The sequence below is a fragment of the Malania oleifera genome, chromosome 12 (assembly GCF_029873635.1).
Source record: "Malania oleifera isolate guangnan ecotype guangnan chromosome 12, ASM2987363v1, whole genome shotgun sequence".
Lineage (NCBI taxonomy): Eukaryota > Viridiplantae > Streptophyta > Magnoliopsida > Santalales > Ximeniaceae > Malania > Malania oleifera.
Genome location: NC_080428.1, coordinates 54613733 through 54685821, shown reverse-complemented (window position 1 = coordinate 54685821; position 72089 = coordinate 54613733). Strand labels below are relative to the sequence as shown.

General features: G+C 35.2%; 2 protein-coding genes across 3 annotated transcripts; one reads left to right on the top strand and one right to left on the bottom strand.

Annotated features, from left to right (window-relative positions):
- Positions 1-32916: 32916 nt before the first annotated feature.
- LOC131145118 (ethylene-responsive transcription factor ERF091) lies at positions 32917-70384 on the bottom strand. Of its 2 annotated transcripts, none has more exons than XR_009133994.1 (2): positions 70181-70384; positions 32917-33123 (listed from the first exon to the last, which is right to left on the bottom strand). XR_009133994.1 is itself a non-coding variant. In XM_058094202.1 (2 exons), exon 2 carries the CDS (start codon positions 68829-68831, stop codon positions 68010-68012), a length of 822 nt encoding a protein of 273 aa, XP_057950185.1. In that variant the 5' UTR covers positions 68832-68836; positions 70181-70384; the 3' UTR covers positions 67734-68009. The 2 variants fall into 2 exon arrangements, 1 of the variants encoding a protein (XP_057950185.1); XM_058094202.1 differs by lacking the exon at positions 32917-33123 and adding an exon at positions 67734-68836.
- On the top strand, positions 59847-60582 carry LOC131145119 (pathogenesis-related genes transcriptional activator PTI5-like). The gene has a single exon (XM_058094204.1). The coding sequence runs from the start codon at positions 59972-59974 to the stop codon at positions 60398-60400; it is 429 nt and encodes a 142-aa protein (XP_057950187.1). The 5' UTR covers positions 59847-59971; the 3' UTR covers positions 60401-60582.
- Positions 70385-72089: the final 1705 nt, after the last annotated feature.

The window sequence follows — 72089 nt, the reverse complement described above, 5'->3', positions numbered from 1 at the left end:
AATCATATGATAATCCTAGTATTTGTTGCCTGCCATCTTATGAGGTTCATTTCAAAGAAAGTACTTGTGTGCTTATAAGATTTTAGGGTATAATGTATAAGAGGTTAAAATGCGTTAAATGTTTAAATAGTGTTTTGTGTTTAAACTCTTAAATTTTAGTATACACTATTGTTATGCAAAGATTATTAGAAAATGTAGACAATATGAAAATCTTATTTGATAATATCCAATCTATTTGCTTAATATACATATATCTTTTTGATTGGTTAAATATATGATTATATTGGCTAGCTTGCTTAAATGAACTCTCTTCCAATATTTAGTTTTTAAATGCTATATATATAAATATATATATATATATATATATATATATATATATATATATATATGCCTAAGCTTAAATAATCTTAAATGTAGCATATCTTTGTCCACCAAATTGAATTGAGTTTTAGGAAATTAAATTTATACTATATATATATATATATATATATATATATATATATATATATATATCATATTTTCCTAAACTTAGCATCCAAAACCAAGTTTAAATCATTAAAAATCTTAGAGCACTTGGCTAAGAGAGAGAAGAATGTATAAAAGAAAAGGACGTAAGCAGAGTGTGCAACTCAGGGGGAGCATTTTTTTTTTTTTTTTTTTTTATGGCTCTATCTTAAATGCTCTCATAATTTTTTTTCACTTACACACCTTCATAAGAACAAAACTGCTAATCACTATCCAAAAATTGTGAACTTTCTAAATCCTTTGATGGATATTAAATTAAAACCATTGCATTAAATGCTCACAATCCATCCTTTACTCAAAGATTAATTATATTTGATGGATGGATTATATTCTTGATATAATCTGCTGTTAAGCTAAATGCAAATATCCATTTGTACTAAATGATTATATTTTTTGGTGAATGGAAATTTCTTTTTAACATAATCTACTTTGAGCTGAACGCCACTATCCATTGTCTATAAAATGAACATATTTAATGGATAGTCTATATTAATTCTCTACTGAATTGCATGCCTGTATTGAATGCCTCCTGCATGGTCGATGCAGTGATGTGAATTGCGTACTGGTAGTGGATATAGGTTCTTACATGCTTGAGCTGAATTATATATTGATTGCGTGAATCTATCAGGTTTTAGTTACATGGAAAAATAGGAAAATGTTCAATTTACATACGGCATGTTGCCAAAATTTTGATAGAACTTTTCCCAAAAATGAAACCATGTATTAAGGTAGGTGTGTAATTCATGCTAAAATATTTTTGAAAGGAAGAGTGAATCATAAAAGAATATTAATTTTTCATGCCTAATTGAAAATGCATGCACATGAACATAGAGGGAAGATTGTACTGGTGAAATAGATAACCAGTGCAGTTGCGTTAAAAGGAGTGCTTATACTACGTGGTATACTTAGTGGAATTAATTCTTGATTAGTATAAGCAGCTCATTTCTCTTTCCTATGATGCACAATAATTGAATAGGGTAGTACATGTAAAATCTAAAATGCTATATGATTTGAAAACATGTACACATTTTTGTCCTAGGAAGAACTAGTTCGTGGACACCATTTGGTCTAAATCTTTGGATTATGCACTTTCACTCGGGACCTAATTAATGGTAAAGCATTATCCTTGCAATCAAACATTACATTTTTTGATAATGGTCCATAAATTATGACAATTGCATAACTCAGGTGGAGTTTTTATATTGCACACACTCATTGTGTTTTGAATTGTGACATCTTCATATTGAACCCCTATTGCATCATCTTGAGTATAGTCTTGATTGGTTATCATATATTAAATTGAAATGCAATGTGTCATGCTTGTGCGCTGAATGACTAATGTTTGCTACATGTTGAAATCCTTTGAAAGGATGAATATATGATGAGTGCATGTAAATGTACATTATCCTTGAACTAAATTGCAAGTATGTATGCATGCAAATATACAGGGCAGCTTAAGCCCCACTCTTAGGAAAAATCAGTAAGAGCTTAATGCCTAGTCTCTTGCATACTAAGTTTTGTTATGAAGGATGAACATATGTTGAGTGCGCTTAAATGAAATTCATCATTGACCATAAATGCACTTATGTGTGCTTGAGAATATATAGGGGAGTTTAAACCACATCCTTGAGAATAGGATTAAAAGCACGTGCCCCATGAATTTGCATTATTATTGTTTCTACTTTTTGATTCTGAAGCCTTTTTAGGTACCATGAACATCATATCTCGCCTCTATTGAATCAATCTTTGATATGGATTGTTCTTGGGGCATATGAATACCTTGACTTAATGTTAGATTTCTAGTGCATGTGTGTTCTAGAAATGATTTTACTGGTGAAATACAAACTGCTTAGCACAAATCCAGTAAAATATGGTAGGAATCAAAAATTGTACTTATACATGTTAAAGTCTCAATGAACTTTCATAGTTAGTATCAGTATAAGTAGTTGACAGTATTTAAGCACGTATTTAAATTGATAGAGGGAGCATCTAAAAACAAATTCATCTCTTGTTATGCTCACCAATATCTTTGGCTTAGATCTAGTTTATGTTCACTGTGACATATGCTTTAAAGTATGATTTTATTGAAAATCTAAGATTAATTATATTGTTTGCCACCGGTGTCTTAAGTTTTGTTGTATGATCTAAGATTAAATTGTCTAAATCATTTTAGGATCTATATGGTTGGTTTTTTTTGAGTATTCATTGAAATATTTTGTGCTTAAAAGTTAAACCAGAAAAATATTGTTTGCTTGATCTTCTAATTAAAGTTTCCTTTTTAGCAAGCATTAGTATCATTCCTAGAATTTATTGAAAATTATAAGGGGATATATATATTTTTATACATATACATATACATATATATACTCGCAAGAGTTGATTTTACATAGAATATATTTTATCTTTTACTTATGTGCTTCAATGTTTTCATGACTTGTGCCATTTTTGTGTTAAAATTTTATGTCATAAAACTTCAAATTTTTTAAGAGTGTTGCATAACTAGTTTATTGATTATACATGAAATAAATGTGAACTAGTTAGATCAATTTTATACTCAAACCTACTCTTTCATATGCCACATGCTTTTAAATTCCAATCTTTTATGGGTCTTATACAATGCTCAAATTGAAATGGTTTGTGTATACTTTTGGTTTGACCATGTTTTTCATGTCATTTTTAAAAAATGACCAGTTAAACTATTTTTATGTGCAAAATTGCCATATATTTTTAAAACAGATCTAAATTTTCTATGCCTAAATCTTATACCAAAAGGGGGAGAGTTTTCTAAGAAAAACAAAGATTATTTTAAAAGGGGGGGGGGGGGGAGGAGTTTCTCTTTTAAGCTAAGTTTGTTTTAAACAATCAAAGTATTTTTTTTACTTAGTTTAACCTTTTTTTCTAATGCCAAAAGGGGGAGAATTTTATGAGCAAAATTATAATGACCACAATGATAATGACTAAAAAGGGAAATTTTTTTAGGGGTAAATATCAAAGCACAAATGCGTTTTAATGCAAAAATTAAATGCATAATTAATTTGTATGTTTTTTTTCTCAATATGTTTGTGCTATATATTCGATATTTTTAAATTATGCATATTGTTAGGAGGAACCTTTTCAAGCTGTACCCATTTTGCTCTTAAGTGTTGTCATCATCAAAAAGAGGGAGATTGTTGACTTTTTGAGTCCGCTCCCTGTTTTGATGTTGACAAACTGCTTGTATCTTATGTGTGTATTTAGCATGTGAATAGGTCTTCAATTCAAACACATACATAAGGGGAAATGGAAGCCAAGAGGAACTTCAAGCCTATACGATCTGGCGAATTCCATAAAGACAAAAGAGTAAAGGAAAAGAAGAAGACTTATTGATTTTATTTGTATTGCATTTAATTTTTATTTTGGTCTATAATAATGCATGCATCTACATGACATGGATTAAATGCTCAGATGGCCACAAATTGACCTTAGGAGACCTAACCATACAAAGACAAACCTTTTTCACAAAAGATAAAATCATACAAAAGGTTTTAAAATATTTTAAGGCCAAAAATAGGACTCAAACTTAGTTTTTAAATAGCCCCGGTTAACCAAACCATTGACGTTTAAATCATCACGGTCGAACGACCACACTGTAGGCCAGAAGTCAAATAGTTGACTAAGTCCAACCTAACCGACCCTAATTTGAACATAGGGTCCATGATCGACTGACCAAAGAACTTGACCTTTCTACCTTTCACGACCGACTGATTTTTTTAGTTCAAAATCAGCCTCAGCTAACCGTCCATTTGGCTAGCCGACCGAATACACGAAGAAAAGGAAATCGCCCTTTTCTTGGCCAACCGGCCCCTTGCTTGGCCAACCGAACCCTTTAGAAATTCAAATATCCTGTGTGAGGTCAGCTGACCGATGCCTTGGTTTGGTCGACCAAACCTCTCAAGTTTCGGTAATTGTCAACGGTAAAACGTAATTAATTTTTCATTAAACAAATTCAAAAATACCGAGAGTGTCCTTAACGTTCATAATTTTTTGAAAGTCTATAAATACCCCTCCATAAGCTTTAATTAGCAACTTTGATAAGCTTTTAAAATTCTATCAAATATTTTTTTAATCAAAGTTCCCCCAAACAACTTTTTATTGCAAAATCTTTTCTTTGGGGAAAATTCTTTACTCTCCTACTCTCTTTCCTTTTGTTCATTTGAAAAACTTTTGAAAGAGAGCAATTGAATTTTAGGGCATTTATTTTTTCATCAATGCTTTCATAGGTAATTTTTTTTATATTGCAAAAATCATTTGAAAAACCAAAATCCTAGATTCTCCTACTTCTTATTGAAAATATTTTTGGAGAAATATTTTATAGGGCTTAAATCTTTGAAGTTTTTATCATATATATCATACTCAAAGATTGTGAAAATATTTTGAGAAAAGCACCCTTACTCTACTAAGCATATTTCATATCATCAGAGAGTACATTTTTTAGAGAATCATTGAGTATATCTTTGTTTGTATTTAGAAGCATTTTAATTGTACATGATATTTTATTTATGTACCAGTTGGTGTTAGTCAGTAAATTAAACTGGAAAGTCTTTGCCCCGTAAAGGAGACTGGTTCGGTTCAGCTCAAAAATTGAACTGGAGAGTCTCCGCCCCGCAAGGGAGACCAATTGAACTCGTTTGGTAATTGAGTTAGGTTTTGGAACCACCCGTAAAGTGTGGCTAGGTTATAGCTCCACCCGGTAAGTGTAGATGGGGTTTACTTTACCCCGTAAGGAAAGGTTGTAAATGGCTTCTACTCCACCCATTTAAGTGAGTAGGGATAGTGAAATCCTTAGGGGGTATGCCTAAGGCGAGGACGTAGGCTAGTTTGGCCAAATCTCGATAACAAATCTTCCCTCCCTCTCTCTCTCTCTCTCTCTCTCTCTCTCTCTCTCTCTCTCTCTCTCTCACACACACACACACACACATTTATTTTCTGCATGTTAATTTTCATGTGTATGCTTGTTCATTTATGGTTATAACTATTTTGCATGCACACATACTTTATTTAAATAAGATATGTTACGTGTATATGCTCACATTAATTGGTAAATCATTTTACATACACACCTTAAATTTTAAATGGGATATGATATGGTATCTGTATGCTAATATTTAATTTTTTATGAATGCCTTATTGGTTTTAAATATTAGCATACCTGATTAATTGGGGGAATTGAGACTGCTTAGAAAGACCCAAGGTTGAAAAATACTGTTTGTGATTTGAATGGAACCTAGGGAGAAATTTTAAATATCCAATTCACGCCCCTCTTGGGATCACACCAATTACATCAGGTTTGTTGCTTAAGATGACAAGAAGATTAGTCTTCTTTTATCTTTCAAGAATAAATCTATAAAGATAAAAGTCGCAGATTTTTGAGTGGACCAAATATAACAAGAGAAAACAATATGTGAACTTATAAAAATGCATAGACTTCCAGGTTTGCTCGATAAACTTGCTAAGTATGGTGAAAGCAATGACTGCTCAGGCCTAGCGACCAAAGCCACATGCCTTTAAGACAATCAGAACAACTTAAATGTGACCACTCGAATTAATGAGATAGTCAGGGAACTTGAATGTGTTAGTGGTTAATGCATCTTGAATGTGACTATTTGGAGGAATAGCTAGGTCAACTTGGAGTGTTAGTTGTTAGTGCAACTTAGATTTGACTATTTAGAGAAATAGCTAGGGCAACTTGGAGTGTTAGTGGTTAGTGCAACTTGGATGTGAATATTTGGAGAAATAGTCAGGTCAACTTGGAGTGTTAGTGGTTAGTGCAACTTGGATGTAACTATTTGGAGAAATAGTCAAAGTAAGTTTGAGTGTTAGTGGTTAGTTCAACTTGGATATGACTATTTGGAGAAATAGCCAAAGCAACTGGAAGTGTTAGTGGTTAGTTCAACTTGAATGTGACTATTTAGAGAAATAATTAGGGCATCTCAAAATTTTAGTTTCAAGTGTTGGTTAATTTGGAGTGTTAGTGGTTAGTGCAACTTGGAGTGTGACTATTTGGAGAAATAGTCAGGGCAACTTAGAGTGTTGGTTATTAGTACAACTTGAATGTGACTATTTGGAGAAATAGTTATGGCAACTTGGAGTGTTAGTGGATAGTGCAACTTGGAGTGTGACTATTTGGAGAAATAGTCAAGGCAACTTAGAGTGTTGGTTGTTAGTACAACTTGAATGTGACTATTTGGAGAAATAGTTAGGGCAACTTGGAGTGTGACTATTTGGAGAAATAGTCAGGGCAACTTAGAGTGTTGGTTATTAGTACAACTTGAATATGACTATTTGGAGAAATAGTCAGGGCAACTTGGAGTGTTAGTGGTTTAGTACAACTTGAATGTGACTATTTGGAGAAATAGATAAAGAAACTTGGAGTGTTAGTAGTTAGAGCAAATTTGAACGAAACTACTCAGATTTGGGAACTATCAATGCCACCTGCCTCCGAGGTAATCAAAATAACTTAGATGGGACTACTCGAATTACCGAGATAGTCAAAATAACTTGGATGTGGCTACTCAAATTTTATGAAGTAGGCAAAATAACTTGGATGCAACTACTCAAATTATCGAAATAGTCAAGACAACTTGGATGCGGCTACTCAAATTTTTTTAGGTAGCCAAAATAACTTGGATGCAACTACTCGAATTTGGGAACTATCAATGCCATATGCCTTCGAGGTAGCCAAAATAACTTGGATGGGACAACTTGGATTACCGAGATGGACAAAATAACTTGGATGCAAGATTTTCTAAAGTAGCCAAAATAACTTGAATGTGATTAGTCAGATTTGGGAACTATCAATGCCACATGCCTCTGAGGTAATCAAAATAACTTTGAAGTTGACTACTCAGATTTGGGAACTCTCAATGCCACATGCCTCTGAGGTAGCTAAAATAACTTGAAAGGGGACCAATCAAATTTGGGAGTATAAACACCATATGCCTATGATATGGCCAAAACAACTTGAAGGTGACATCTTGGAATTTGGGAACTCTTAATGCCTCATGCCTCCGAGGTAGCCAAGATAACTTGAAAGGGACCACTCGGATTTGGGAACTATAATCACCATATGCTTCTTAGATGGCCAAAACAACTTTGAAGGTGACTACTTAGATTTGGGATTTCTCAATGTGACATGCCTTCGAGGTAGCCAAGATAACTTGAAAGGGGGACCACTTAGTTTTGGGAACTATAATCGCCACATGCCTTCGAGATGGCCAAAATAACTTTGAAGGTGACTACTCGGATTTGGAAACTCTCAATGCCATATGCCTCCAAGGTGGCCAAAACAAATTTGAAGGTGTCTACTCAGATTTGGGAACTCTATAAAAGCCACATGCTTTTGAGATGGCCAAAACAACCAGAAGGTGAATTTTGAATTTTAGAAGCTTAATGGCCCAATATTTAAAAAAAAAAAAAAAAAAATTGCAAGAACCACTTGAATTTGAGGACTGATGCCCCAATATTTGAAAAACATTTTTGCAAGAACCCCTTGGATTTGAGGATTAATGCTCCACTTCCCAAAGTAGAACTCCGACCGTTTATAGAAAATAAGGACTTGAACAAGCAGGGATAAAAAAGGGTATGCAAAACTTATACAAGAAACCATGCATGTCATGGATGCGTGAGTGTATGTCATCATGATATTTATGCATGTTGTTTCCTATCATTTCTGATGCTATGCATGTAATGCACGACAAATTTTCCTATCTTGACAACCTGACACCTGTCTGATTGGAGAACAAAAATCTACTATTACTCTAGCCTTTAAGTATCTTGAAAATTCAATCTTTGCTATTGATACCCCAGTTTATGAAGTGATGATCTCATGCTGAAAATATCAATTGTATATTTCAAGATGCGAATGCCTCTGAATTTTTTTGCCTCTATGTTGGCATGTCATCTGCCTCGGGCTTTTTGTGACCAAACTACTTGGCTGGACTTATTTATCTTGAAAATGTGAAAAATGAGTTTCATTGAATTTTTTTGGTCATGACATTCTTTTTTAGGACTACACCCTTATTGTTTAAACTATTTTGAATTTAAATGAATAAATATGCAATCAGATAATACGATCTCATTAAGGATAGAAATGAAAGGCACAAACCTATTTATTTATATGGTTTTGTGCTTGTTAAATAGGAAATAACTTTACTAGTATTTTGGCGTCATGTAGCTCTTATGCCAACTTTAGAGAATAAATCAACAGGTAATTACCCCACAACTTTCCTTCTTTTAGAATTACAAGCATGACTGACTTTGCTTATTTACTATGCCTATTTTTTCTGAAAATCAAATGTCATCCTTTATTGAGATTTTCTTGATTCGAGTCCTACATCTTCAATTTAGTATTTTTGTCCCAAATTGCAGTAAGTGTCTCATTAATATTCTGATCTTAGGGTGGACTTTCAAATATGAGATGAAACTTAGGCTAAGGATATGGTTTTTTAGAAGAAAAAGGAAACCAAGACTCAAAAATCCCTTCCTAGAATAACCTTTATGCCCCTAGTATTGCAAAAATATTGACCGCACTTGTCATTTGGACAAGCTGCCTACATACCTTATTAGGATCAGGTCATAACGTAGTTTAGACTCAAGAAAGATTCTTACCATGCATTTGAGACCACAATATGCACCAATCTAGTTAGGACTTTTATTTGAATTGCAAGTAAAATGGGGGTATTGGATAAAACAAAAAATATTTAATAAGACCCAAAACCATCAATGTTGTCGAAGCTAATATTTGGCTAAGGATCACCTACAAAACATGCCCATGATTACCTTCTTTTTTTTTCTTAGTACTTCCCTTCTTTTACTGCATCTTATGATTTCTTTCTTGTGAGGGGGCTTGGTTCATTCATATTTTTGGATTTTCTCAGGGCTTCATGTTAATATTTCCGCCATTGCCCTAGTGTGGGGAATCATCCATAGATGGTTAATTTAAGAAGGAAATTTTTCAAGCTCAATAGGGTTTTTGTTAACCCTATGGGTCATATCCCGGTTTTGATAATGATAAATACTCATATATTTAATGGCTATCTAGTTCATGTGCAGGTTTATATTAGCAGATACACTGATTGCACATGAAGTAAAGCATGAAGACCTTGAAGATCATTTTTATTGTATTACATTATTATTCAATTCGAGTCTGTAATAGTAATTAGGAGAAAATGTTTGTAATAATCTGCATTACATGCATGTAGAAACTTATGAGCTCAGACATGTCGTAGATTGACCATAAGGATCATATGACCTTAAGGCACTTGGTCGACCGACACCAAGTTTTTGGGTGTACTTGAAAAGACCCTAGATCCCTACACAAATGCACAAAAAAGTCCCCATATCACATATATTCTCAGGGGAAATAATTACATTAAAAATTGGACTTAATAGGCATAATTGTGAGAGGTCGGGAGACCAAACCCCAGGAGTTCAAAACTCTTCGGGTGCCCGAACTGTTAAGAAGTCAATAGTTTAATTAGGCTTTGGGTGATTGAACCTAAAATGACCTTATCGCCCTCAAGCGATCGAACCCTTAGAAGGTCACTTTTCACCAACTCGGGCTGCCAAACTTTTCAGTTCAAAACAGGCCTCGGGCGACTAAATCCTTCAGTTCGGTTAACCAAACGTATCTTCAGACACTCGAATCGAACACCAAAACTTTCTAACTTTGGTTTAGCCAACCAAGCCTGGACTCGGGCACCTGAACCTTCAAGAGTGGCTTTTCTGACTGAGTCTGTTTGGGCGACTGAACCAAGGTTCAGCCACTCGAATCTTCTCGAGTTATTAATTTTTTGTAATGACCCGAAAAATAAAGGTTTTGAAATAATGTAGAGGGGGGGAATGGAAATAGAAATTGAAGGAAGTCGTTCGCGTTCGTCGACAACATCGCACTTTCGATGGAATAACCCAAAAGTAACATAAAGGGCCTCGTCAACAAAGCCACACCTCGTCAACGTGAAGATACCGAAAAGGGTTTTTGGGACAGTCTGAAATTCGTCGACGAGGTAACGTGTCTTGTTGATGAATCCAACTCTATAAATAGTGAAAACTCGGATTTTTAGACAAGTTTTCAGTGCAAACCCCCTCTTCTCTCTCTAAAACGCATCTCCCTCCTTCTCTCTTCCATTCCGGGTCCGTTTTATGCCGAATCGACTATTTGAAGCCACCACAACACTCCTGAAAAAGTTCTCCGCAAGTTTGATAGAGCTGATCGTTGGTGGAGTTGGTTTGAATTTCGTTCCAATCTCAGGGTAAGGCATTTTATTCAGTATTTGTCTTTCCCTCAATTATAAGAAATACAATACACGAAAAAATACTGATGTTTTGTTTTGGGAGATATTGTTTTCAGGGTGTTGAGTGGAGAACCCTATGGGTGTAAGACTAGAGTTCAATAAGGGACCTTTCAGAGATAAGGTAAGGGAAATATGCTATGCTAGAAATTTTTATAATGTTATCAGAGATTTTACACACATATATATACCAGCTTATTACCCAATTTTACAGAATATGAGTTTTAAATGCCAGTGTGGCCTGAGTAGATATTTATGTGATGAACAACTTATATAGTTTTTATAGTATATCATACTATACTGAATACACAGATATAGACGGTATATTACAGTTTTATTCAGATCAGTATGTTATAGTTTTATACAGATCAGTATATCACAAACATTTATCCAGAATAGTAAATTACAGTTTTACTCAGATCAGTACGTTATAGTTTTATACAGATCAGTATATCACAGACATTTATCCAGAATAGTAAATTATAGTTTTACTCATACCAGTATGTTATTGTTTTATACAGATCAATATATCACAGATATTTATCTAGAATAGTATATTACAGTTTTACTTAAATCAATATATTACAACTTTATTCAAAATAGTATATACAGTATTTATAATATGTCATGTTTCCTATTACCATAACATACAGAGTATACAGACAGAGTATATAGATAGAGTATACAGACAGATATACAGAGATAGCATCAAGATGCTACAAATACAGCATACAGAGATTACAATATTTACAGTACAAAAGATAGCATTATGGTAATTTTGGAAATATAATGAAAACAATAAAAGAGTATATATATATATAGTATCAGATCCCTAAGGAATGATTACAGACAGATACAGATAAAGAATACAGAGCATGGTACTGTTGCTATATACAAATAGAGTGCAACCACATATCTCAGATAGTGTGTGGGTATCGTCAAACTGTACTCGGAAAGGATGCAGTTCCCCAGTTCGCTGGGTTGAGGGGACCAGTTTAACAAGGTAGCAGCCATTCCCGAGCCTAGGAGTGGATGTAGTTTGGTCAGGCCAAGGTAGTGTAGAGTATGATGACTTATTTAGAGGGTCGATCAGATTAAGTCCCACCTATGGGCCGCACAACCCTATCATGAGGGGTCAAATCATGATATACAGAGTTCTAGAGATAAAGCACAGTTATGTATATGTATACAGTTTTATAATATCTGATGAGTATAATATGATATTAGCAGTATGAAAAGTAGAAAATACAAATGATACAGTGATATTTTAAATTTTGAAAATGATGGACATGCTTTACAGATTTACTATTTCATTACAATTCAGTTGTTATTTTAACAGTATGTAACTTAGTTGCCACACACTAATAATAGCATATTTCCACTTACTGAGCATCGACTCACCTCATGACTTTAACATTTTTCAAGTGAGCTAGCTGGGCGAGCTGACCAGACTCGCGGTTAGAGAGTTTATTTGATTACCCTGGATTAGAGGGTAAGTTTGTGCAGGGTTTTGTGTTTTAGGACAGACATTTTGGAGAGAGATGTATTATATAGTATGCTTTGGAAATACACACCCTTGGTATTGTATGATGTGTATGGATGTATAGATTACATTTCTGCAGCATAGATATGATTTGATATTCAGATTTACCCTGGTGCCTTTCGAGGCTCGAGTTCCATAACAGGGGGTATTAGAACAGTTAATATATATATATATATATATATATATATATATATGTAAATTTTGAGGTCGTCACATTTTTTACCAAAGTTAAAAATAATTAAACGAAGTTAATTTTCCTAATTGGTTTTAAAATAATTCTAATTATTACCCTTATGTCCTAAACGGTTATATTTTGGCCCTTGTCTATAATATGGGTTAATTTGTGAGGATTAGCAGGAGATTAGCCAAAATCATTAGCAAAAATCCTCTCTATCTCAAAATCTCATTTTGCCCAAAATACTCTCAAATATTTATTCCCTTGATACATCTTGATATTGTGAGAGTTTAGTGATTATTCTTGTGTTTATTAAATAGTGCTAATACTCCAACTTGTTCAATTGATTGTTTGATATTATTTTTGGGGAGTTTAGCTACGTTAACCCACATATTTGAACATCATAAATTTTGTATTGGGATAAACTAACAAGCTAAAGGATCTTTGCATTGTCATTGCAAGATTCCTATAGCTTTAATTTTGTTGTGCAAAATATTTTTCTAAAAGCCAAAATATTTTCAAACAACTCTTGTGTTTGATACAATTTGAGAAGATATTTTTGAGTTTGTTTGAATAAGATTGCTAGCATCTTTAAAACACTAATCTAATATTGAGATTTGATATACTTTACTTTCAAAGATTAGCTTGTTTGAACACTCTTGTGCTTGACTGAGTATAATCATTATATTGAGTGTAGATTACACATATAAAGCACTGGACTTATAGTTCTTACATGTTTGGTGTGGATTGATTGTTACTTATACATATTGTTGTACATATCTGCTTAGTGTGAGAAGCATATTTCCGTGTATGCAAAATTTTATAAACAATTGTTGTATTCCAGGCACTGAACTGAAGAGGGAGACTAGCCCTATTGAATGGTCCCAGACTGGCTTAGATCTGGTTAGGAAAGTTAGGTGCGCCATCCTAGTAAGGCGTTTTGGTTGAGATCAGCCATGTTAATTGACTTGATTGTAACTGGTGTCCTTCCACCAGTGAAGTGAGTCATTAGTGGAATCCCCGGGCTTGTGAGCTAGAGGCGGGGACGTAGGCAATATTGGCTGAACCTCGATAACATATTGTGTGTCTATTTATATTTCTGCACTTTATATTTATCGCACATGTATGTTATATAGTAAATGTTGCACATGTTTTAATTTTTTCATATCATTATCTGCGCAATTGGTGTATGATTAGAAAGACCCTAGGTTGTGTTATATGGCTATCTCGTTTAACCTAGGAAATAAATTTTAAAATTCCAATTCACCCCCCTTCCTGGGAATACACCAAAGCTAACAGTTTTCAAGGGATTTTTCCTTGATTTTTTTTTTAGGTAGCAGAAAAATGGTCTTTCATATCTTTTTGGCCGATAATTGTTGCCTCAAATAAATTATCAAATACAAAAAGAACCAACCCCGAATTAAAACTTTTGGTAAACCGACTTTAAGAAAGAGCTGGCTTAAATTCAAGCCCAAATGGGTTAACAAGTGGTAACACATTATTGGGTTCTTTTTGTATACACTGATCTATGAAAGAGGATTACCCATTATTTGATCAGAATATAATAAGACACTATCCACAATTTCATAATGAAAAGTGAAGAAATTTTGTTGATCACATCAAAATTCTTTTCATGGCTAGTGTCAAAATTGATTGAGTGCAGTAGATCATTCTCATCCATATTGCCTGCAATAATGCTCCTCCTAAGAAGGTCTTCTTTACAACATATGGTCCTTCATAATTCAAAGTCTATTTTTCACAAGGATAACTGTGACTTAACAGTATCCTCTTCTTGACTAATTCATCCTTTTAAAATTATCGAGGACACATTGCTCCACTTGGCACCAATAAGGATTTTTCCATTTTTCATATATATATTTTTTTCTATTTTGAATGGATTCTCAAAGCCAATTATCGGTTCCAGGTTTTCCATACTAGCAAAACCATTTCCTATATCACTGCACAAAACACAAGCAAAAATAGACAAGATTCGACGAAAGGTTATAGTCAAAGGAATTTATGGGAAACTGTCCTTTTTAAGAATGAAAGATTTTGCTGATTCTCTCACCATAGGGCATTTGAGCACATGTATGATGTTCCACCATGGAGTTCTATTAAATAAGCATCTCTTTCTTTCTATGCCTTGTTCCAAGCCTATCATTCAGTTTTCTAACTGTTCCCCATGATCTTGGTCATTCGTCTGGTATTATAGGGATGTAGAAAAATTGTTTTATTATGTTCAATGTTAGAACCCCGAATTTTAGTTCTAACACCCTAACACACTACTTTTGTAGGCAGCTGGAATATGAGCAATGACCTATTGACTATGACTATGTGTGCTTGATTATGCATGAAATTCATGAATGCACTACAACCTAAAACAATTACTTTTCCAGAACTCTAGGGAAAACCTTATCACGCAATAAATACTCTCAAATTACATAGTTCAAATGAAGACTCGGGTTTTCTACCTCAACTTGCAGGTAAATTCATTTTCTTCCACTGACTTATAAGAATTATCCCATCCGCTGAGCATTCAATTCAGCCCCTGACTTATTTTCCTCAACTAAGAATTCTTTCTTGCAGCCTCAGTCATACCATTCTTATTATGGCAAGACTTGGCAACAAATCCAATCTGAAGAGTGGGAACTTTACAATGGTTGCACCAACTTGACCAGATTGCCCCTTCAATCAATTTCTTCAATTTAACTACATCTCTGATGACTTTGATAGACTCCAAGATAGTACTGAACCTTTATTTCTTCTTTATTGTATACCACTATAGCAAGATATCCATGGGTGATTAGGGTTTTCTATAATTTTACCAAGTAATATGCATGTCTAAAATGAATGCAGAATGCAGGAAATGGCACAAAGGAACTCAAAACTATATACAAAATACTGAACCTTATCATGCGGAGAAGGATGAAACTTTTGTCCCAACCCTAGGTAGATTTATCACTTTAAGGTTTTTACTAGGGCTCTATCCTAAAGGAGGGAAGACCTAGAGATGAGTATGTGTGGTTCAAGTTTTATTCCTTAGTGGCAAAAGGTTCTTAGCATGTCCCATATCCTTACCCAATGGGTTTGGACAAAGTACAAACTAAGCAAAGTGGTTAAATGCATCCCTAAAGACCTTGCCTCATGAGAGCTAACAGTACTATGCCCATGTGTAATCCTGAAAGGTAAAGCTCGGGTAGGAGGCTCGTGAAAGTGTGTGCTCATATATTTAGCCTATCCCCCTAAACCCCACATGTCATCAATATTTACACATGCTTATCCACACATATATACACTCAAATATTCACAATCATAAAAAAAAATATTCACAAAATATCATGGAGTAATTAAAAGACTTATTAAATTCAGATTTGGGATAATTCTTAACTAATTAATGACTCGACTCTCTTAGTTCCCAGCGGAGCTGCCAAGCTGTCGTAACGTCTGGAAGAAGGGATCAGAATCGTGAGCAAATAATAATATTGAAAATTTGATGGAGTCACCACTAACCTATCATTTACCTAGGTGCAATTAAAACACCTAACTACTACTCATTTGATTGGTCTTTTGACTAATCCTAAGCCAAGGAATCAATAGTCTCAGTCTGCTTTTACAACAATTGGGATTGAGAGTTTAGTTATGCGAGGGGAAGGTATCAGCCCCCCCTACACTCTTAATCAATGAACGGTACCTAATTAATTATTAATTTATCCCCAAATTGAATTAAATAGCCTTTAATTAAGTCCTTTTTAAAATAAACAAACAAACAAATAAATAAATAAATAAAATTGATAGGAGATAAAAGCCTCGGTGCAATTTAGGAATGTCTAATGAGACCTCCAAATGAGGGGATCTTGTTAGATAAACCCCCCTCAGAGCTAATATAGGTGAGGTCTAAAATACCTCATTATCCTTTTCTAAATCATAGGGACACATAGGCAAAAAATGGGAAATTTTTTCAAATTATAAGCAAAATAATCTTTAAAAATGTCGTCATATTTTTAAAAACTTTTTAATAAATTTTTTGGAATTTTCAAAATTTTTCTAAAATAATCTGGAAATTTTAAAGACATTTCCTTATTTTTCCCGGTTTGAAACAACCCAAAAATATTTTTTTAATATTTTTTTGACCTTCTATTTTTCCTAATTTTCCCTATTTTTTTATTTTTCTGATTTTTTCCTATTTTTATAATTTTTGTATCATTTTTCAATTAGAAAACTAATTGAAAACTAAATAAATCAAATAAATAAAAAAATGGTTCACGAAACAGGCCGATTTGACTGGTCAACTGGTTTAAGAAGCTAAGTGGGCCATGTGTCAACCGAGGGTGGTGATTTGTGGAAAATATATATATATTTTTAAATTTACTATAGCCCGGTGACGTCAATATGACGACACCCTACTATGTGGCAGCTTCTGAGTGGTTCTAGATGGATAACATTGATTGCTGACATGGCAGCAATCCAACCGTCCAAAGAAAACACGAATCTGGCGGCTGAGATTGTGAAATGTTGTCACTTGTAATAAGTGGTTGACACATTGCGTCCCAAAATTATTATTTTTATTCGTAGTATTGTATTTTGTATTTAGTTTTTGCTAAAAGGCTAACGTTTAGATTTGAATCATCTTGCCATATGCATGGCAACCTCTGAAAGGCCCGGGAAAAGTGATTGGGACTGTTAACGTGGTAGCAATCCAACTGTCCAAAGAAACACATATTAGAAGGTCCAGATGAGGCCACGTTGCCCATAAAAACTTGGACTAGAACATGCCACGTGTCACCTTGTAGTGGTGACATGTGTCCCACTAACCTCCCATATAAAAACACTTTTTTCTCTCTCCTCTTGCATCTTCTTCGATCATTTTCTCTCTCTTATTCTTCTGTGAAGCTCTCTCCCTCTCTCTTCATTCACTCTCTCTCTCTCTCTCTCTCTCTCTCTATATATTCGAATATGCTCTCTAACTCGATAATCTCGTTGTATATTCTGAGCTTTTTACTCTCTCTCTCTCTCTCTCTCTCTCTTCTGTTTTCCTTCTTCTTCTTATTTGTTTCTTCACTGTTCTGAGAACCTCTCTCTCTCTCTCTCTCTCTCTCTTCTCTCTCTCTCTCTCTCTCTATCTCTCTCTCTTTTCTTTTGCAGGTTTCCATTTCTTAAGGATCCAAGATCCTCGAGTCATTCAAATCCAAGATAAGTTCCCCCACCCTATTTTTTTTCTTTGTCTTCGTTTTGCAAGTTTAATTGATCAGTTGCATTATGTTTGGTTTGGTCTCTAAATCAACCCATTGAGTTGGGTTCGGGTTGACTTGAGAGTGATTCAACCCACTGGGTTGGGTTTGGGTTGGCTTGAGGGTTAGTCGACTGTTTGGGTGTTTGGAATTGGGTTCTATTTGGCCATGTTGGCCTCAGCCCTTTCGGGGGTAGTTTACCCCAACCTGGGCTTACACTTGGCCCGCAGGTTGTGTTTCTCCCCCCAACCTGGGTTTTGTTTTTAAAAATGGGCTCGAACCCCACCCCTTTCACCCCAAAATATGGGTTTTCAACAATTGGGCTCTCGCTCCTGTTTGTTTTTACACCTTGCGGTTTTGCCCCGCTTCGCACTAGGCCCGTTCAGAAAAGGGGGCTGTTTAAAAAAAGGGTTTGGGGGTTTAAAAGTTGGGCTTGGGTTATTTGGGGTTTATAAATTGGGTATGTGCTTGTTTGATTTACCCCCTGACGTGACCCAGTTAGGCACGGGCCCCTCTTTACTTTTGTACTAAAGCCGCGGTTTGAAAACCATTTTGTCGGGTTGTTTAAAACGGGGTCTAGGCCAACGTGTTAAAAACAAAGTTATGGTTCAAAAATTTGAGCCCGTCTTAACCATTTATTTTTACACTGGAAATAGGCTAAACTAAAAGAAATGGGCCCAGGGCCCATTATTATTATTTTTTTAAAAAAAAAATTAGTGGGTTTTGGTTTTTTAAAACGGCCCCTGGGCCCTTTTTATGTTTGAAATCTGCGTAGGCTGAATTAACGAAAGGGATGGGCCCCCATCTTTCACACAAATGGGATTCTTAAAAATAGGCCTCGGCCTTTTTTCCCCCTGAATCGCGTGGGCTAGGGACCTTGCATTAGCCTTACTCCGCAAGCTCGCTGGGGTACTGGACCCAGGTCCAGACCAGGGGCAGGAACTTGGTTTGGACTTAGTTAATAGGTCAATGGGTCAATGGACACAAGTCCAGATGAACATGGGTCATGGGGAGTCTGGATCAATGGGTCAGGTCAATGTGTTGGGTCAACCCACAGGTTGGGTCAATGGGTCAAATTCGATTGATTTTCAAAGTGTTTCTAGTCTTGTTTTTGAATGAATATTGATCAAAAGAGAAAGAAAATATAAGATTAAGTCAAAAAAAAACTTACCTACTGTCTTCCACTCCTTCGGTCTTTAATTAGAATGTTGATGGCCCTTTTGATTGTACGATGCTCTTGTGCTTCCCTTTTGATGTATGCTTGTGAATTGCTTTGCTGAGGGAAATGGTAGACTTATTCCATAAGCATTTCTTTACGGTCGAGTCTGAAGTGAGAATGTGTGATCTAATCTAAATAGAACATCATAGGGAATTCAAAGACAAATTCATAGCACGATTAAGACAGGTGAAAAGTATGTGTTAGACTTATGTATGACAAAGAGAACATATAAGCTTGGCCTTTTGATGGCCTTATGAACATGTGTTTTGATGCAAATTCGTTTTTTTTTTTTTTTTAACCTCTATTTTTTGGTTGATGACAAGAGTCATGAGTTGCATGAGACTTTTTGCTAAGGTAAAGCAAAAATGAGCCTTATATAAAGGAATTAATGTACTATAAGGATCTCTTTTACGTGGCAACAAAGAAGCTACAGCCTTGACTGAGAGAGTTCTAAATATGAGATAAACATGGTCAAGTTCAAACCTAGTTGAGGCTATCAGTGCTTTACCTTGGCTCAGCCAAAGCATTAGATAATGAACATAAAGATAGAAAGGTGAGGACTTCTCCTTTAGATGTAGCATTACCCTACACATTTGACATCACTGAAGTGGATGAAATCTTTTACCATTTCTTAAGAGATGGGCAAATCAAGTCAGTTGAGGGCCACAATATGCCACAAGTAGAAGAGATAAAATAACAATAACAAATGACAACAACAAGCCTCGAATCCTTTTTCACTATCTCATTTCAAGTTAATTTAGGCCTACCTTGACCTCTTCTAGTACCATTAATAATAACTAACTCGCTCATCCTCAAAGTCAAATTACTTAGCCTTCATTTCAAATGTTCAAACTATCTAAGTCACCCCTCTCACTTATCTTATCTTCTACTGATGCTATTCCTAACTTCTTGTGAACATGTTTATTTCTAAATTTATCCTTTAATATTTTATCACTCATCCACCTTAGAATTCATATTTTGACAACTTTTACTTTTTGAGCACGTTTTTTGTTAGTTGTCTTGCATTATGATTCATGCAGCATAGTTGGTTTTATAATTGCCTTACAAAACTTTTATTTTAATTTTAACATATCATAAAATCATACACAATACCTGAAACACTCCTCCATTTTACCCAATCTATTTTGATTCTATGTCATAGATTCTCTTTAATTTCTCCTTCCACTTATATAATATATCCAAAATATCGAAATTTACTAGTGTTATTTATTTCTTGATTATCAAGTTTTATCTTATTTTAAATATTCCTCTTTATGTAACTGAAATTACATTTCATATATTCTATCTTATTTCTACTTATTCTAAAACCTCTACATTCAAAAATTGTTCTCTGAGCAATAGTTCTAACTTAAGTTCTACTGCACTACTACTTTCATCAATCACAACAATAAGAAAAGATAAAATACAAAGCGTATTCTAAGTGACATGTATTATTCCTAGAACACAATGACTGGCTAATGTTTAGGGAACATATCAAGAAGACCTAGAATGAGGGGGTTATGCAAGTAGATAGAGACTCACTGAGGGTTCCAAAGAAAAAAAAAAATAACGATGAAAGGAAGATAACATATAAAGATGAACAAAGGAGGATCACTATGAAAATCAAGGCCCAACTTAGAGTTCCAAAAACAAAATTTCACCCACCAATATTGAGTGACCTGGAATGGCAACCCCACCACACCTCAGAAGACAATATGCATATACTCTTTGGCAATGCTAAATTTCATCACTTAATATGTTTTTTCGTTAATGGAATGGCCCTAAACTATTTAATAAAAATCTCTATCCTACTCAATCTTGAGCAAGAAATTAAGATGGCAATTTTATGATGAAACGTCTTTCTATTATCAAATTTTTCATGACAACTTTAAATCCCCCCTCCCCCTCTAAAGTTACTTGTAGAAAAAAGCTTAATTTGTCCCTTAAAGAATTTATTGCTGAAATCATTTTTTTCTTACATTATATGCTAACTAAAATTTACCTTTTATATGCATAACCAAACATTTTTTTTTTTTTGGTTTTAGACTATTTTCCCTTAAAAATTTTATATACATCTATCTTTCCTTGAAATAAAATAAGGTTGTGACTATCATCTGATGATTAATTTCTTGACCCTCTTTCAAAATGAAAATGTCACCTCCTGTGTAAGTTGCATCGGTCTTGAAAATATCAATAAACAAAAAAAGAACAAAAAGGTAAGCAATTTCAAATTACATCAATATAAAAAAATATAATTAAAGAATTATTCTAAAACCAAATGTTAGACATACTATGATTAAACTTAAAATAAAAATTTGAAATGTATTGTATATGAGCCAATGCTTCAAATGTTTCTAGCTAGTGGACCCAGGTCCAGAACAGTGGGCTAGGGAACTTGGTTTGGACTTAGTTAATAGATCAATGGGTCAATGGACCCAAGTCCAGATGAACATGGGTCCTGGGGAGTCTGGATCAACGAGTCAGGTCAATGAGTTGGGTCAACCCACGGGTTGGGTCAATGGGTCAGATCTGATTGATTTCAAAGTGTTTCTATTCTTGTTTTTGAATGAATATTGATGAAAAGACAAAGAAAATATAAGATTAAGTCAAAAAAAAAAAAAAAAACTTACCTACTGTCTTCCACTCCTTCGGCCTTTAAATGGAATGTTGATGGCCCTTTTAATTGTACGATGCTCTTGTGCTTCCCTTTTGATGTATGCTTGTGAATTGCTCTGCTCCATGAATTGCTTTGCTGAGGGAAATGGTAGACTTATTCCATAAGCATTTCTTTAGGGTCGAGTCTGAAGAGAGAATGTGAGATCTAATCTAGGTAGAACATCATAGGGAATTCAAAGACAAATTGAAAAGTATGCGTTAGACTTATGTATGAATAAGAGAACATATAAGCTTGGCCTTTTGATGGCCTTATGAACATGTGTTTTGAAGCAAATTTGTTTTTTTTTTTTTGTTTTTTACCTCTTTTTTTTTTATTAATGACAAGAGTCATGCGTTGCATGAGACATTTTGCTAAGGTAAGCAAAAATGAGCCTTATATAAAGGAATTAATGTACTATAAGGATCTCTTTTACGTGGAAACAAAGAAGCTACAACCTTAATGGAGAGAGTTCTGAATATGAGATAAACATGGTCAAGTTCAAACCTAGTTGAGGCTATCAGTGCTCTCTCTTGGCTCGACCAAAGCATTAGATAATAAACACAAAGATAGAAAGGTGAGGACTTCTCCTTTAGATGTAGCTTTACCCTACACATTTGACATCACTGAAGTGGATGAGATCTTTTACCATTTCTTAAAAGATGGGCAAATCAAGTTAGTTGAGGGCCACAATATGCCACAAGTAGAAGAGATAAAATAACAATAACAAATAACAACAACAAGCTTTGAATCCTTTTTCACTATATCATTTCAAGTTAATTTAGGTCTAACCTTACCTCTTCCAGTACCATTAATAATAACTAACTCGCTCATCCTCAAAGTCAAATTACTTAGCCTTCATTTCAAATGTTTAAAATATCTAAGTCACCCCTCTCACTTATCTTATCTTCTACTGATGCTATTCCTAACTTCTTGTGAACATGTTTATTTCTAAATTTATCCTTTAATGTTTTATCACTCATCCACCTTAGAATTCATATTTTGACAACTATTACTTTTTTGAGCACGTTTTTTGTTAGTTGTCTAGCATTCTGATTCATGCAGCATGCTTGGTCTTATAATTGCCCTCAAAACTTTTATTCTAATTTTAACATATCATAAAATCATACACAATGCCTGAAGCACTCCTCCATTTTACTCAATCTATTTTAATTCTATGTTATTTATTTCTTGATTATCAAGTTTTGTCTTATTTTAAATATTCCTCTCTATGTAGTTGAAATTACATTTCATATATTCTATCTTATTTCTACTTATTCTAAAACCTCTATATTCAAAAATTGTTCTCCGATCCATAGTTCTAACTTAAGTTCTACTGCACTACTACTTTCATCAATCATAACAATAAGAAAAGATAAAAGGCGAGGAGTATTCTAAGTGACATGCATAATTCCTAGAACATAATGACTTCCAATTGTCTAATGTTTAGGGAACATATTGAGAAGGCCTAGAATGAGGGGGTTATGCAAGTAGATAGAGACACATTAATTCCCTAAATAGCCATGAGTGTGGCCTAACTGAGGGTTCCAAAGAAAAAAAAAATAACGATGAAAGGAAGATAACATATAAAGATGAACAAGGGAGGATCACTATGAAAATTGAGGCCCAACTTAGAGTTCCAAAAACAAAATTTCACCCACCAATATTGAGTGACCTAGAATGGCAACACCACCACCCAAGGGTCCACCTCAAAAAACAATATGCATATACTCTTTAGCAATGCTAAATTTTATCACTTAATATGTTTTTTCGTCAATGGAATGGCCCTAAACCATTTAATAAAATTCTCTATCCTACTCAATCTTGAGCAAGAAATTAAGATAGTAATTTTATGGTCAAATGTCTCTCTATTATCATTTTTTTCATGACAACTTTAAATCCCCCCTCCCCCTCTAAAGTTTCTTGTAGGAAAAAGCTTAATTTGTCCCTTAAAGAATTTATTGCTGAAATCATTTTTTCTTACATTATATATTACTTAAAATTTACCGTTTATATGCATATTTTGGTTTTAGATTATTTTCCCTTAAAAATTTTATATACATCTATCTTTCCTTAAAATAAAATAAGGTTGTGACTATATCATCTGATGATTAATTTCTTGACCCTCTTTCAAAATGAAAATGTCACCTCTTGTGTAAGTTGCATCGGTCTTGAAAATCTCAATAAACAAAAAAAGAAAAAAAAAGTACGCAATTTAAACTTACATCAATATAAAAAAATATAATTAAAGAATTATTCTAAAATCAAATGTTTGACATACTAACATTAACTTAAAGTAGAAATTTGAAATGTATTGTATATGAGCCAATGCTTTAAAAGTTTCTAGTCTTGTGCTAAAATGTTTCTAGCTAGTTTTATGCTAGTGAGACCTTAGCAAAATCTCAATAAACAAAAAAAGGGTTAGCACTTTTGAATTACATCAATATAACAAAGAGAATTATTTTAAAACCAAATATTAGGCTTTCCAAAATGAAGCTTTTATATAGTAGGAATTTGACATGGGTTGTATATGAACCAATGCTTTCAATGTTTATAGGTAGTCTGGTGCTAACTAGACCTTAGCTTTGTAATAAGGTAAAGTTGAGTTAAATTTCTTTATCAAAGGAAATAAAAGAAGAAATTGCTATAATTTTGCTTGTCCCACAATTATGTTGACTCACTTTTAAAAGTGAGTAGCGCAATGGCTATTTCAAGTATAGGAGTTACATCGTATAATAATTAACTCAAATGCTAAATCGTCTCCACAGGAAATGTAGATTAATTCCTAACTTGTGTTTAAAAAAAAAACAAAACAAAACAAAACAAATTTTACTAAACATGGTTCAGATTCGAAATCTTGGGAGTTTTGAAAATTTATGGTGAAATTGGAACAAGCAAATGAACTAAACTCAAACAAAATCGTAAACAAAAATAAATTAATCTACACAAAGTATTAAACTTAACAAAATACTTAAACAAATTAAATCCACATTAAAAATGAGCTCACATGAAAATCAACCCACCAATAAAGTATTCAAGGCAATGTGTTAAAATGAACTTTAGACAAACATAACATGCATCAAATAAATGACAAGAACTAACCCAAGTTTCAAATATTCAAATAACGAGCCAAAATGAAAATTCCATTAATTTAATGCGAGCATTCAACAATTAAAATAAATTCAAACAATAATACTTTAAACAAACATAAATTTAACTCAACATTAACTTTAAATTAAGCAAAGTAAACTTAACAATAAGGTACTCAAAACACATAAACTTAGCATTAACTTAACTGCAATTGAAATTAATCCATCAATATTTTTAAACATAAATAAATCCCACATGAACTCTAAACAAAAATATTCACTGCAATAATCAACTGAAATTAAATATTTAACCATGTATTGAAATAACAAAATGAAACAAATAACAATAAACAAACTAATTAATAAAAAAGCCAGGAAGAGGAAGAGAAAGAGAAAGATTGAAAGAGCACTTCAAATAGAAATTACTCTGATAGAAAAAGGATTCTTCAAAAATAATATAAACTTAAGAAACTAGGATTAAAAAAAAAGGACAAACTAAAATTAACGATAACATTAACTCAAACCGGTATTTAATTTCGAGAGAGAGAGAGAGAAGAATGGAGGGAGAGTGGCCGTGAGTTGAGCTCCAACACAGCAGCAGTAGCTGCTGTGTTTCTCCTTTGCTGCGGCGCAGAGCTGAAGAAGAGAAGTCCCACACGCCACCAGCTCCTTCCCAAAACCCTACACTGCCTACCTCCCTCCTTTCTCTTTCTTTATCCTTCCAGCCCCTTTTCCCCCCAGCCTTCACATGCCTACTGCCAGCTTACACACTTGTCCTCCCTGCTGCCCCTTTTACTTCAGCGCCTACACACCCAGCAAAAACACACTACCAACGCCTTGTTTAGCTTTTGCATGGCCAGATAACATCAAAGACTCAGATTTGGCTTTGTACCTCACACACTCAACAATGGCCAGCAAGGCACACACGCACTGGCTAGCTCACAAATCTTGACTATTCATTTTTCCTTTTCATTTAATGCCCTTCTCAGTTCGGCCAATAAGCCCATTAAATGTCCACGGTTCCAGGCCTGCTTCTCCTTTGATTTCTTCACTCTCCGCACGCACGCCTCAAGTCCCTATGGCCATCCCTCTTTCTAGTTAAAAGCATGGGCTTCTCTTGTATTAGGCTACTTGGGCTTCAAAGCCCTTCTCCACGGCCACGGATTAACCCACAAAGCTCACGGGTTGCACACATGACATCTCACACATGACCCAGTTCATTTAATATTGTGTACGGCTTTAATTCCTAGAAATTATCCTACAATAATAAAATACGAATATCATAAATTTACTGTAAAAATAGAATAATTAATTCAACTGATCTCAATGTTGAAAAACTGAATATAACTAGGCATTTAATTAAAATTATAATCTTTAATTAATAATTTTCAATGCCTAATTATGCACTTTTGATGCATAATCACATGCATAACAATGACAGAGTGATAGGATCAAAGTAAAGGAAGGACGAAATAATTTAGGCTAACACTAGTAAAAGTAGGCATGACAAAAAGATGGCTGAGTGAGGATACATGAAAAGGAAGTTAATATGGCCATAATGAACAATAGGATGTGCAAAAGTACTTAGCCAGTTTGCCATGAAAACCATTATATTATTACATCTGACAAACAAAAAAAAAAAATTGTTAAAGATGGGGATAATAATTAGCGATCGTCATAGATCATGATAAATTATTTGTAAATTTTATCTTTGTTGTTTACCTTTAGGCTCCGTTTGGTACTTGGAAAATGTAAGGGAAAGAAAAGGAAAATATGGAGGAATCCACTTTTTCATGTTTGGGTATCAATGAAAGTAAGAAAGAAAATAAAAAATTGTAATTTATATGATCGTGTTCACCCACTATAAATAAGATCAGTGACAAGAACTAATCTAAAGGACTCTTTGCTAATTTTTCTTAAAATTAATGTGAGCACTTTTGTATTCCATTTATGTTTCAAAACTATCATATTTCACAGAGAGGCACAACCAAAGTAGCTCATATTGCATCCCATATAATCATCATACCCTTGTGCACACCCTCCCAAAACTAAAACTATTTTTTTTTTTTTTTTGGAAAATATCCTAATAGAGTTTTACTCAAGCATACAAGCTACGAGTATAAAAGAATAAAGGCGAACAAAAAAATCAACCAAGAAAGAAAATAAAATCAGAAAAAAAATAATATAAGGAATAATTTGCTCAACTTTGAAACCTTGCTCTTAATTGAAATGATGGGAATTTCTCTCTCATTTTAGAAGACCATTTTCGCATTATCGTCACTTACCAAGTTGGCTATCTCTCTCTCTCTCTCTCTCTCTCATTTAAAGACCTTTTGGGTTTTGGCCAATTGTGTTTTACCATGTCTCTCTCGAAAAGTAGAAAGGCATAAAAAAGCAAGCGTAACTTCTGTACTAATGTCTAAATTAGATTGCACGAGCAGGAGCTTGTCTGGTGATTAATTTTCATTCAATTAATTATTTGATGAGATATAGAAATGCCTTTCAAAAGAATCGACTTTATAGCAAATCGGTCGTTCCTTTTTCCTGCGTTCAAACCACGTGAAATGACATCCCTCCAATATTTCTCTAGACTTAAATTAAAGGGGAAAGGGACGTAGTAGTCTTCAACTCATTGGATCCTCCAATACATATAATATAATACAATATAATTGAAAGATACGAAAATGGAGATTGATGGAGAAGTGTGGAGGAACCACACTGCATGCATATGCATGCATGCGTACCACAGATGGTGACAAGTAAAATATAATATGGATTACGAGCTTGATGAGGTCATATTGTTTGGACTATAGCTAGGTAGCTAGGCTTTCATGTTTCAAAGATGCCCTATTTGCTTTAAACAGCTACCAGTCTATCTGACTGCAGACTTTGTTTCCATCCTCTCACTACATTCTCTCTCTCTCTCTCTCTCTCTCTCTCTCTTCCCTTTCCTCCTCCTCTACCCTAACTAGAGGGGACTCAGGGCCCCTCCTCCACTATAGGTGAGCCCCCTTTTGTCTTCCTCTCCTCTCTCTCTCTCATGCTGCTCACATAATTAATTTTGTTTATTTTTGTTCTCGATCCGACATATCTTTGCCAACATGTGTGGGCAAGTGAAATCATGATCAATTAACCTAGAGAATTCAAAGGGGAAGAATAGAATTTGAAAGAATTCTATGAGCTAGACTTTTCAATCTCTACTATTCAAGTTTGTACATTCAATTGTGCATGTGTAGAATAATATTAGACGTGTTATAAAATAGTATAGGAATAAATAAATGTGGATAATCACAAAGTAATGAAGACGAGAAAAATAAAAATAAAAATAAAAATAAATAAATAATAAATAAAAGTGAGATCGAATTTACGTGGTTCGATTTATACCTATTCCACGGGCGGATAGGATCTGAAATCCACTATTTTAAGAGGAATTATAAAATATACTTGACTTTTGTACAAATATCTCACCTTCTTACCTTACAAAATATCTCACTTTCTCTTTTCTCTCCTACTTCTTTCTTCTCTATTTCTGCACGCCCAATATTTTGCACTATGTATTTTACACTCTGCACTTCGTTTTTCCCCTCTTTATCTCAATCAGGTAATTCCCTTTATATAGCCGTAGGAGGAGCAAGTGAATTTGTCTGATAATAATAATGGATTCACATGCATGGGAAACATGAGGGAGATGGGGCAAGTATGTTGAAGACATGGATGGTGACATCCACCATTCATTTCACAACACTCCCCCTTGGATGTCACTCATATATTAACTTATCTAACTAAGATTTTTAAGATGTCTCATTCCGATAAGATGAACCAGTCTCTTGAATGTTGTAGTTGGCAAAATCTTAGTGAATAAATTTGCTAGATTATCACTTGATTGGATTTGTTGTACATATATATCACCATTCTTCTGGAGTTCATGTGTATAGAAAAATTTTGGAGAGATATGCTTTGTCCTATCACCCTTTATGTATCCTCCTCCCAGTTAAGCTATACATGCGGCGTTGTCTTCATATAAAACTGTTGGAATATCCTTGATTGATTGAAGGCTACAATTTTCTTGGATATGAGAAATCATTGATCTAAACCACACGCATTCTCTACTAATTTCATGAATAGCTAGTATTTCAAAATGATTGGACGATGTTGCTATAATCGTCTGCTTCACTAATTTCCAAGATATAGCAGTTTTTTCATAAAGAAATACATATCCAGTTTGAGATTTAGCATTATAAGGATCGGATAGATATCCAACATCTGCATATCCTACTAGTTGAGATTTGGAATTAAACGAGTAAAATAGACCCAAATCAGATGTACCTCTCAAATAACATAGAATGTATTTAATTCTATTCCAGTATCGCCGAGTAAGAGTAGAGCTATATCTTACTAGTAGATTCACAGTAAATGTAATGTCAAGTCTAGTACAATTTTCTAGATACATCAAAGAACCGATAGCACTTAAATATGGTACTTCAGGACCAAGTAATTCCTCCCCCTCATCACGAGGTCGAAATGTATCTTTCTTAACATCAAGTGATCGCACCATCATTGGAGATCCCAGAGGATGAACTTTATCCATATAGAATTGTTTCAGTATATTTAAATTGATAAACAAAAATTCCTCCATTTAAATGTTCAATGTGTAGGTCAAGACAATATTTTGTCTTTCCTAGATCTTTCATCTTAAATTCTGCCATTAAATAATTAGCAGCTTTAGTAGCTCTTCAGGAGTCTCAACTAAATTCAAATCATCAACATAAACAGCAATTATAGCAAATTCGGATTCTGATCTTTAAATAAAAACACATGGAAAAATTTGATTGTTTATGAATCCTTCTTTCACTAGGTACTCACTTAATCGATTGTACCACATGCGCCCAAATTGCTTTAATCCATATAAGGAACGTTGGAGTTTGATTGAATATAAATTATTAGGTTTCGCTTCAGGAAACTCAAAACCTTCAGGGATTTTCATATAAATTTCACTATCCAACGATCCATATAGGAATGCTGTTACTACGTCCATAGGAAGCATGCTCAGTCATTCAGCGACTGCTAGCTCAATTAGGAATCTAAAAGTGATTCCATCCATTACAGGAGAATTTGCTTCCTTATAATCAATTTCGGGTTTCTGCGAGAAACCTTGTGTCACAAGCCTTACTTTATATCAAGTAATTTCATTATTTTCATTTCTCTTGCGCACAAATACCTATTTGTATCCAACAAGTTGGACATCTTTTGGTGTCTGTACTATAGGTCCAAAACCTTTTCTTTTTAAGAGAGAGTTTATTTCTGATGTGATAGCCTCTTTCCATTTTAACCAATCACTTCTATATCAACATTCATCCACATATTTTGGTTCAGAATCCTCATTACTTCTGATAATGTCAGTAGCTACTGCATATACAAATGTATTATTGAGAACAACTTTATTTCTATCACAAATTTCTCCTATGTAATGTATTGAGATCTCATTATTATTTCCAGGTACCTGTCCCTTTTCAAGGGATGTCTCTTCAGGAGTTTTCTCTTCAGGAGATTCCTCTTCAAGAGGAGATTTCTCTTTAGGAGATTCTATAATAGAGATTTCATTTTCAGGAGAAATGGATTTGTGAATGTCGATTGGATTACTTACCTTTATAACCTCTTCTGGAACATTTATAGATTTCAATTTTCTCCTTCTGGGAGTCTTATCTTTTGCACCAATAGGCCTTCCACATTTAACTTGCGGCTTAGATTTATTAGCCGATTGTTGTCCTTCAGAGACATCAATACGTGTTGGAGTATTTGCAGCAGGTATATGAGATTTTAATATTGCCTTAATATCTGCAAAAGAATCAGGTAACTGATTTGCAATCCCTTGCAAATGTATAATCTTTTGAACTTCAAATTCACATTGATTTGTATGAGAATCTAAATGAGATAAACTCATGGCATTTCATGTGATTTCATGTTGTTTTTCAAGCACTAATTTTGCTCTCCCTAATGTAGGGAATACTGTTTCATCAAAATGACAATCTTGAAACCGTGCTTTAAACAAATAACCCGTTAAAGGTTCAAGATATCTAATAATAGATGGAGAATCAAAACCAACATAGATACCAAATTTACATTGACAACCCATTTTAGTTCTTTGAGGAGGGGCAATAGGAACATATACTGTACAACCAAAAGTTCTTAAATAAGAAATATTAAGTTGTTGCCGAGAGACTAATTGTATGGGTGAAAAATTATTGTAAGCAGTTGGTCTTATACAAACTAAACATGTAGCATGAAGAATAGCATGTCCCCAAATAGATATAGGCAATTTGGTTCTCATAATCATAGGTCTGGCAATAAGTTGAAGTCTCTTAATAAAAGATTCAGTTAAACCATTTTGTGTATGGGTATGAGCAACAGGATGTTAAACATCTATTCCAAATAACATGCAATAGTTATCAAAAGTTTGGGATGTAAACTCACCAGCATTATCCATATGAATCGATTTAATTAGATAATCTAGAAAATGAGCTTGTAATCTAATTAATTGAGAAAGAAGTCTAGCAAAAGCAACATTTTGAGTAGAAAACAGAGAAACATGTGACCATATAGTAGATGCATTAATTAGAACCATTAAGTATCTAAATTGTCCAGATGGTGGATGTATTGGTCCTCATATATCATCATGAATTCTTTGTAAGAAATTGGGTGACTCAAAATTTACTTGTGAAACATATGGTTTGACAATTAATTTCCCTTGAGAGCAGGCTATACACATGAAATCTCTAGACAAAAGAATCTTCTGGTTCTTTAATGGATGACCATATGAGTTTTCAATGATTCTTCGCATCATTACATCTCCAGGATGTCCAAGACAATCATGCCAAAGTGTAAATAATTTTAGGTCATTGCACTTCTGGTGCAAGAAATTATATGATTCAACTGCTTTAATCTTTGTATAATATAGTCTAGAAGATAAGGTTGACAACTTTTCTAAAATTTGTTTTTTCTCAGAAATAATGGAAGTAATGTAAAGAAATTATTTACTGCCTTCATTTGTGGTTTCAATATGATACCCATTGAGTCTTAAATCTTTAAAACTTAACAGATTTCATCTAGATCTACTAGAGTATAAAGTTTTATCGATTTGTACTAAAGTACCATTGGGTAACTTTATATTAGCTCTTCCGGAGCCTTCAATCAAATTTTTAGACCTAAATATTGTATTAACATTTGTTGATGATATTTTCAAATAATGGAAATATTTTCTATTTCGGAGAATTGTGTTTGTTGTAGCACTGTCAGCTAAACAAACTTCTTCCATAGACATCTTAGGCTCGTTCAAAGCTTTAAGATAATTTTCACTACAGCAAATATTTTTAAAAAACTCATTACTATAATAATAGCAACAATTTATCAAAATACAATATTACTTACTATATATATGTCCTAAAATATTATATCATTATTTTCATCTAGATTTACAAGGAAATTAGCAACATCGAGATACACAGAGTTGGACTATTTAGTATCAAGGTCCATTGGAACAATATTATCGACAAAATTTGTTTCAATTTCTTTACTCTTTCCCTTTACTTTTATGGATGCTTGGTATAAATCTACCAAGTGTTTGGGTGTACGAGACAGGTACGCGACCAATGACTTTTTCCTCTGCATTTGTAACATTTAGTTTCATAGTGTTTAGGTCGCTGATTCTGATCATATGCCCTCTTATGGGGGTCATCCCTCTTCTGGAGGTTTGTTACCTCACGTCGATGCCAATAATTATTTTGACCATGGCCGCGACCATACCCACAACCATTCTTGCGGCCTCACCTTCGACAACGAGATGTGTTTACACTCACTTCAAGGAATGGGGTCGAACCAGTTGGACGGGTTTGGTGATTTCTCATCAAAAGCTCGTTATTTTGTTCAACGACAAGAAGACATGATATAAGTTTGGAAAACTTAGTAAATTTCTTTTCCCTATATTGTTGCTATAGGAGTACATTAGTGGGATAGAAAGTAGTAAAAGTTTTTTCTAACATGTCTTCATCAGTAATATTTTGTAACGACCTGCTTAATTTTCATGTTTTTTTTTTTTATATACTGTAACATTTAACATACTCTGATATCATACCATGAACCTAAGCAACGAGAAGCAAAAATCAAAAAAACATAACCATATATAATTGTTTACAATACCAGAGTGCTAACAAGTTTCCCAAATTTTACATATATCACTGTTCCCAAAATATCCTCAACTGGTGAGGGCTATATAAAAACACTTCCAAAAATGTACTCACTCTCTACTGATAGGGCAGTACTGTGACCCCTCTATCTGTGAGCCTGGTCTGCGAGCCTACCTGGATCACCTGAAAAATGATTCAACACTGGGATGAACCAACGCTCAGTAAGACAAAATATGCTATTTCTAGTGTGTGGCAAATGAGTTGCAATATTATGAAAATTTGTTTACATATCATCATGTATAACTGAATAAGTAAATACAGTACAAGTGATAAAATTCATCACCCTTTTCATGTTGCTTAACATAACAATATTGTAGGTTACTATTCAAAATACTTCTAGTGTACATAAGTATGTTCCCAGTCTCTGTAAATCTATATATACGTAATAGTAACTAAAAACTTTTCCTGTGGATAACTGTGTGTCATGATTTAACCCCTCATGACAGGGCTGACCGACTAGGGTAAATCACTATACTCCATCGGTCTGATTTGCCCACCTCAACCCATATCTGATGGGGAGTCTGTCAACGTTAAGGGCCTAGATGATCGACCTACTACTACGTATTATCTAAATAGGTGGTTGCACTCATAACATAACATAATATTTGTAGCAACGGTACCGTGCTCTGTAACTGTATGGTTTAACAGGGTCTAATACTATATAATATACCTCTATATACAACTATCTGATTTACCATGATTGTGAAATAACCGTAATAATCATGATACTGAATAAACTGTCACTTGTAATCCATACGTTATAGTACTGAGAACTGTATATTCATAACACTAAGAACTGCATAATCATAATACTGAAATTCGTATAATCATGGTACTGAGATTCGTATAATAATGATTCTAGAATTCGTATAATCATGGTATTGAAATTCGTAAAATCATGATACTGAAATTCGTAAAAATCATGGTATTGAAATTCGTAAAAATCATATCTCTGTACTATATTCATATTTTCAAGTCACACCATACTTTAATACATAATATTCATGATTTAATAAATTGTATAATATTTTAAAATTTTCTAACATAGCATATTTCTCTTACCTATTCACTGAAAAGCTAATATGGTACACTAGCCTAATACCCGTAGGGCCTCCTACATAACACCCTGAAAATAATATTTGCCATAATAGAATATCAGTATTTCTTCACCTACATCATTTCCTATAACTATCAGAAGGCCAAAAATGGACTAAAAGGCCTTACCCTGAATTTAGGATGAAATCCAACTTCGTTTCACCAACGATCCGCTTCAGCAGACTTGCATAGAATTTCGCCAGGAGCTTCATGGTGGCTTCGAATCGTCAATTTGGAGACTGGTGGGGCCAAAATCGAAGAGAGAAGTGAGAGAGACCATAGGAGAGAGAGAGACACTAAAATTTTCTAAAAAAATTCGAGTTTGCACTATTTATAGGACTAGATTCGTCGACGAGACACGTCACCTCGTCGACGAGTCCTTCAGTAAATTCGTCAGCGAACCTTACCTTTCGTTGACAAAATTCAGAGTAGCCCAATCCTTCACTCGGTATTTTCTCGTCCAATCCTGAAGACCTTCATCGACGAAGCCCTGTATTTGTCGACGAAGCCTAGCAATTTTCCTAAAATTATATTCTCCAACATGCAATGTCGTCGACGAACGCTTCGCATTCGTCGACAAAGTCTACTACCTCCTTCTATTCCTGTTCTCATTTTCCTCCCTCTTATTATTTAAATATTATTATTCTTCGGGTCACTACATATTTTCTCCGCATAACTTTAGCTTCGAGCTAATTTTATGTAGTGTTGAGTTATATTCGCTGACTGTTTTAAAATCTTGCAACCTTAGGTACAACCATTCATATCAATCTTTTGGTAAAATCACTGTTTTTTTATAATCAAACATATCCTTTAAATTTCTCCACAAGACGAGTGGGTCTTTAATAGTGAGGTATTCTGTTTTTAATTCTTATTCTAAATGATGTCAAATAAAGATCATGGTTTTAGCGCGATCTTGTTAGGATACAGTATTTCCATCTAATATTTTATTTCCTAAGTTCATTGCATTCAAATGGATTTTTACATCAAGAATCCATGAGAGATAGTTGTTACCTTTGATGTTAAGGGGAACAAACTCAACTTTGCTTAGGCTCGACATTTGAATAAATTAACAAAAATAAAGCGATTTAGAAAAGAGAAACATACTAACTAAAATAATACAGAATTAGTAATATAATATTTTTTTTTCAGAAGATTAAAAATATACCCTCTTTAAGAGGTAATCAATTACTATCTCTTCTGGAGATTAAATCTATTGTCTCTTCAGGAGACTTATCTCTTCGGGAGATTAAATATATGACCTCTTCAGGAGGACTATTTTACCATCTCTTCTGGAGATTGGTAATATATATATATATAGACAACATAGAAATTAAACCAGCCATTGAGGCGGTATTAATAAACAAAAATAAAACTGTCCATTAAGGCGGTATATATATAAATATATCAGCTAGGTAGAGCATCGTGCTGATAACGTGTTATAAAATAATACAAGAATAAATAAACGTGGATAATCAAAAAGTAATGAAGATAGCAAAATAAAAATAAATAAATAATAAATAAAAGTTAGACCAGATTTACGTGGTTCGGTTTATACCAACTTCACGAGCGAATAGGATCTAAAATCCACTATTTTAAGAGGAATTACAAAATATACCTGACTTTTGTATAAATATCTCACATTCTTACCTTACAAAATATCTCACTTTCTCTTTTCTCTCCTACTCTTTCTTCTCTATTTTCTACACGCTAAATATTCTGCACTCTGTATTTTGTACTCTGCACTCTTCGTTTTTCCTCTCCTTATCTCAATCAAGTTATTCCCTTTATATAACCGTGGGAGAAGCAAGTGGGTTTGTCTGATAATAATAATGGATTCACATGCATGGGAAACATGAGGGAGATGGGGCAGGTATGTTGAAGACATGGATGGTGACATCCGCCATTCATTTCACAACAACACATTTTATAAAGACTTTTTTCACTAAAATTTAAATACAAGAAATTAGATCAAATTAGTATTTTTAAAATATCAAATAATGAAGTCGAGTCAATTTGGTGAATAAAATTTTCAATTATATACGCATTCCAGCCCTAAAGTGCAAATGATCATTCTGCCTTCCTCAATCATGATTCCAATTTAATTAAATTAACTATGGAAAGAGTAGTAATAATTGTAGCCACTCCATCTTATCCGGGATTTATATAACACAAATGGGTAAAAATCCATTAATGCAATAAATGAGGAAAATACAGGAAAAATAAAAAATACAAGGAAAATGAAATTTTTACATTAGAAATAAAAAAAAAATAGAAAAGGAAAAAATGAAATGAAAATAGTGGGCGAGTATCTTCAACTTCAAACATTCAAGTACAAAAGGAAGATATGCAATTAGACATGTGGGGATTACAAATTAAAACATTTGATTCAATTTAAATTAAATTTGACTAATCAGATTATGTGCTAATTGATCTAATCAATGTTAAATTATGTGATCCTCGAGACCTATAAATAGTGGGCTTCTGAGGGAAGACAAACACACGAATACAAAGAAAAGAAAGGAATTGCTCATTGTATAATTGATAAAGAATTGCTACGAGTTTGAGTATTTGAAATTGACAAGGTGAAGGAAAAAAAGAGATCAAGAAGCTTGAATTACAAAAGCAGTGGGAAATAGACAGAAGGGGATTCAAGAAAAGTTTGGACAAAGAAGGAAGCAGGACAACATTCTTAAATAAGAGATTGGTTCCTTAAAATTTTGTGTTATTTAGTTTAATTTTAGGGATGTTTAAAGATTGAATTTTGCCCCACGGGCATGGCGCGGTGGAAAGGCATCAACAAGTAAAAAAGAGTATCAGGAGTTCAATTCCAGGTAGATATACTCACAGAGCCAATGCTACTTGTGGATGGTGAGAGTTTACTCTGTAAGCCAGCGGAGACCGTGGATGATGAGAGTTCACTTTGTGAGCCAGCGAGGAGCGTGGATGGTGAGAATTCTCTATGAGCCAGCGAGAACTGTGGATGTTAATGGAGATGTGTCCTGAGAATTGGGTTGGCCAAACATCCAACTAATGCACAGAAGCTGTGTTCGCATTCCGGAATTTGCCCTTATCAGCGAGACCTAGGGGCAGAGGACGCTGATCCGTAGGTTTGGTGCCACACCAGGGGGTTTGAAGGGCTCGTTGGTGGTTAGAGTTCCTATGTAATAAAAAAATTGAATGCTAGAATTTAAGTTTAAATTTGAACAATATTTGAACAGAACTTGGTTTTTAACCAAATCAATTTATGAAAACATTACAGAATCATCTAAATAGGTTGGGGTTTTTTACTCGAATCTGAGGGAGTGGATCTAGATTTGGATCCAAATACCTATATCTAATTACCTGAGATCCAACCTAAAAATCTAGGTCAACTTGCCTCGAGTCTAATTCAACTGACCCGAAAACCCAACCTAAGTTAGATCCAAACACTTAGAGCCAAGTCAATGTTGACTTGGGTTAGTTTAGCCCAATCAGCCCATTTCTTTTCTCTCTCGACCCAAATGGATTTTATTTTAATTTAACCCATTTCAAAAGTCATTCCCCAATTAGTCTGCGACCCAATTTCGAATCCAAGCCCATTTCCAAACTGCCCAATAACTAAAGCCCAAACCCAGCTTGCCCTGGTTCTAGCCCAACCAAGTTTGACCCAAATATACCAAAAACTTATCCTGGCCGAATTAAGTCGGCCCCAACATGACCAAGCCTAAACCTAACTGACCTAACATAGCTAAGCCAACATAACCCTGACTTTCACCAAACCCTAATACTAACCCGAGCTTAAGCCTTAACCTAACCTGGGTTAGAACCCAAGTCAATCAACCCTCAATCCTTGTTTGGACCTTAGGAAAATCCAAGAAAATAGACCAACAAAAATCTAAAAAAAAAAAAACTAGAGAAAACATAAAAGAAATGGAAAATAAATGATATTGGGAAGGAAAGTAATTACCTAGGGGATCCTTTGGATCCACTTGTGGATTTAGTGGCTTTGAGGCTCAAAGGATATGGCAAAGAGCTCTTGCTCTCTGCTCTTCGCAGGGTTCGTTAAATATTCAAAAAAGGAGAAAGAGAAAAGGTTAGAAAAAGATATCTAATAAAGAAATAAGAGGAGAGAGATGAGATAGATCAAAGGGAGAAGAAAGAAAGAGAGTTATGAGAAATTGAAAGAAAGAAAAAAGAAGAAGAAAACATAGGATGAGAAAGAGAAAGCAGAGAAAAGAAAGAAAGATTGGAGGGGGAAGAAAGAAAAAATTGAAGAAGAGAGAAACAAAAAATAGAGAAGGGAAAGAGAGAGTGGGAGATAGAGAGATATTTGTGCGAGAGAAAGAGAGATAAAGAACATAAGAGGAGATAAGAAAGAGAGAGAAGATAGAAAGAGAAAAAAATGGAGAAAAAGAGGAAAGAAGAGAGTGAGGAAAAAAAATAGGTTTTTATATATACTAGTCGGAAACATGTCACCGTATGGGCGATAACACGTGTCATGCTCAGGATCGTACATCTGGAAAGTGAGGTGGTATAATTTTGGTTGTCTAATTTGTGTTTTTTTCCAAAGGATCGAATCACTGTCATGTCAACGATCTATGTCAAAGTCCTAGCTAAAACTCCCGAGATCAACCAGGACTTGCCACATCGTAGGTGACATCACGCTAAAGTCACCCTACTGCAAAAAAAAAAAAAAAAAAAAAAAAAAAATAAAAAAAATAATAATAATAATAATAATAATAATAATAATAAGTGCCACATGTCACCAATGCTAGCTGACACATGGTCACCATTCCCCAACTAGATCAAACCAGTTTGACCTCCATTAACCTGAGTGACCCGTTGACTCAATTTAGACCGATTGAACTAATTTGACTTTTTTGAATTGCCGATTCAGTTTATTTAATTTTAAAATTGGAAAATAGTAAAAATAAATTAAAAAAAAAACCAAGAAAAATATTTTAAAAATAGAATAAGGAAAAATAAAAACATCAAAAATGAAGGAAAAAGTCTTTAAAAATTTTAGAAAACTGTAGAAAAATGTTGGAAAATTTTCAAAAAATCCTAAAAAATTTTGTAAAATTTTAGGAATGTCTTAAAGACTCTTTTTAATCAAATTTGATGAATTTTTTTATTTATTATCTGTATATATTCTATTTTTGTGTGTGTGTCCCAATGATTAAACAAAGGGTAAAGAGTTATTTCAGACCTCACCTATATCAGTTCTTAGTGGAATTGATCAAATAAGATCCCCTCTTTTGGAGATCTTATTAGATATACCTAAATTGCACCTTATTTTACATTTTATTTTAAAATTTTAATATTTATTTATTTTTAAAAGGAGTTAATTAAGATCATTATATTCAATTCAAGGATAATTCATAGTTAATTAGGTACCTTCCATAAAACTAGTATGTAGGGGTGCTAGTACCTTCCCCTAGTAGAACTTAAATCTCAATCCCAACTCTGGTAAATGCAAATCGAGACTACTAGTTCGTTGGCTTAGGATTAGTTTAGAGACTAATCAACGAGTAAAAGTTAGGTGAACTAATTGCATTTAGTTAAATAACAAGTTAGTGGCAATTCTATTGAACTTTAATATTATTATTCAATTCCTCGCCATTCCGGACCCTTCTCCGAGACATTGTGATAGTTTGGTAACTTCACTAGGGATTTAAAGGTCGAGCCATTAATTAATTATGAATTATCCCAAATATGAATTTAATGTTCAGTTTGATTACTCCATGATATTTTATTTGTAAATATGAATGGATAAGTAGGTGAAGGGTATAATGATGTGTTGGCATTAGAGCGTAGACTTTTAAATCAAGTACACACACTTTCACGAGCCCTATAACCAAGCTTTACCCTTTTAGGAATTGATAGGGGTGTAGGTCGTTAGCTTCCATGAGACAAAGTCTTTGGGGGTGCGGGATTGCTCTGCTCAGCTTGTACTTTATCCAAGGGGGTGAATTGGGTATTTAAAAATTCTTCTTAGGTTTGGTCCAAATTCCACAACCAGTATTATACAAACCTAAGGTCTTTCTATATATTCATAAGCTCAATCAATCTCAATATTAAAACATAAACATTCAAGTGTTGGAATTTAGAATGCGGAAATTAAAAGCAGATACAAGAAATGTTATCAGGGTTTGGCCAACTGCGCTTACGTCCTTGCCTCAAAGTCACAAGTAAGAGGATGTCACTATGACTCACTTAACGGGTGGAGCGGCACCTAATACAACATCTTACTAGGATGGTGCACCTAGTTCTCTTAACCGGATGTGAACCAGTGTGAGACTATTCACAAGGCTAGTCTCCCTCTTCCGACCATACGTTGAGAATACAACCAATAAAATATTTGTGTACAAATAAATTGCTTCTAAAAAAAACTGATGTGTACACCAATAAGCTCAATATGCACTCACGTATGATATGAAAATAAGCTCAATGTGAGTATGATAATTTTCTCATAAAATAACCTTTATATAAAAATGTTTATGATAAGTACTCAAAGATTTTAACCCAAATAAGAAATCCCTCCAAAAATATTTTTCTAAATAAAGTGCTGGATAATCTAGGGTTTATGGCTCAAAAATATTTTTACAAGCACAAGAAAATGAGTCTTTGAATCTTGCAATGGATGTGCAAGATTCACAAACAAGAAATAGTTTTTCTCCAAAGATGTTTATCAATGAAAATTTATGAAGAAAACTTAGGATTTACTTTCAAGATAATGATTTTAAAAAAAAGTGAGATATGAGAGAATAAGCAATATGATTTGTAAAAAATAAAATGCCCAAGATAAAGAATACTCTCTTGAAAATGATTTTTCGAATAAATAACAAAGAGAGGATGAAAAATTAGATTAGGACGATGAAAATATGATATAGAAATTTCAGAGAATTTTTTAACTAATCATCTTACTAATTTTGAGTTATGAAGGGGTATATATAGACTTGAGTGAAAATATAACCATTGGGGACAGAGAGGTCATTTTAGAGAAAGATTAATGATGTTTAATTAAAATTAACCTCGTTTACATGTGGTAAAAAATTGACCAACCTGAGAGGTTCAATTGACCATATTTAAGATTCAATCGACCATATTACTGTGTTCAGTCGACCGTGGCAATTTTAAACTGTAGTTTCAGTTGACCATCTCAGAGTGATTTTGAACCCTTCGAGGTTCGGTCGACCAAGGCTGAGGTTCGGTTGACCGTGGCCACTTTGAACTATGAGTTCGGTCGACTAAGTTATTGGGGGTCAGACATGTGTGAGTTCAGTCGATCGTGGAAGACACGTTCATTTCAGAAAGGTCGATCGAGCGAAGTCAACATATTGACTTATGGTCAGTTCAGTCTACCAAGGCTTTTGTACTGCTTAGGGTTCAGTTGACCGAAGCTTTGATTTTGGTCAACTTTCTCAGTTCGGTCGACCGAGGTCAAATGACCTTGCGATGGTCGGTCAACCGAGGCAAGTGAAATTTCAATTTTGCCCTTGAGGTTAGTTATGGTCCTTGTCCGGTTCCTTACGATCGAAGCTTTTGAATTAAGCCAAAAAATCTGGTGTCTGTAGACCTTCGGTCAATCGAAGTTTTTGTAAACTTCGTTTTAGCCCTAATCTTTGACCCTAACAAATTAGTTATTTAAGAAAAGAGTTTCTATAAAAAGTGTTTGTCCCTAGGGTCAGTCTACAGTCATCCTGAGTTTATCATCCATATCATGCATGTCATGCATTATTACAAACCAAAATATAAAACCAAAATGCAATACAATGAAACAAAACATATCTTCTTCTTTTGCTCTTCATTTTCCCATGGAACATGCCAGGAGTATATACTTTCTTTCTAGCATCCACTTCACTTTCATGTGCGTTCTAAATGATTAACCTGTGCAAGTACCTAAACACACACATTAATAACTTGTGATTTGTCATTATCAAAACCAATTATCGGACTCAAAAAGTCAACACCTATTGTTGATAGAGAATAGAGTTTGAACCACACATATGTGACTCTAGTTGCCTCCCTTAGGATAGAGCTTTCACTACTAAAAAAAATTAGTTTTTAGTGACGAAGCCAAAAGTGTCACTAATAATGAGACATTAGTGACGAAAATCAAATTCGTCACTAATAGTTTAAGTATTAGTGACGGTTTTTAAAATTGTTACTAATAATGCTCTTTTAGTATGAAATTGAAAATGTCACTAATATTTTCGTCACTAAAAACTCATTTTCTCGCTCAAACTATCACAGGAAAATATTAACGACAATTTTTCGGGTATTAGTGATGAACATTTTCATCACTAATAGTGGCATATTAGTGACGGTTTCGATCTGTCACTAATATACTACTTTTAGTGATGGACCATCACTAAAAGTAGTATATTAGTGACGGTTTATAAAAATCGTCATTAATATTCTTGACATTTTTTTTCCGCCAAAAATTTCATTAGTAATGACGGTTTATAAAACCATCACTAATAGTCTTAACTTTTATTTCCCACCAAAAAATGCATTATTAGTGATTTTTTTCATAATATTTGGATTTAGGAAAATTAAAAAATGCCCAACCAAGCTTGGCCAAAATATAACAAAAACTTACCCTTACATCATGCTAATGTCACCTTATTGCATAATAATAATAATAATAATAATAATAATAATAAGTGGCACATGTAACCACCACTGGCTGACACGTGGCCACCCTTCCCCAGCTGGGTTAACCTAAGTTGACTCGTTGACTCGATTTAGATCGGTTGAACTAGTTTGACTCTTTCAAACGGTTAGTTCAGTTTATTTAATTTTAAAATTAATTTTTAATTTTTAAAAATTGAGAAATATAGTAAAATTTATGAAAAAATATTTAAAAATCAGGAAAAAATAATAAAAAATGTATATCAAAAATGAAGGAAAAAAACTTTAAAAGTCCAAGAAAACTACAGAAAAATGTTAACGAATTTTTAGAAAAATCTAAAAAATTTGAAAATATTTTAAAAACTCTTTTTGATCAAATTTGATGAATTTGTTTAATTATTATTTGAATATATTCTATTTTTGTGTGTATACGTCCTAATGATTAAATAAAGGATAAAGAGGTATTTCAAATCTCACATATTTTAGTTCTTTAGGGGGGATTTATCTAATAAGATCCCCTCCTTTGGAGGCCTTATTAGACAATCCTAAATCTCACCTTAATTTATATTTTCTTTTAAAATTTTACTATGTATTTATTTTTTTAAAAGAGTTAATTAAAACCATTAGATTCAATTTAAGATAAAGTCATAGTTAATTAGGTATCGTTCGTAGAACAGGTATGTTAGGGGTGCTAGTACCTTCCCCTCGTATAACTAAACTCTTGATCCTAACTCTGGTAAATATAAATCAAGACTATTGGTTCCTTGACTTAAGATTAGTTTAGAGACCAATCAACGAGTAGTAATTAGGTAAACTAACCGTACTTAAGTAAATAACAGGTCAGTGGTGACTCTATTGAGCTTTAATATTATTATACCTTACCATTACAGACCCTTCTCTGGGACGTTACAACAATAATGATTCAGTTATTCTTATTTGCAATGGTGACTATCTACCACTCTTAAAACATTAAGGTTGTGTTTGGTATCCAATAATGAAATGGAATGGAATGTGTATTCCAATATTTTTATTTCATTCCCATAATTGAAAAGATTTATAGAAATAAAAATGTTCATTCTCTTAGACTCATTCTTCTGGATCTTCATTAGTCCTATTTCAGCTGCAAAGCCTCTTCAATAAAGACCTCTTTCTTTTCTTTCTCCCCCATTTCTCATTTGTTGATTGAAAGAGGATAAGCGCTATCCATTGAGTAAAGGGAGGGGAATCCCCATTCCAACTTGAAGTGGGAATACGAAATTATTGAGGAATAATCATTTTAAAAAGTTGTGACCACTTTAAGAGCAATTTAGACATTTTGACTATGACTCGGATAATTTTTATAATGACTCACGTTATAATATAAATTATACCAATCATGTTGTTTATAATTTATAATGATTTTGTATGTGCTTATATATTAAAGTATGTATTCATGAGAAAGAAAATTGAAAATTGCTATTTTTTCATAAGAATCTGCCCTCTTGATAGGTCATACTTTTATATGTTTCTAGAGACCCCTAAACTTGGTGTTATTTGTTTTTTATTAAAAAAAAAAAAAAAAAAAAGAAAGAAAGAAAAAGATGATTTTATATAAAAAGACAGTCGGTACATTTAAAAACTCAAACGAGGGAAAAAAAATTAAACAGAGATGTTGAAAGGCCCGTGAAAATATATATATATATATATATATATATATATATATTATATTTTTGTATATAACCATTAAAAATAAGTTCAATTCACATGAGTACACTTGCTAAATAGGAAGTAATCAAAACACCACTGTTAATATAAACGGAAACTAAATTCTCCTGGTTCATCTTAAGAACATTGAAATCAGATATGATTTTGTGTGAATTAGTTCTGAATTAATGTTGAACAAGTCATTGAATCTAAAATCTCAAAAAAAAAAATTTTAACTATTTGGTATTTGATACATGAATATCTATTTTTTAAAATTTTAACCTTCTCAATACTTAGGAGTATAAATATTTGATAAACTTAATAAGCAATTGCATAAACTAAAGTTTTTAATTTGATATAAATAATGTTTATTTGCCATATATTTAATTAATAATTATAAATAAAAATAATATAATTTATTATTGAACAAAATATATATATATATATAATTTATATTTTAATTTTAATTACTTGGGTATTGAGTTTTTTTGTCATTTTATTTTTTATAAGGGATAGAATTGAAAAAAAAAAAAGGACATCCGAGCCTAAATCAAACATGTTTGATTCTATCACAAGAATTTCTAAAAATTTCAAAGTTACCATTAAACAATCTGATGCTTAATAAGTTCATTTATTTAGTAAATCAATTCATACGCTGCCTTTATTCATAGATTATTCATATTAAACAAATACTTCTAAAGTCGGGATCCACAACTTCCCATCCCTAATTAACCTCCAAACTTTTCTCTCTAACTGGACATAGACGGATTACAAGTTTCTTAATAATAGGATTTGATTTCATATATATGACGATCAATTCATGACTTTAAATACATAGCACACTCACCAAAAGTCAAGTTCATTGCATTTAATAATTAACTTCTATTAATTTCATCAATGAATACATTTATTAAAACGTAAATTTAAAGACAACTTTTGTCTATAAAATAATTTCTATTACTTTTTACCATCTTTTCATTTTAACGAATAAAAAATGATATGCAGTCAACTAGAAAAATTCAAAAGTGTCAAAAAAAAAATATTTAAAATAAGACAATCATGACATCTTTAAAAGATTCTTGCCCTCAATTTTTATTTAATGGAGCATATAACTCTTCACAACAATGTAAACTAATAATCAAATGCACACCTCCATCAATATACCAAATTAAGGACTTACCATTATCTTTACATTTAATCCAATATATGTATTGTTAAGCTAAAATGGAAATGGAGAAAATATAGAAATGAAAAAAAATGGAAACGCTTTGGAGAGGATGAGCCGCAGCGGAGGAGAATGAGCGTGCCAAATTTATTCCATAAAAAAAAAAAAAAAAAAAAACACACACACACACACACACACACACACATTTATCACGTGCTCAAATAATCCATTAAAAATCATGTACTCATTATCCATTAGAATGTAATAACTCATTTCCTTCTATATCTATCCTATGTATTTATAAATAAGAACATTTGTATTGTGTGAAGAGTGCAAATGAAGTGAGTGAGCGAGGAGTGTGAGAGTGCTGAAGGTGAAAGAGAGAAAAGTGTGAGAAGGGTTGAGTTGAGTGCGTGTCTCCTCTTGTTTTTCTCCCAGATTATAGTATATTCGATGTGCCTCGTGGACATAGGTTAGATTACACCGATCCACGTAAATCTAGTGTTCTTATTTTGTGTGATTATTTTGCTTGTGTGTATGATTATTGTTCCTAGATCCCTAACAAGTGGTATCAAAGCCAGGTTGGAGCAAAGTCGCCAAAACAGAGCAAAATTTCCAGATCGGAGCAGATTGGAGGTCCCAAGAGTTATATTGTGCTAATTACGTGTCTAAGGAAAATTCTATCTAAGAAAGTGAGACTTAAGAGATCCATTGTAACCCCCCCCCCCCAACTTTCTTGAGAATTTACCTGGTGTAATTTAGTACAATCATCACTAGGCTTCACTGCCACGTTAACAGACACGTCAGCACTAGGCTCTATTGCCACATCAACAGACACATCAGCACTAGGCCCACTACCATGTCAGTGCCACATCATCATTGGGCCCCACTTGCCACGTCATCATCTGGTCCCACCAATTGCGTCAGCAATTTGTTAACAACGTTAATTAACGTCGACAGTACCTGTGTCAGAATATTCTGTTAAGTGGGAGTATATTCCATTAAGTTTAACGTAAAGTTGATCGATTTTGACTAAAAGGATTTACCAAATTTTCTTTGAACGAATTGAACCATTTCTAAGGTTTTCAACCATTTCGAATTCAACCGTATGGTCCATTTGAGTTGATTCCATCTCTAAATTGACGAATCGAGATGTCGAACGAAAATAGCTCAAAGATTGAGATGTTTAATGGCACCAACTTCAATTTCTAGAAGATGCAGATCGAAGACTACTTGTTTGGTAAAGAGTTGCACTTACTGTTGAAGGGAAAGCTAGATTTCATAAAGGAGGACAAGTGGGAGTTGCTTGATCGAAAAGCTCTCAGAACTATCAAGAATTCAAGATGATGCTGGCAAAGTTTGTTGCCTTCAATATCAAGAACATGACAACCACCAAGTCTCTTATGGATGTGCCCTCCAACATGTATGAGCAGTCATCAGTCGCTAATAAGGTACACTTAATAAAAAAGTTATTTACCATGAACACGTCCGAAAGTGAAAGTTTTAGTAGACATCTAAATAATTTCAACAAGTTGTCAGATCAACTCACCTCAGTTAAAATCAAGTTTGATAGTGAGATCTGTGTCTTACTGATTCTTAGTCAGTTGTTTAAGAGTTGGAAAGGTATTGTTACTGCAATAAGTAATTCCGCGGGAAAATTAAAGCTGAATTTTGATGAAGTCATCAGCATGATTTTGACAAAATAGATCAAGATGTCAAACACTGCTTCCACTTCAAGTTTAGCATTGAATGTGGAAAGCTGAGGGAGAGATTCATGGAAAGGAAGCGGGCATGGGCGATCAAACAATCGCGGCAAATCTAGGTCTAGGCAATCCAAATCCAGAAATCCCAAAAGGTTCACAGGGCACAAAGAACATTTAGTGCTGGAGATGTAGAAAGTTCGGTCATTTCAGAAACCAGTGCAAAGGTCCAAGAAAGGAATATAAGGCGAAGACAGAAGCAAATGTTGCTTCAGAAGAAGGTGATATGTTGATATGCTCTTTGGAGAGCAAGAAGGAGTCTTGAGTCTTAAACTCTAGAGCCCTATTTCATGTCACTTGCAGTAAAGATTGCCTAGAGGAGTATATACCAGGTGACTTCGATAAAGTATACATTGGCAATGATCAACCTTACAACATAACTGACAAGGAAATTGTGAAGATTAAGATGAACGGGTCAGTATGGAAGCTGAAGGATGTCAGATATATTCCATACCTAAGAAAGAACTTGATCTCAGTTGGTCAATTGGCAGATGAGAGATACATCACAACATTTGTAATCCCCCGGCCTTTGATACGGCCCCAAAGTGCTACTATACATACATATCCTGTACAAATCTTGATAACATACATAACTACCCGCCCTAAACAGGAACATACGTGGTATTTCATAATGATCCGTACTCACATATATTTCGGAAAATATAAACATTTATATGGATTCTATTAGACATACCAAAGTATCTAATTGTCCTTTACATACATTAACACGTACGTAAAACATAAATTGTATTACATTCCCAAAATGAAACCTATAGTGGCTAAACAACCCAGAACTCATACAAAACTTACGTCAACTAACCAGACGCTACGCTCCAAAGTCTTTCTAGAAGACTATGACCGATTTCCTATAACTCCTAAAACAAAGGTTGTAAGATTGGGGTGAAACACTTCTTAGTAAAGAGGAAGATATTACATCAGTATGTGACTATACAGTTATATTCTTGTTTGAATATGGTTACATAAATTGCAGATTCTCTATACTGTAATATATATATATATATATATATATATATATATATATATAGTGTATATATATAACTCCCAGATAATATAAAACCCAGCATCATTACAAGTGAGAATTCCTAAGGTTAGGGTAGGGTACATGCTCATACACAGTACGATCCCTCCGCCCGGTACTCAGACTTGTGACTTTGCTCACTAAAGTGTTTAAATCATGTATATGCATATTTAGAACACCGTCCAGCTCGAAACTATTAGAACTATGCCAGTAACTCCCCATGGCAAGGGTTGTGCGATGATCAAGCCTTGTTCGTGTAGGCATTATCAGGCATCATAACATACTGCAGTCTGACTTAGCCATCACCACCCTGATCCCTTTTGACTGGTGGCCCTTCTTACCAAGCCTACTACTAGGTACCCACACTGAACAATAACTACGTGTGGTTGCATTGTACCTTTGTTTTGGCAACGGCACCGAGCTTATATAATATAAGCTTTTTAAGGCTTCATATACTATTGAGACTAGCTGCAGTCTCAATATCATATATACAATTTACATTAATACATAATAACCTGTGCAATTCTAGTAATTTCACAATCTCATTCATGCATACTTTCATTCATACTGTGATAAAAATCGGCTTGTAACCTCTCAGTTTTACCTTTTTCTCATACTTGGCACGGTATCTAACTGACACCCGTTTTCTACATTTTCTGATAATCACTTAGAACCTTAGTCCTCATAGTTCATATACATACATCTCAAATTAGTATAAATTCAATTCATATCATACAACACATTTATTTGGTCAATTATACATTTCATATAAACTGGTTCGTAAAATATCATTTTTGCTGTTATTAAGAGTTTCAAACATCTCCTACTTTAGTTTTAGTGCAAATAAAGTAGTTTAAGAAATTTGGAGATCATATGCCAAAAACCCTATTTTTTGCTAAAATCGTAAGAATCGGCATTTATACCCGGTAAAACTTTGCAAATAAGTAGTAAATAAGTATATATAAACATAAGCTACATATCCTGTGGTTTCGTTTTCTAAAAATACTGATGTAAACAAATCCCCTTACCTTTTTCCTAAAAATCAAAACATGAGCGAATCAATCCAAAACAACGACACGAAAACCTCAAAACCTAAAAATCGAAGAACAATACTTTAATATAATCTTATTTACTACAGATCTACCAAATCAAAAACGAATTCAGATCCTTACCTCGATTTTAGGGAAAGTCCCAAATATCCTCAAAACAACGATCTGATCCGCTATAACTATAGAGTTTCATCCCCTAATCCACGCAAAAACTTTCGATCGTAGAAACAGATGACGAAAGGCGAAGGATCGGAGAGAGAGAGAGAGAGAGAGAGAGAGAGAGAGAGAGAGCTTTTGGGTTTTTTTACCCCCTAAGCAACCAAAAATGATATTTATAGAGCCTTTGACCAAGTCAAATTCATCAACGAAGGAACCACTTGGATTGTTCGTGGACGAAGCTCTTCTTTCGTCGACAAACCTCATCCAAATATTTTCTTAGTTCGCTCAGTTTTTCTTCGTCGATGACGCTTTGAATTTTGGAGACGAAGAACTGAAGGAACTTTGTCGACAAATATACTGGTTTCGTTGACGAACCCTGCTGAAATTCCTTTTTTACTTTTTTCTTATTTATTTTCCTTATTTACGGGTTCAGGTCTCTACAACATTCATTGGCGATGAATGGAAGATTTCAAATGGTGCATTGACGATTACAAGAGGTAAGAAAAGTGGAACGCTTTATGTGACTTCTAATGCATGTATGTTTATTTCAGTTGCTACAGGAAATGTCGATAACAACATTTGGTATCAACGACTTAGTCATATCAATGAGAAGGGACTCAAGGAGATGCACTCAAAGGGAAAGTTGAGTGATCTACGGTTGATATGTGCAAGGATTGTATACTCGGGAAACAGAAGATGATTAGTTTCCAGGCATTCACTAGTACCCCAAAAAAGGAGAGACTTAAACTAGTCCACTCAGATGTATGGGGACTAACAACCATCTCATCCCTAGGTGGAAGGAATTACTTCATGACGTTTATTAAAAGATCATTCTTGGAAGGCATGAGTCTACTTCCTGAAATACAAATCCGATGTCTTTGATGCTTTTAAAATTTGGAAAGCAATGGTTGAAAATAAAACTGGTTTAAAATTAAGAAGCCGAGAATCGATAATGGTAGTGAGTATGATGACACTAGGTTCAAGAAATTCTGCTATGAGTATGGTATCAGGATGGAAAGAACTATGTCAGGTACGCCTTAGCACAACGGTGTAGTCAAGCGGATGAACCGAACATTGACTAAAAGAGACAGAAGCATGCGTATGCAGTCAGACTTACCAAAGCAGTTCTGGGCAGAAGCAATCAATACAGCAGCATACTTGATTAACAAGAGTCCATCAGTACCATTGGACAACAATCTACCAGAAAAGGTATGAAACGAAAAAGAGGTGAGACTTTCTCATTTAAAAGTTTTTGGTAGTGTAGCATATGTGCATGTTAATGATCATGTCACAAACAATTTTGATCCAAAATCTTGGAAATGCAACTTCGTCAATTACGGTGAAGATGAGTATGTGTATCGCATTTGGGATGATGAAAATAAGAAGGTGATTAGAAGCAGAGATGTGATCTTTAATGAAAAGGTGATGTACAAAGATAGACACACAACAAAACCAACAGAACCCATAGAACCAGTTCAAAATGAAACAACCTATGTAGACTTCGATGATGTCCTAGAAGGTGTCACGACACAATAGTGAAACATCGAGAATCCTTAGGTAAAGGAGACACAACAGCAAAATACCGAGATTTCTCAAGCAAAGGAACCTGTGGAGCAGATTGTCGCGCCACCGTCTCCTACTCTAGCTCTGGAGCTTAGGAGATCTTCTCGGTAGCATGTACCAAATAAGATGTATGTGAATTATTTACTTCTTACAGATGGAGGAGAATCCGAATGTTATGATGAAGTATGTCAGGTAGAAGATTCAAGCAAGTGGGAGCTTGCAATGAAGGATGAGATGAAATCTCTCAACTCCAATAAAACGTGGGAACTAGCTAAGTTGCCCAAAGGTAAGAAGACTCTTCACAACAAGTGGGTATATAGGATCAAAGATGAGCATGGCGAATCCAAGAGATACAAAGCCTGATTGGTAGTCAAAAGCTTCGAGTAGAGGGAAGGAATTGACTACACTGACATTTTTGCACCAGTTGTGAAGTTAACAACCATCAGATAAGTCTTAAGCATTGTTGCCTCAAAGGGTCTACATCTCAAGCAGTTGGATGTAAAGACAGCATTTCTTCACGGTGATCTTGATGAGAAGATTTACATGCACTAACTAGAAGGATTCTCAGTAAAAGGTAAAGAGGATCTTGTATTTAGATTGAAGAAGAGTTTGTATGGTCTTAAACAAACTCCTAAGCAATGGTACAGAAAATTTGACAACTTTACGCATAGAAAAGATTTTCAGAAGTGCAATGTCGACCACTGTTGCTACTTCAAGAGGTATCATTCTAGTTATATCATACTATTGCTATATGTCGATGACATGTTAGTTGCAAGACCAGTGTAAGAGAAATTAGGAAATTAAAGCAGCAAATGTGAGAGGAGTTTGACATGAAAGACTTGGGTTCAACCAAGCAGATACTTGGGATGCGGATCTCCGGAGATAAGCAACAAGAAACGTTTCAGTTATCTCAATCGAAGTATATTAGTCGTGTTTTACAGAGATTCAACATAAGTAGCGCCAAGGCAGTAAATACACCATTGACTGGTCACTTTCGTCTCTCCAAGGATCAGGCTCCCCAGACAGATGAAGAGAAGGACTTCATGGCTAAGATACCTTATGCATTAGTTATTGGAAGTCTCATGTACGTCATGGTTGGTACTAGACAAGACATTAGTTAAGCAGTGAGAGCTGTTAGCAAGTTTATGTCAAATTCAAGGAAGACTCACTGGGAAGCAAAGTGGATTTTGAGATATCTACATGACATTATTGATAAATGTCTATGTTTCGGCAAAGGAGATTTGAAAATTTGAGGATATGTTGATGCTGATTTTGTAGGTGAAATTGATCATCGCAGAAGCACCACCGGATATATGTTCACTATTGGCACAATAGCTGTTAGTTAGATGTCACAAATACAAAAGATTGTTGTTTTATCCACTACAGAAGCTGAGTATGTAGCAGTGACAGAAGCCAGTAAAAAGATGATTTGCCTTCAAGGTTTGTTAATAGAGCTTGGAATAAAGTAGGAAAAAAATGTTTTGCACAGCGACGGTCAGAGTGCGATACATCTGGCAAAAAATTCTGCATTTCATTTCAGAACCAAACACATTGGATTACATTATCATTGCGTTAGATCTCTATTAAAGGATGGAGTGTTGACACTGGAAAAAATCCAAGGTAGTAGGAATCCGGCAGATATGTTGACAAAGGTGACGACTATAGAAAAACTTGGTCTTCATACTTGAAGACAGATTTGAGCACATCATTATCTATATACTCGTTGAGATAGTATCTCCATTTCCAAGTGAGAGATTGTTAAGTTGAAATGGAAACGGAGAAAATATGGAAACGAAGAAAATGGAAACGCCTTGAAGAGGATGAGCTGCAGCAAAGGAGAATGAGCATGCCAAATTCATTCCATAAAAAACACACACACACACACACACACAATTATCACGTGCTCAAATAATCCATTAAAAATCATGTGTTTAATATCCATTAGAATGCAATAACTCATTTCCTTCTATATCTATCCTATGTATCTATAAATAAGAACATTTGTATTGTGTGAAGAGTGCAAGTCAAGTGAGTGAGCGAGGAATGTGAGAGTGCTGAAGGTGAGAGAGAAAAGTATGAGAAGAGTTTAGTTGAGTGTGTGTCTTCTCCTCTTGTTTTTTTCCCAGATTATAGTATATTCGGTGTGCTCCGTGTTATAGCTGGAGCCATGAGACAGCCAGGAGCTGGAGCTGAGTTGGAACGCGTTGCAATTAATCTCACGCGGTGAAATTAATCCCATGATTGTAACTTCCCATGTTTTGATTTATTATGTTTAAATTGTAATTAAACTGTGATTGGAATACTAGCCCTATAAATAGAGGGCTGAGGAATGACACAATACAACAAGAGAGAAGCACAAGGAGAGTGAGAGGAGAAAGAGAAGGAGAGAGTGAGAATTGTAATTTTCCGACGAAATAGTGAATATTTGGTGTGTTCTTGATGGACGTAAGTCGATATTGACCGAACCACGATAAATTTCTAGTGTCACATTGATCTTGTTGCTCATAGGTTCCTAACAAGTAGTATCAAAGATGATAGTTTGTAACTCTAGGTGAGCGACATCGTAAAAGTCGAGACGGGAAGCTAATTCTCCTGACATGCTAACAGTTGGAGGACCAAGTGTGTTGCTGAGGCCAATAAGGATCATCTAGGCTGCAGATGGATCTAAATAAGGTCAAGACATAAGAGGTAGGATTGGTTCGGATGCACGTGGAATGCAATTTGACGCACGTAAGGTGCCAGTGGTAAGGCCCACTTGAGCAATTGTTAGAGAATTGTCCCAGAAGGGAGACGATTTCCATTCAAGGGGGAGCAGCTGGAACTCACAAGTGAGGGGGAGATTGTTGAAAATTACACTTGTGAGCTTGTCCCACATTAGAAAATTAAAGTGGACAATAGGTGCTTATATACATGGATGGACCCAAGACCCAAATGGCTTGAGCTTTTGGGTCAAGTTGGTGTTCACCCATGTGTATCAAGCCCACCCATGGGCTCCTCCGGTCCTAACAAGTGGTATCAGAACCCGGTTGGAGTAGAAAATCTAAATTGGAAGTGATCCCAAAATTAGAACTCTATCCAGCGAATCAAAACTACATTTTGAGGCCACCATCACATTCAGCTTGCCGAGACGAAGAGAACCGTGCAGACCCGAGCTCGAACGGAGTTCAGACAAGGCCTCACGCGCCTTGCCGGAGCAAGACATTTCTCCACGCGCCGGTGACCAAATCCTTACGCACCGCACGCGTTGCACGCGTCTTCCTCACCCGGACAACCTCGTCCCAACCCGGAGGGAACCCGACTCGACCCGGAAACAGACTCAGACCGGGTTAACCCGAGAACCGATCCCCGACCTGGGTTCGAACCACCCTCTCAGTGCCACATCATTCGAGTGCCACGTTAGTGGACCCATTGCCACGCCAGGACGTGGACCCCACTGCCACGTCAGTTGCCATGTCAGTAGAGTTAACCAGGTTTGACCAAACTTTGACTGAGCTTTTCGAAGTTGTTTTGGGTCAATTTTTTGAGCGACTTGAACCATTTCTAGGGTTTTCGATCGTTCCAAAATCCAACCGCGCTATCCATTTGAGCTAATTCCATCTACAGATTAGCGAATCAAGATGTCAAATGAAAAAACTCAAAAATTAAAATGTTCAATGGAAACAATTTTGATTTCTAGAAGATGCAGGTAGAAGATTATTTGTTTGGGAATGAATTGCACTTACCGTTAAAGGGTAAGCCAACATCCATGAACGAGAACGAGTGGGAGTTGCTTGATCGAAAAGCCCTCGGAGCCATTAGAATGACATTGTCGAAATCTGTGGCGTTCAATATCAAGCATATAATATCCACCAAATCTCTAATGGACGCGCTCTCTAATATGTACGAGCAGCCTTCAGCCACAAACAAGGTATATCTTATGAAAAGACTATTTACGATGAACATGTCTGCAGGTGAAAGTTTCAGCAAGCATTTGAATAATTTCAATAATTTGTCTAATCAACTCGCCTCAGTCGGGATAACGTTTGATAATGAAATTCGGGCCCTACTGATTCTCAGTCAGTTGCCTGAAAGTTGGAATGGTGTTGTTAGAATTGGTATATTCCCAAAATGGGGGGTGAATTGGAATTTTAAACTTTTCTCTTAAGTTTAGCTAATCAAACAACAGTATATTTGCAGCCTAGGGTCTTTTTATATAATTCCAAATGTGCAGATAATTTATTATGCAGAAATTTAAATCATGCACATCATTCACACCATAACATACACGTGCGATAAATAAATTGCGGGAATGTAAAGAACACGCACAATATGTTATCGGGGTTCGGCCAACTGTACCTACGTCCCCGCCTCTAACTCGCAAGCCCGAGGATTTCACTAATAGCTCACTTAAGGGTGGAGTGGCACCATTTACAACTAGGTCAAATTAACATAGGGCTGACCTCAACCTTAACCAGGTCAATTAGCGGGGTTGACCTCAACCTACACGCCTTAACAGGACGACGCACCTATCTTTCCTAACCGGGTCTAAACCAATCCGGGACTATTCCAGGGCTAGTCTCCCTCTTCATGTGTATATAATCAGATGGTAGAGTGATTGTGCTTTCGTGTAAAGCAGATATGTACCCAAATGCGCATAATAACATACACCACAATATGATTCAATATGTAAGCTCAATGTAGTCTAAGATGTCAACTCTTAAATAGATTTACTATTGTTATAATGAGTGCGTAAGAGTGCAAACCTAGATGATCTTTGTATCACAAGATATTCAATCTAAGTGCTCAAACAAAGATATTATCTAAACTTCATATATTTTAATCAACAAGTTTTCTCAATACATATATGTATATGAAGTTCTAGCAATGTATAAGTTTGGTTTGCAAAAAGAGTTTAATCTTTATATTCAACTATAGATATAAATCAATAAATATTACAACAAAGATTTTTCTCACACAAACAAATATCTCTTTAAAGATTTATCAAGACAAAGCACACTAGATATTTGAAAGTATTTTGAAATTATTTTTACAATCCACACCAAATACAAAACTTCATAGGTATTGCAATGAATGTGCAATACTTGGAAGTTTAATATAAGTCTTCTTAGGAGAGACTTATTAACAAAGTCCCTTAAGAATACTTGGGTTAGCTCTCAATCAAAATCGTCAAAAACAATTACTTCACTTGGGAGAGCAACCCTAGAAAGCAACAACACTTAATCACACTTACAAAAATGTTTGAGTGAAAGATCTGGTAAGAATAAGTGTTGGAGGCTCAAAGATGAGTATTATAGGTTTTATGATTTTCAGAGAATTTCACCATAATCCAATATGTTAATCTATATTTAATTTTCTCAAATGAACTCATATATATATATAGACATGGGAGCAAATGTGACCGTTCGGGACCTATTGGGTATTATTAGGAAAGTTTAATAATGTTTAAAGCATTTTAACCCTGTTTAAAAAATATTAACTGCGGTAAAAAAATCAAGGCAACCTGAGAGGTCCAGTCGACCAGAAATGTTTCGGTCAACCAAGTCTCATATGCTTCGGTCGACTAAGGGACTTTTGAATTGAAGGCTCGGTCGACCAGGAAAGGACGATTTCTCAATTTTCCGAGGTTCGGTCGACCAGGGCATTTTGAACTGCCTGGTTCGGTGACCAGACCGCTGGGAATTCTCCCGAGGACCCTCCGATCGACCAGGTAGTTGGAGAACAAAAGTTCTCGGTTGACCAGATAGTCAAAATATTGACCAGGGAGGTTTTCGGTTGACTATGGCCTTTTGAACTACCTGGTTCGACGACCAAATGGTCAAACTTTGACCTAGGGAGGTTTCAGTCGACCAGGCCAAAATGAACTGGTTGTGCTGGTCGACCGAAAGTGCACCATGTGTGCATTTCGGTCCAATTTTGAAGCATACAAACCCTAATAAAGTGTCTAACAGACATATGTGTAAATGTGTGTATCCTAAGGTCACTTAGGGTCCAATTTGAAGATACCAAAAAATTCCAGTGTCGATCGACCTAAGGGTACACCCTAAGGTCTTTCTAAGATCCTTTCTCATTCATGCTTTGTTTGAGCTTACGTAATAAATCATACATGTGATGTATGTGAGCTTATTACAAACCAAATACCTACTTACTATTACAAACCAATTAAATATATTACAATGCTGAATTATAAATTAGTCTTCAAGCTTTACTTGTTTTGTACACATTTTGATCTTATCACTCTTAGTTCCTGCACAAAACCTCAAACACTCATTAGATACAATGAGTATTTATCATAATCAAAACCGGGCGTGACTAATAAGGTCAACAGGTGTGGTTACTACCATCAGTAGCTCCGCGGGAAAATCGAAGCTTGTATACGATGAAATCGTCAACATGATTTTGACAGAAGAAATAAGAATGCAGTCAAACCATGACTCCACTTCGGGTTCAGCCTTGAACATGGAGAGTCGAGGCAGAGGAAACAGGCATGGACAATCAAACAACCGCTATAGATTTAGGCCTAGACGATCTAAATCCAGAAATCCCAGAGGTACTTGGGACACAAGTTCCCAGAGCACAAAAATTATTAAGTGCTGGAACTGTGAAAAGCTGGTCATTACAAGAACTAGTGCAAGAGTCAGAAAAAAGAATATGAGACGAAAACAAAGACAGAAGTAAATATTGCTTCTGAAAATGATGAGATGTTGATCTGCTCTTTGAAGAGCAAGCAGGAGTCTTGGGTCTTAGACTCCGGAGCCTTATTTCATGCTACATGCTGCAGAGATTGCCTAGAGGAGTATACATCAGGTAATTTTGGTAAAGTTTATCTTAGCAATGATCAACCTTGCGACGTAACCAACAAGGGAGTTGTGAAGATCAATATAAACGGGTTAGTATGGAAGCTGAAGGGTGTCAGGTATATTCTAGACTTGAGAAAGAATTTGATCTCAGTTGGTCAACTGGCAGATGAGGGATACACGACGAAATTCATTGGCGATGAATGGAAAGTTTCAAATGGTGTACTAACAATTGCGCGAGGTAAGAAAAGCGGAACACTTTTTCTAACCTCTAATGTCTCTATGTCTATTTCAGTACAAATTGACATGTGTGAGGATTGTATAGTCGGGAAACAGAAGAGGGTTAGTTTTCAGGTAAACACACATGCCCCAAAGAATAAGAGACTAAAACTAGTCCACTCAAAATGTGTCGGGACACAACAGCAGAATACCGAGAATCCTTAGGTGGAGGAACCAGTGGAGCAGATCGTCGCACCACCATCTCCTACTCCAGCTCCGGAGCTTAGGAGATCTACTCAGTCTCATGCACCAAACAGAAGGTATATTGATTACTTACTTCCTACAGATGGAGGAGAGCCCAAATGCTATGACGAAGCATGTCAGGTGGCAGATACGAGCAAGTGGGAGCTTGCGATGAAGGATGAGATGAAATCCATCACCTCCAACATAACGTGGAAGTTGCCCAAAGGCCTTCACAACAAGTGGGTGTACAAAATCGAAGAGGAGCATGACGGCTCCAGAAGGTACAAGCCTCAGTTGGTAGTCAAAGACTTCGAGCAGAAGGAAGGGATTGACTACACTAGAACCTTTGCACCAATTGTGAAACTGACAGCCATCAAATTAGTCCGCAGAAATCGAGTAGACGGGAAGATGGTAAATACAGAGAAACTGAAGTTGTGTTCAACTTCAGTTGGTCTTCATGCTTGAAGACATATTTTGAACACATCATTTATTCATGATACTAGTTAAGGAGGCGTCTCTGTCTCCAAGTAGGAGATTGTTATAACTGGAGTCAGGAGACAGTCAGGAGCTGGAGCTGAGTTGGAACGCGTTGCAATTAATCTCACGCGGTGAAATCAATCCCATGATTGTAACTTCTCATATTTAGATTTATTATGTTTAAATTGTAATTAAATTATGATTGGAATATTAGCCCTATAAATAGAGGGCTGAGGAATGACACAGTACAACAAGAGAGGAGCTCAGGGAGATAGAGAGGAGAAAGAGGAGGAAGGGAGGGAGAGAGTGAGAATTGTAATTTTCCGGCGAAATAGTGAATATTTGGTGTGTGCTCCGTGGACGTAGATCGATATTGATCGAACCACGTTAAATTTCTAGTGTCACATTGATCTGATTGCTCATAGGTTCCTAACACTCTGTGGACGTAGGTCAAATTAGACAAAACCACGTAAATCTAGTGTTCTTATTTTGTGTGATTATTTTACTTATGTGTGATTATTATTCCTAGATCCCTAACATGTATATATATAAAAAATTTGAGTTGTGCTCCTTAAGTTTATAATGTCGAGAAAAGTCAGGGCAAAAGCTTACCCCTTCCCCCCACCATGCATAAGAAAAACATTTAATTTCTTTGATTTCCAGCGTCCTATCTTCATTTTCATACTTGTTATGTTCTTCGAAAAATTTGTACATGATCGTAAATCATTGTCTTTAATATAAATAATAATCTAAAACAGTTGTTCCAACAAATAACATTGATTTTTGCTAAACATTTTTGTATATTAAACTCAAAGAAAAAAAAAATAGAGTCCAAATTACCTCTAGAACCTACGCTAGTCAAAAAGAGTTATGTATCCATGCAAATGACCTCATCCTGCTACGCCTCCAAAAATTTTCTACACGTTACTCTCATCTCCCATTTTCCAAAATAAAATTCTCCAAACCTCCCATCGTCCAAGCTCTAGCTATTATAAACCCCCAAAGCTACCCATCTATAGCACTTCCCTTCCCTAACCTCCAAACTCTTCTCCACAAAACCATAAACCCTAAATCTCACACACAACCAGAAAGAGGCCAGCAGAGCACACATGGCTCCTCCACACACCCAAAGTGAGCTCCCTCTGAACGAGAACGACTCGCAGGACGTGGTGATATGCCAAGCTCTGAGCGAAGCCATGGCCATCGCCTCGCCACCGCTCCTACCCCTGAGGAACCAGTCTCTCGCGCGCGCCGCTCCCCAGCCGCCTCGCGCCTCCGCTGGCCCCGGCGGCCGGAAGCACTACAGGGGCGTGAGGCGGCGACCGTGGGGGAAGTTCGCGGCGGAGATTCGGGACTCCGCACGGCACGGCGCTCGAGTCTGGCTGGGCACGTTCGAGACGGCGGAAGAAGCGGCGTTGGCGTACGATAGGGCGGCGTTCCGGATGCGGGGTGCCAAGGCTCTGCTGAATTTTCCGGCGGAAGTGGTGGCTGCGTCGTCTGTGCAGATGTTTAAGGTTCCTCGAGCAGGAAAGAAGTAAGGAGCGCATATGACATAAGGGTAAGTAAGATCGCGTAATTCATGTCAATCTTGTGCAGTGGGACATGAATTTTCTAGTGTAATATGATAATGAAGGGAAGCCTTTCTTTAATTTTTTTTTTTTTTCTGGTACTTCTCCATTAATTTTCTATAGAACTTGGAACAATATTTTCTGTCTCTAAAGTTATTTGATTAATGTTTTTTGAGAAAAAAATTTTGTGTTGGCAAAATTTTTATAATCAAAGATCTATATATGTCTTTTTTCGGTAACAAATAATTGAATATGTTCATTCAGAGCAGCTACCCGATTTTCGTGAAAAAATTTAGTTGATAATTTTTGACGAGGAGATGCGAATAAAATAATATATTTTTAAAAAAATTAAGCAACGAAATATAAAGTTTGAAGGATTATAATTTATTTTTAGAAGTCAATTTTTTTTTATTAAAATAGGATAGTCAAGTATGACTTTCACGTGTGTCCACACATGACTATATATGGTTGGAAATTCAACTTGGAAGTTGATGTAAGAAGAGGCGTAGTGGACCGGCTTGTTCAGCCATTTAGGTTTTTAAAATTTGGCGCTGTTGAACATTATAATTACTCTATGGGAATTGACTTTGAACTTAGGGTCTGGAGTTTTTAGATTAAATAATGATTCACTTATTCATAGAAGGGGTGCTACTAAAATGAATTTCAATTCCAGACAATCAAGCCTTTTCTTCGTACTTTCATTAAAGGGAAAGGAGAGAGTGTAGGGAATTTAACACGAAATTCTCAAATTTTGTGAGAAACAAAATAGAAAAAATATGCTTCAAAGAAAAATCAATCACACGCACAAAACAATATTTACATGATTTGGTAATTTTGCCTATGTTCACGAAGTTGCAGGGACTTCACTATAATCAGGAAGAAAATACAAGGAGCGCAACAATACAAAATTTTTCCCTCTCTAGAAGTGCGATGGCCGATAAACCCTAATCACCATAAAAGTGATTTTACATCTTGCGCACAGCAATGGGCTACAAAACAGATCCAAAAAAATTTTCCCCCACAAGTACTACGAGCCTTCGCTTCATGGACTAGGCCTTAAGATAAAAATTTCTCATTAAAAAATCACGTAACATTATTTAGAATCGAGTTATCATCTAAATCAAACGCAATTAGGCTCCACAAAAACCCAAAAGAGAGGGCAAAATTTAATTGCTGGTACTCCCCCAAAAAAGGAAAAGAAAACAAAAATACTAACTTACAATCTAAATAATGTGATGAGGATTTTACAATCTAAATAATGTGAGAAAGATTCGTAAATATGTGCTTATATGATTGAGATTTATAAAAATAATACTATTCATAGAATTCAAGTATTAATGTAACACTTTATGATTGATAAGTTTTAAATTTTACTAAAAAAATTATTCTTTATAAGTTTTCACCAAAGTATACATCATCTGTTGTTCGATATATTGTAAAGTATTGTACACTATACATGCTAACTTTACAAAATATTTATTTTTAGTAACAAAACATTTATTATTAATAATAATAAAACTCATGATCTATTTTATATATAATAACATAGTATCTCACTTGGCAAGAATGGAGATAAAGGAGGCTGATGGCTTCATGTGTCTTGCTCTCTTTTGTTATCATTTGGGCTAGCCCTTCATAGTCATGAACCCATGACAAATGGCATAGCTCGTGGATGAGGACAAGCCCGGGAGGTTGACCTTAGTAGTGTTGAGATGTTTTAGTTTTAATTTTCATAAAGAACAGGAAGTAGTTATATAGTTCAAGTTAGTATTTCATGGGTTAAACCTCCAGTAGGGTGGATAGAACTTAATTGTGATGGTAGTTGTAGGGGCAATTCGGGTACTTCAGGAGGTAGAGGAATTATTCGAAATTATCATGGTATGGTAAAAGCGGCTTTTTCAAGTTATTTTGGCAATGGTATGAGTAATAGTGCGGAATTAAAAGCAATCAGGGAAGGAATTTGTTTGTGTAAATGTTTGCATTATGTTAATGTGATTATTGAAAGTAACTCGCAAATTGTAGTTGATTGGATTCGGAAAGGTAGATGTACTTTATGGTATCTTTGGGAATTTTGGGAGCAACTCGTGGTAAAGTTAGAATGTGTGAATGTCATAGTGATGCATCAATATATGGAAGGCAATAGTGCGGCTGATTTTCTTGCTAAAGAAGGAGAAATGAGAAACAATGTAATCTACAAAGAACAACACCTTCTATCACGTTATCTGAAAGGTATCCTTCAGATGGATAGGTAAGGTCTTGTTTCTGTTCGTCGTTAGTTCATCTTTAGAGTTTCGTTTGGTGTATTTCATTTTGTTTTTAGTTATTTTTATGTTTTTATCTCTTTTGTTAGTTATGTTTAATTTTGTTTGTTCTAATTTGGTTCGTTGGTTTTAACTTGTAACCACAGTATTCTTTCGCAAAAAGTGAGGGTTTATTAATAAATAAATGGAGGTGCCGCCCTCTTTTACCAAAAAAAAAAACTGAACTCAACTAAACCTTTGGCTCACTAGTTCATCTACCTAACAATTGAACTCAACTAAGCCTTTGGCTTGCTAGTTCATCTCCCCCACTCTCCTGTTTGGAAATTGGCAGTTCAATTTCCCTTCAGGGCATATTTGAAGCCTTGAGACTTGTTCATATTTATGATGTGACTTTGCCTTTGGATATTTGTAGTTGATTATGAGGATGGTTGTGTATAGGGTAACAAGACTGCCACAATAGGAGCCATGTAAAGGCAATTAAAAAAAATAAAATTAGGGGTCTTCCCAATAAACCAAAAAGAAAAGGAAAGAAAGAAAAAGATGTTTTTGATGGCCTAATGATTACATAATGAGAAATAATAATTAGCTTGTAATCACGCGTAAAAGGAAACCTATCCATGTGTGGAACTCTGAGTTGACTTGATCTCAATGCGATTTAATGTGGATGAGCTATCTAAAGCAGGTTTGCTCTTCTATGTAACATGCATTGATGCATATGGATGACTTATCTAGAGCACTTTTACATGTGACTTACACATAACAGTTCTGCCTAAAGCAAGCAAGTCTACATTTCTACATGCAAGCAAGTCTACATTTCTACATGGATGATATGCCCAGAACATGTCTACTTTCCCACACGACTTGCACTTGAATGACTTGCAAATGCTCTCTCACGTGACCTGCAAGTGAATGACTTGCCAAGAGCATATCTCCTCTCCCATGCGACTTGCACGTGGACGACTTGCCAGCCTAGACAAGTCTTTCTTTTTGAGCCTTTAATTTTTACATTCGATTTTCATTCCCCATAGCTTTATAATGTAAAAATTGAAGGATTAAGATATCATGATTACCTCAACCATGTAGTTGAGTACAAGGATGGTTGAGTATAGGGTAACAAGCCTACCACTATAGAGCCATCAGCCATGCACGGGCAATTTTAAAAATATATAATAAAAAAAAAAAGTTAAGGATCATCCCAATAAATCGGAAAAAAAAAAAAAAAAAAAGGAAAGGATGAAAAAAAACTTTTTGATGGCTTGATGGTTACATAATGAAAAATAATAATTAGCTAGTAATCACACGTAAGAGCAAACCTATCCATGTGTGGACTTTTGAGTTGACTTGATCTCAATGTGATTTAATGTGGACGAGATAGTAGGTATGCTCTTCCATGTAACATGCATTGATGCACGTGGATGACTTGTCTAGGATAGGTCTGCTTTTACATGTGACTTACACGTAACAGTTCTACCTAAAGCAAGCTAGTCTGCATTTCTACATGATTGATATGCCCAAAACATGTCTACTTTCCCACATGACTTGCACTTGAATGACTTGCAAATGCTCTCTCACGTGACCTGCATGTGAATGACTTGCCAAGAGCATACCCCATTTCTCCCCTTTTATAGCTTACTCGAGCTCCCAAACGGTCACCTGCTGGTCCAAACGATCACCTGCCACGACGAATGGCCACCTGCTAGCCTGCTGCAACTGCCGTCCTCCTCCCTGCCAAAGTCTCTGCTCTCTGCCTCTGCATCATGCATTCGCGAGGGAAGCAAAGGAGAAAGGAGGAGTTGAAGGGTGTCAAGGCAAATCTCGCTAGAACAAGCAGCGAGATTTGCCACGCGTCACACACAGATCGGCCATTCCATTTCCTAAACAAATCTCGCTGCTTGGTTCAGTGAGATTTGCCTTGACACACGTCAACACCCGATTTACCTGCCCCTTTAAATCTCGTTGCTTGGTCCAGCGAGATTTGTTTAAATCTCAAACAAAGGTAGAGGGAGTAGCCTAATGAATAGAAAACAAAGGTAGATGGAGGATAATTCCTATATTTATTTTCTTTAGAGCATTCCATAAACATACAAGAATGAATCTCTCATTTACAACTACTCCCCATAACAATAGTTATATAAGAAAACATTTTTATCTTCCAACCATTACTCTCACAGTATAAGACTTTTCATTATCCATAAATAAGTCATTTCATTTTCCTTATCATAAGTCATTTCACTTATCATATGAAGCACTTTTCTTTTATGTGTTATTCATGTGGGACATATCCTTTGGGATATGATCCAACATCTTTTACTCATATCTTTCCATCTCCTATGAAACATTATAGTGATTAAATTAAAATTGAAATTCTTATACTACAAAACTTCGATTTGAAATCAAGATAAATAAGAAAAGATATGAGATTAGAGATAAGTTACTTCTTATGGGTTGCTATAAAACTCAATTTAATATGAGCTTGTTATAGACACGTGGAAAAAAGAAAATACAAATCTCCACCTCATAATTTTTTTTGTCAAACTTTCTAAGATCTTTGCTGATGTAGATTTTAATCTTATTAAAAAAATTGTTAAGCATGATGACATCCACAAGAGATGTGCTGTTGGGACGAGTAAAACAAAAGGTTACCCAATCAGAATCTTATCTCTATACATGCTACCTGTGCCCTACCTAACCCCATCTTCAAACCCCATGAAAAATAATAAACTTCTGCTAAAATACAAGCTAACGCAGAAGATGGATGACTTTGATTAGTAGAGGCAAAAGACAATTTGGAAACAGCAACCTATCCTTAGGTATACCAGAGTGAAAGGGGAAGCTTCAATGGCCTAATTCTCCAAATTGCCAGTCGTGTGTGACGGTTGAAGCTTCAAACGTATGAGAGGGACATGGGAGGGGCCAAACTTTATTGTGAGATTTGGTTTTGACAATTTATAATTGATGGGTGATAAGTCTAATTGTCCCTCCTAAATCTCTCTCCAAATGTGAAGCTTGGGCACCTAAGGCTAACCATGTGATACATAGTATTTTAGTTCAAAAAGTACATTAGCTTTGCTTCTGCAAAGCATCCATATATCACTATGTGGTGTAATAAAAAAGACTTCCAATATGCTAAAGGTTAAATCCCTATTTTCAGTGTGGTAGATAATGTTAAGATCATATTAATTGTTGCACATTACACAATTTTGTTTGAATGCAAGATATATAGAGTGAAAAGTATGTTTACCGCATATACTGTACTAAATTTGATCATCTAATATATGACCTAATTGATTTCTCTATTCTAATTTTTCCCCTATTAATTTCAAACTTGCATATATATGCTTGTGCGTGAATGCACTTGTTTTTATATGACTGCAATAATACATGTTTGGTTGAAAATATGGTTAATAAACTCGGACCGAACCGACCACTCAAAAATGAGTTTGGCCGAACCAGCACTTGGTTTGTGTTATAATACTTCCCTTGGTTTTTTTTTTTTTTTTTATCATTAAATCAATATTTGTATTAAATTTTTTTATATAAATATGTATACAATATAAAAATTATGAAATATTTTATAATAACACTACTAATTCGACCGCCAAACTGATCCGCTGGTCCAACCGTTCAGACCAATTCGATGAGCTCACCGAGTTGGTCGCTAGTCTGCTTCTTTTTTTTTTGGATTACGCACCGGATTTCCACGTGTCCGTTTTACGGTCCACGTGACTAATCCTGCCTCCCTTGAGGCCGACCCCACAACTCCAAAGGGAAGTAAATTTCAGGAATCCAAGGACAGAAACGAACCTAGGAGGGTTTGAACACCTGATCTCGTGAGAGGCACTCTTGCAACCCATACTACCACCTGAACCATATCCTAGGGGTGTCAGTCCGCTTCTTAAAATTATGGCTGAAAGCATGTATGGTGATATATATTATGGTGTATACAAGTGAATTTTATGGACCAACAGCCTAAACGTAGAAATAAATTGTTTATCTATATGAAGTATAAAGCCACAGAAGCGAAACTTTACCCAATTTCTTTTTCCTTTCTTCCCCTTTTTGCTTGAAGCTCACACCAGATTCCAGATCTGGTCTCAAATCATTTTCCACCCCTCCAGCACTCAAAATTAAAACTTCTCTATATGAGCAAATATATGTCGAGAAATTGCCCAAGACATGTAATCCTGACTCTACTGAGTTTTCCTAATGAGACTAAAGGCTTAATTTACTATTGTGCATGCACATACACACATGCACATTGAGGTTTGAATTAAACAGCTCTGGCATGGGGCTTGAAAAGAGATATGAGATGGAATTGTGGGAGATATAGCCCATGCTCAGTATAAATCCAAAAGGGCAAAACAAAAAGATCATTGATCAGAAAAATAAAAGGGGCCAAAAAGTATATAAAGGACAAACATCCTTTACAAGTCTGCACATGGGAAATTAAACATAAGAAACTTAGAAAACTGGACCATCCAACCAAAACTAAAGATTAATTTAAGATAGTTAAAGTGTCAAACCATGCATCCAAGGAGTGTATCATTGATTTGCTCAAGGGTCTCACTCTTCTTTTTACTTTTGAACTTCTTAACATGTAGGGCAAACCTATACAGGAGCAGGCACCTAACCCCTACCACTTACTTGTAAAGGGCAAGGAGATACCTTGGAACAGACCCATGGGGCTTAAGAGACTCGCTGTCTAATTGCAAGTGCTGTTTTTCTGCACTGCTTAAGTAGATTGAGGTCAAAAGATTCTGATGATTAACTATTATTTTGTCCTGCATATTATTGAACTTGAAAAGTTAAAGATGATAAGAGAATTCTCACTGTGCAGATGAACAGTTATGGTTCACATTACTTGGAAGTTTAGCAGATATATATTGCCATTTTTACTTCTGTTTTGCCATATTTGTCCATTGTTTCTCCACATATTTCTGTCTACTGCAATCGATTGTTCAAGTTCTCCTACGATTAATCTCTTGAACTGACACCTCTAGTAGCACATTAATTCAACTAAGACCACAGGTCATTAGCAGAAATTGGGCCCAAAAAAAACAATGTTTTTATATAGTTGCATGCATTCTTAGTAATATTCCCAGTCTGTCTCGCTAGATCAATCTCTAGGGTTACAATATGGTCAAATGAATATAGGCTCCCAAAGTTTGTGTCAGGACAGCCCATATGAATAAGGTATTTCGATCACATAGAACTGATACAATACCCTATGACTCATTATTATTACTAAAGCTCATACAATACCCTATGACTCATTATTATTACTAAAGCTCTTGTTGTCATATCCTTTTCTGTTGGTGTTAAAAAGAGGACAGCAAACTTTCCAAGTAATCACCTCCTAGATCCTGAAACTCCAACACATTGAATTCCTTTCCAAATGCCTCTTCCATGCTTCCCATTTTCTTCATCGCAGGCTGATTAATCATTACTAATTCTTGATCCCACTCTCTTGATACTCTTTTCCCAGAATTGCAAAGTCTCTCTTTGCACCCAGTAAATGGGCAACCAGAGTCATTCCCTGTAGGAAAAGATGTAGGCAAACTATTCAGATCATTTTCTTCCATAGCTTTGACAACCCTCTCAAGTGGGAAGTTAAGGCATGCCTTAGGTCCTCGAATCCTCAAAGCAGCCTTGTCATAAGCCAAAGCAGCCTGCTCTGCTGTTTCAAAAGTCCCAAGCCATATCCGAGCTCCTTTTCTTGATGAGTCCCTTATTTCTGCTGCATACTTCCCCCATGGCCGCCTTCTCACTCCCCGATAGTGTCTGATACTCACCTTTTCAATACTCTCAACGTTCATTTGGGATCCAAAACTGGTGGTACCACTGCTTTCTAAATCAGGAATGCTATTGGACCGTTCCATATTGCCTGCAGGAATTATTCCATCAAGAAGTTCTTCCCATGCCTCAGCTCCCATTGACATCCATCTCCCAAGACTTGGCAGCCTTTGCAGAATTTCCATTGATCCCTCCCTCCCACCAACGCTAGGAAATTCTTCCCAGGTTTTGGACAATTCAACTGTCTTCTCATTTCCTCTGTTCTTTTGAGCATCAGCAATGAATCTCGCCCACACGTTCTCAAGAATTTCTTCCGATGCCACATGGTGACCATCTTCAATGGCCATTTTGCCTACCACAAAGCCCAACTTGACAGATCACAATAAGTAGAGAAGGTGGGGGCTTGGGATTTGAGAATTATATGGATAAGGCAATACTGTCTCTTAAATACAAATAGCTTATATGCCTTATGCCTTTATCCTTGAAATTATGAGAACCCAGCAAGAAACTTGTGCTCCAAACCAAGTCCAGCTAAATTAAAGGAGGATATATGGATTTTAAAACAGAAAAATGGCATAGCATTTGTTATTTTATGGCTCCTATGTTGACTATTGTGGTTGCTCTAATCATTTGTAGGGTATATTCCATGTAGAAGCTTTCTTCTTTGTATATTTTAATGGAAATCCATCCTGTAATTCATGTCATCTGCATAAGAAACAGAGAGCTAGGCAGATAATGGAAGGCTAGCTAAGGTATCAGTTAAGAGTTTTTATCTTCCTTTCATAGAATTATATTGGTGTTCCTACATACAGGAATGCTTCAATTTCAATCTATATACATTCTTTAGCACTTAATGTCATCCTATATTATTTAAATTATCTCCTTCTACATCCCCTGCACTTAATAAGAAAGAAAAGTACTTGGTGCTTTGGTGTTGCTCTTGAAGCAAAAGAGTTAAAAAGCATGTTTGTTACCATTTCTGAAAGTAGTTTTCTCGTTTTCAGTATGTCACAAAATAAAAACAGATTTGAGAGGGTAAAAACAACTCATTGAAGAATAAATAAATGTAGGTCCTTCCCACATTTTTAAACTGTTAATCTGATAATACTTTGCAATTTGCATATGCAACACTTTTGCTTTAGGAAATAAATATAAAAGTAAATCACATGAGTTCTATCAAGATTTGGTTCCAATAGAAATTTCAAAGTTTTAATGGAAGGTCAAACTAGTACAATTTGAAAATTTGGGCTAGATGCAGCATCAGCACCAAACGTTACAGTTTCAACGTAATTCTGGGTATTGAAATAATGATATACACGAGTAAAATTACCATATCTCCAATCTTATCAAATGGGCTTACACACTCTGTACAATGCAAACGAGTCCAAGCATTGTTTTAGGGTAATACCAATTCACACGACAACCCCAGCTCACTGTGTATCTTAGGGTTTAAGCGTTGCCAGCCATGAATCGATAAAGAAAAAAATGGTAAAGATGAATGCACAGTTGGGTGCATTAAAATAAGAAGGCACACGCTTCGCGCAATATAAAATTGAAACGCAACAAGGGGATTGCTTCCAAAGCAAAATGGATGGAAATTATGCAAATGCGGTGATCTAGGTGCGGTGAATTGGGGAGGGGAAACTTGCGGGATTGGTGCAAGAAATTAAAACAAGAATTGAAGAGGAAGCAATACCAAGAATGTCGTACTGATTGACGAACGCCGGAAGGCTGGACTTTTATCACTCCCCCTTGCTTCCGTTGATGGTGAAATGAGCTCATATTCTTGGAAGCTGGTGCAGGATGCCATGAATCATGGGTATTCTACTGTGCCTTACCAGCCCATGGAGAACTACAAAATTGCACCTTGTGGTTGTGGGGCTCCATGGGGCACGCAGGCTGTATGATACTATGATATATGCTCTTCATTTTTGCCATTGGGATAAAATACACCAACAGTCTCGACAAACCGAAGAGCACTTTTTCTAAATTTTTGAAAATGTAATTATCCTCTCGTTTCAAAAGTTTCGAGAATTTTTTTCACAAGTTTGGTGAAAAATATATAAATCTTTTCTCAACAGATTTATCTTTTTTACAACCATAAAACACACTCGCCTTCTTTAAAATTAAAACTATATCATTTTTTTTTCCTTTCCTTACCCTTATGAAGCCTTTCTCAAACAAATAGAAACATTTCTATCAAATGAAAATCAACCTTCAGTTTTGCTTTCATATCAAATTGAAACAAAAATAATAATTTTTTGGCTCTTATTTGCTTCCATGTTTATATCTCCAGTCAAATTTCCCTACTACATTACCTTATGATAGGAACAAAATATGTAAAATATATTTCAAATAATAGATAAAGAATTCAACAACATGTCCTCCATGCCATAAAAACATCATTCAATCTATATTTTCAAATCATTATATTAAAACCCAAAGACTCGAAAAGTTAACTCTAACTCCTAGAGAAACCCAACCCCAGCCTAGCGGCTTGATGCCCAATTGATGAAGAAGGGAATCAATCTATTAATTAATTTTAGAGAGGGGTTAAGGAATCTAGACGATCGGAGCTTGGAGTTAGAGTAGAGGCTCGTGTACCTAAAAACTAGAGCATTCCATGGGATGTTCCTTTGAGATATTGATGTTTAAATCATAAGTGAGTAAAGAGGAGTTCATGATAGCAGTTGTGGCCATTGTTGGCAACGACAATAGCTCCTCCTTATCTAGTGGTGGTTCACAATGGTTCGCGGCCACTTTTTGTGGGGTAGTCCACAATGGCTAGTAGATCAGCGTTTGGCATTGGTCCTAGTAGCGACCGGACGACACGATAGCAGCTAGAAAAAGTAGTTGGAAGAGGATTGCACTGCCCTATAACGTGCACTGGATTTTCTCAGACCCAATTACAAGAGTATCGGACAAACTTAGACTCCATTAAGAAAGTCTCGGACTGGTTTAGACCTGGTTAGGAAAACTATGAGCACCTTTCTAAGGTGTGGTTGTAAAGGTTGGGGTTAACCCTGTGAATGTGACCTGGGGCATTTTTTGCCCAGTAAGGAGAGGAAGTTTGTAATCGGTGATGCTCCACCCGTAAGTGAGTATTAGTGGAATCCTCAGGATAGTTAGCTAGAGGTGGGAACATAGGCACAATTGTCGAATCTCGATAACATATCTTGTCTCATTCCTTCCCTTACACTATTTAATTTCCGCACTTATATGCTTGCATTTTAATTGTTGTGAAAGATTGAGAATTACTAAGGTTGCTTTAATTGTTTAAATATTTGCTCAGTTAAATATGCATGGATATTGGGATTGCTTAGAAAGACCCTAAGTTGTGTAATATTGATTGCGATTTGAATCTAACATAGGAGTTGACTTTTTGAGTCCTATCTCGTTTTGATTATAACAAATACAATGTATCTAACTTATGCCCTGAGTTTGTGTGCAGGATCACTCTTCACATGAAATTGAAAAGTCTCACATCATATGGTGGCACATGGAGATTCAAAGAAAATGAAGACCAAATTGTTTTCATTTGTTTCTAATATTTTGTTCTTTTTTGGGTCTATAATAATTAATGCATTGCATGCATGATACGCTAA

What these genes read in the sequence shown, in the direction of transcription:
- LOC131145119 (XM_058094204.1), top strand. Translation starts at nt 59,972, where the DNA reads ATGGCTCCTCCACACACCCAAAGTGAGCTCCCTCTGAACGAGAACGAC.
- LOC131145118 (XM_058094202.1), bottom strand. Translation starts at nt 68,831, where the DNA reads ATGGCCATTGAAGATGGTCACCATGTGGCATCGGAAGAAATTCTTGAG.